General features: G+C 38.2%; 1 protein-coding gene and 1 long non-coding RNA gene across 2 annotated transcripts; one reads left to right on the top strand and one right to left on the bottom strand.

Annotated features, from left to right (window-relative positions):
* The first annotated feature begins 2,109 nt into the window (after positions 1-2,109).
* LOC134807566 (uncharacterized) lies at positions 2,110-30,206 on the top strand. Its single transcript, XR_010148322.1, has 3 exons — positions 2,110-2,201; positions 22,712-22,846; positions 28,202-30,206. It is a non-coding gene; the product is annotated as an uncharacterized LOC134807566 (long non-coding RNA).
* On the bottom strand, positions 6,045-6,998 carry LOC107967527 (olfactory receptor 10AD1). The gene is given in 3 exon segments (XM_054664101.1): positions 6,045-6,326; positions 6,329-6,569; positions 6,571-6,998. Coding segments are annotated over 3 exon segments (951 nt in total).
* Positions 30,207-60,948: the final 30,742 nt, after the last annotated feature.

Here is a 60,948-nt window from a genome sequence, read left to right as displayed (position 1 = left end):
AGGCATCAATGTGAAGTAACAGATTAAATATTAACATCTGGCAACGTGGATGGAGCCAAAAAACAGTGCTTAGGTTAAACAAATATAAGTAATGAGACAAATATCTCAGTAGGTTTGGAGTACATTTAATAATGCATGCTCACGAAATAATAACTATGTTTAGAAAACACATAAATGGAAATATCCACATTAAGCACATTAGAAAATTGCCTATTGTAGTGAGAAAATGGGACTTGAAGGGTATAAATAAATAAATAAATAAAACAAGAGGGCCTCACTGTCATGGTCTGATGATAGTATACCATGAACTGAGGAGTATGACTAACTCAATCCTTTCAGGAACAAACAAAACTTTAAAACATAGCAAAAAAAACCATAAATCATAACACCACCTGAAAGATGAAGGCTGGAATGAGGAAAAACTTGCAAAAAAGAAAACTGGCTGGGCGAGGTGGCTCACGCCTGTAATCCCAGCACTTTGGGAGGCCGGGGGCGGGGAGGTGGCGGATCATCTGAGGTTGGGAGTTCGAGACCACCCTGACCAACATGGAGAAACCCCATCTCTACCAAAAATACAAAATTAGCCGGGAGTGGTGACGCATGCCTGTAATCCCAGCTACTTGGGAGGCTGAGGCAGGAGAATCTCTTGAACCAGGGACGCGGAGGTTGTGGTGAGCCGAGATCTTACCATTGCACTCCAGCCTGGGCAACAAGAGCGAAACTCCGTCTCCGACTCAAACAATAAATAAATACATAAATACATAAATAAATAAAAATAAAAGAAAACTGACCGCAAAATGGGCTCTTATTTTGAGCATGTACAAAACACAGGTAAGTCTGATGGTCTGGGCACATGGGATACTGTTAACAGTTGGAAGAGGGGAGAAACATTTCTGGAGGTGCTAACTGAAGTGCTTGAAATACTTTATGTTATTTAATCCTCATAACCACACTGAAGCATTGTTGCCCTAGTTAAGCCTCTTCAGCTAAGACTCCTCAGTTGCAAGAAACAGAAACCCATTTCAGACAGCTTTAAGCCAAACAACAACAACAAAAACATTTGTTATATGGGCGTAAGGTTATTTCACAGAACCCAGGAGTGAAAATGCAGCTGGGTCTTCAAGGCTGACCCAAACCAAGTGCTCCTTGAGGATCTAAATATATTTTTCATCTCCTAGATAAACCATATTTCTATATGTTAAACTGAATATTTCAGAGGAAGTCACTAATAATAGGTGTCTCGGGGGCTTCCGTGAAGGTTCAGGGCTCTGGACATTCCCACTCCACTCCTATCAGAACAGCTCTGTTTTTATTTGGTTAATACATCAGGATTCTGCCTAAGAGTTCATTGAGGAAATAGCACTACAGCACCTCCTCTGGCCAGATACTGTGCAAAGAATTACAAAATAAATCACAGACGAGTGGAGAAGATAGGAAAGTAAATACACTCTAAAACAATAAAGGAGTACAGTGACAGAAAAACGCACAGATTATTAAGGGAACTCAAAGAAAGTCTAGTAAGCCCAGAAAGGGGTAGGGCTTATGGGAGGTTTCACGGAGTGGATACCTGGAAAGGGGAGGTAAGGCAGCTCAAAGGACACTGTTGTTCAACGGAGGGAAGAGGATTCAACAATTATACAATTCGCTGAGTCGGGGCTTTTCACTGCGAAAGAACTTGGCTTCGGATCCGTGATCAAGGCTGGGAGCTATGGAGGTGGATGTGATTGGCAGAGACCTCTGCTCAGGTCTGCGTCAAACCTTGCTTCGCTCCCATCCCATCCTGCGCCAATAGGGCGCAGTATCCCAACCATTCCACTGGGCTAGGAGGGGATCCTAAGCCTCAAGGTCCGCATCTCCCGCTGGAGGGACTGAGCAGCCGCACTAGTGTCCCAGAATAGATCCTGTTCCCCAGAGGTTGTCAGGTTACCGCAATTCGGCTCGGGCGAGGCGGCCAAAGAGAGGGCGCTCATTGGCTGCCACAGCCCCGGTCCGAGAGGCCGAGGAAGGCTGATTCGTCACAGGCCGTCAGCGCGGGCCACGCCTATTTCCTCTCCAGGTTCTAATTAGGTCAGGGGCCCTACAGCCTCTTGGGTAGTTTGCAAGTGCGTCGCGGAGCCGGCCTCGGAAATATGGCGACAGCTTCAGCTTTCAGTGTGAGGGAGCCGAGGGCCCAGCCAAACCCTGCGGGAGGCAATTCCTGGGTACCCTTCCCATATTTTCGGTCTTTGGGCTGCGCTGTGGTAACCTCAGAGCCTGGTTGCGTGCTCACCAGCGACAAGTGTCTTTGCATGGGGACATGAAAGGGGACTGGGAAGTGCCGTGCAGTTTCAGGGTGGTTTCTGGTTAATTACATTTTCATGGGTTTTCGCAGAGTCTGGGGGCAATTTGTGTCCTCCAGAGACCAGGGACCAGGGCCGAAGCTACGGCAGGGGAGACGCGGCTAGGGCTGTGGCTTCTAGTGCGAGCTCGGTTCGCGTCCGTTCCCGTCTGGCGCCCGGGCCTCCGGGAGCCCAGGGCCTTGAATGAGACAGTGCTCGTCCTTGAAAAAGCAGTTCTAGGTCACTTGGCCTGCTTTGCCAACATTCTGGGCACCAGCTCACCTTCCGCCATCCATGTTGACAACACCAGTTCGACGACGAAGCGGGCGATTCCTCTTGCCTGGAATTTCACTCGTCCCCAGTATCGAACCCCCGCCCCAATTTTCTACGTTACAACTCCAGCGTATTTTTAACGGCGCAGCCAATGTCACCTCCTTGGTATAAAGCCTGCGCTGTCCTGGACCTTCTTAGGAGTGCAGGCTTAGGAACAGGAGCTATGCTGTTTTATTATTTTTCTTTAGTTTAATTTTTTTTTTTTTTAGAGATGGGATCTCGCTGTGTCGCCCAGGCTAGGGTGCAGTGGCGGGATCATAGCTTACTGCAGGCTGGGGTCAAGCAATCCTCCTGCCTCAGCCTCCTGAGTGTATGGGATTATAGGCGCAGGCCTCTATGCCATTGTAAATGCTGTGGATTTTGAGTATTTGACCTCTATGAGCCTCAGTTTTTGCATCTCAACATTGAGATAATACTAGTACCTCATAAGGTTATGTGGCGATTAAATGGAAAGCTCTTACAATATAAGTGCTTAATAAGTAAGTTATCATATGTGCTTCCAAAGTACTTTGTGTAGGCCTTTTATAACGCTTGCCCTTTCTATTACCATTATTTGTTCTTGCCTGCCCTACTAGACTGAGATTCTCAAAAGCTGGAACTGTCTTGTTTATAATCTCAGCGTCTGTCAGTGCTGGGCAAATGTAAAGCTAAGAAATGATTTCTTAGAAAACTTATTAAAAGCAGTCTTTCTTCTCCTTTCCCTTTCTTCCTTTCCTTCACTTTTTCCTCTTTGAGATAGGAATTTTCAAACCTAGAGAAGAAGCTGAGACCCTAGGGGGAAAGATTGGGACCTTTTTGTTGTTGTTGTTCTCAGTGGTGACCAAAAGAGCCTTAACATTCACCCCAGTCTGACAACTTTAGACAGGTTTCTTCTGGATGTTAGGCCCCTGACCTCCCCTTTCTTTGAGTGTTTACTTTAGAAAAACTTGTGATTGCAAAATTCTTCTCTGCTGCTTTGAAATGTGTATAAATCTCCTTAGAAGCTTATGCCAGTTTTACGACCTAGGGAATGTCTTTCTCAAGGACCTGTGAGCCATCCCTTTGAAATGTAATCATCAAGGAAGATAGCACCCCTATCTCTCAGTCTCTATGGGAGGGTGGGAGCCTAACTTCCTGTGGGTGCCTTGTTTGGAATTGTAAAACTACAGCTTGTTTTGAAGATACAAGAAAGTTTCCTTTTCCTTTGCAGTTAGCAAACACAGATGTCATGTGATTTTCTGTACAGCAGCTCTTAAAAACTTCCCAGACCCTTGTTTGAGTAGTGTTGAGTTTAATCTCGTATTGCAATAGTCTTAAGGTCTTTCTTGCCTGTTTAACTTTGATGCAAATTTTGACAATGGAAATTTTAGGTTCTGCATTTATCGTTTCTTCCCAATTACAGTGGTTTCTCCTTTCTCCTTGTTAAGAAGAGCTTCTCACATCCTCTGATTTCTGGAGAAATCAATTTGGACTCAAAAGTTTGGAGTTTTGTGGAGTGAAGCTACTGTTTTTGTTTTGTTTTGTTTTGTTATGCCTGAGATAGAGTCTCACTCTGTCACCCAGGCTGGAGTGCAGTGGTGTAATTATGGCTCACTGCAGCCTCCACCTCCTGGGTTCAAGTGATCCTCCTGCCTCAGCCTCTCAAGTAGCTAGAATTACAAGCATGCACTACCACGCCCAGCTAATTTTTGTATTTTTATTAGAGACGGGGTTTCACCATGTTGACCAAGCTGGTCTTGAGCTCCTGGTCTCAAGTAATCTGCCCACCTTGGCCTCCCACAGTGCTGGAATCACAGGTGTGAGCCACCACGCCCTGCCAGAAGCTACTGTTTTAAGTCATCATTGCAAAGGGTAGTGTGTGATGTGCAAGAGTGGAAAGGGCAGTACATCTATTTGAGAGCATCCCAAATGAGGTCCATTCATATTATGGAAGTGCACTGGGAAATAAAGAACAGGCCTACCCCCTTGTTTTATTATGAAGGGGTATGAGAAAAACGCAATTTTCAAAGAAAGAGAACTGCTGAGGATGTAGTACCTTCTCAAAGAAAGCTATGTTTGGTTAAGGTGAGAAGCTAGAGGAAGCCACAGAGGGCAGGGTTACAAATTGAAAGACTTCTGCAATGGTGGAGGTAGTATGCAGAAGGGTTCCTTAAAATACAGGGATCCGTGTAAGATGAGGAGGTAAGGTGGAGTAGGATTGAGGTGGAATGAAATGAAAGATGGAAGAGAAAAAGGAAGGCAGTAGGGGGAGAGGGGAGTTAATTTGGGGTATGGATAACAGGGAAGGAAATAGGTAACCTGAGAAGCTTGGTAGAGGCACTTGCCACTTGCATGGGAAGGGAAATATCATGCAGACAGTCCTGTTGCTAAAGGAAGCTAGAGGATTTAGGAGAAGGGGTTTGGCACACTGGCCTCTATCACCCATCCGTCCCCGACAACACACAACACAGACAAATTGAGTGCACTGTTGACATTTAGTATCATTCTCCCCCCACGACTGGTGGAAGCTAAGAAGATGAAGTTCAGGGTGCTGATCTTTTTTTTTTTTTCTTTAACTGACTTTTCTTATGTGAATACTTACCCCTAGTTCCCTCTTTCTTCCCTTCCCTTCCCTCCCTCCCTCCTTCCCTCCCTTCCTTCCTTCCTTCTTCTTCATTTTTTTTTTTAATGAGACAGGGTCTTGCTGTGTTGCTCAGGCTGGAGTGCAGCAGTGCTATCATTGCTCATGCAGCCTTAACCTCCCAGGCTCAAGCAATCCTCCCACCTCAGCCTCCTCAGTAGCTGGGACTACAGGCATGTGCCACCACACCCAGTTAATTTTTAAAATTTTTTGTAGAGATGGGTCTCCCTATGTTGCCCAGGCAGGTCTCAAACTCCATCCTCAGCCTCCCAAAGTGCTGAGATTACAGTCATGAGCCACTGCGCCCAGCCCTTTTTTTCTTGCTTCTTTACCTACTTTTTCACAGGAATTGGGTAGATGAGGGTAGACCCAGGAAGTGAGAGTGGAATTTGAGAAAGAAAAACAGTAAAATGAAAAGCTGAAAAATAAAAGAGTTTATTTCTAAATGTATGTACGAAACTCAGGTTGGGGGACTAGCATGTAAAGGTATATACAAATAAAATGGAGTTAAGTGCACTTATTTATTGAATCCTGTTGTGAGAACTTAAGAGGAAAAGAAACTAAGGAAAATCCGAAATTCTCCCGAGGAAGGTCCAAGAAAAAACAATGTGGAAGTGAAGTCAGAGAGATAACATCAGGACATTGGACATCAGGAGGAACTTTCAGGTCTGATTCTAGCGCCAAGGACGCCATGAACGCTCTTTCCTGGAGCCTTTCAGCATAGAAGAGTTACTCATCTGCCAGGGCTGGGGATGGGGTAACTCTCCCATTCCCCAGGTGAAGGAGCTTTCCTTTCAGGGCCTTCCTGCTAGACAGACTGGCTGGGCCAGCCTGGTTCTTCCAAGTGCCCTCACCATGGCCTCCTTAATTTCCTTGTTGCGGAAACTATAAATGATGGGGTTGCACATGGGGGTAATGATGGTGTACAGGAGGGAGAAAGGTTTGTCTTTGTCAGGCCCATGTGTGCTGTGGGGGTTCATGTAAGAGAACATAGCTGAAGTGTAGAGAAAGATGACCACAGTCAGGTGAGAGGCACAAGTAGAGAAAGTCTTCCCCCGACTTGAGGAGGAGGCTTTTTGCTGAGGATGGTGGCCAGGATGTGCACATAGAAAGTGACAGTGAGCACCATGGGGCTGAGAATTACCACGATGGCATCGGCAAAGATTGCCCTCAGACTAAACTGAGGGTCCCCACAAGAGAGGCCAATCACTATGGGGGCCTCACAGAAGAAGTTTTCTATGTGGTTGTCTCTGCAGAAGGGCTCTCGGAATGAAATATACTCAAGAAAGATGCCATTGATCAGCCCAAAGAACCAGGCTGACACAGACCTTCTGGCTTATGATCTGGACATAGTTAAGTGGGTAGCAGATAGCAACATAACGGTCATAGGCCATGAAAGCCAAGAGGATGCACTTGGCCACACCAACACAGAAGACAAAGTACATCTGGGTCATGCAACATACAAAGGAGACAGTGTGGTCCCTGACCACGAGGTGGATCAACATCTGTGGGATGGTAGTGGTGATGAAGCAGACATTCAGGAGAGACAGATGGCCGAGGAAGAAGTACATGGGGCTGTTGAACTTGGGGTCTGTCCAGGAGGTGATAAAGATGATGAGGCCATTCATGGCCATGGTGAGGCTGTAGAGGGCCAAGAAGAGGGCAAAGAGCAATGCTCGTGTGGAAGTGGAGCTCTGCTGAAAGCCCACGAGGATAAATTCTGTCACTATGCTGCCGTTCGTTAGCATCTGGGGCCTGTTTGAGGAGGGAAGATGATGGGAAAAGCACAAGGGTATAGCTGTGGGGTAATAGAAGGTACCCACTTGGTCCCAGAAGCCCAATTATAAAACAGGATGGATGAATGGTGGTCAACCTTTTGGAACTTAGTAAACTAGTAATTTGGCAGTGTTACGGGGTGGTGAAAATGCCAGGGTCATCACAGGCTGCATACATAGAATCATAATATCAACACATGAAGAAAGTGCTGGTTGTAATGTTCTTTAATCTGGTTTGATCAGGCATCAAGTGAAGTATTGCATCTGCTCCAGAGCCCTCAATATTGAAGGATTAGCCACTAACCAGGATGTATTCAGAGGTGAAAAAATAAGATAATTGGGTCTGGGACCCATGCCAACTGAGGAAAAGTTTTAGGAATTGAAGAATGGAGTGTGTGAGGGAAAGGGTAGGTGGCTATCAGGTTATAGAAGATTGTATTTAGGAAGCACTTGAGATATTTGAAGGTGTATTTTTCTAGAAGCAAAAATGCTCAACCTCTGTGTACCTAATTTAAAATGATGAATGGGTTGAAGTTTCAGGGAAAATAAAAACATTCTAATCCTCACAATTGTCCCTCAGCTAACAGTGATTTGCACCTTTTTGGAGACAGTCATGTCAAGCTCTTCCCAGTCACCCACCTCTTCCCAGACTCACTTGCCCAGCAGTTGCTGCTGCTACCGCAGCCACCCATGCTGTGCATGCTGGAGCTGAGGGCTGGGTGGGGGCTCATGCATGCCTTCCTAATAAGAGATGGTTTTCCTCCTGGGGCTGGAATTTACGTTTACACACAATTGGGTGGAAAGGATCCAACCATCCCTGTGTGAAAAGGGAAGCTATGAGCAGGGCATATATCTAACCTTTCTAGAATGGACCTTCAGAGAACTTTCAACTGTCTCTTTGTCTCTGGCAATAAATCTTGTTCTTTTTCCATTTTCAAAGAATGAGCAGTCACAATTCTTATGCTCTTATCTCTCTATTGTAACTTTTAGGAAGTTGTTATGTTCATATTAAGTCTGTCTTATACTTTTCATGTTGTTTTGGAGCTAAGATGTATCAGATCCCTTCCACCTTCAGATGCTTATACTTTTTTTTTTTTTTTTAAGAATTTATAGAGACAGGTACTCACTATGTCACCTATGCTGGTCTTGAACTTCTGGCTTTAAGTGATTCTCCTGCCTTGGCCTCCCAAAGTGCTGGGATTACAGGTGTGAGCCACTGCACCCATCCTCATCTTCAGATGCTTATAGATGATAAGTATATTCCTGCTTAACTTTCAGTTCTGCCAACCATTTCTCTTTATTTTCTCCTCTCCTACTCTCTTTTCTACACACTCTCACACTACCCTCTGTTAGTCTTTTTTCGTTTTTCAGTCTACTTCCAATCCTCATTCTTCTCCTTCTCCTTTTCCCATTTGTGGTGTTGGTTGCCTGCCGTTTATCTTACTCTGGTCAAACTCCCCTGTCTTCTCCATGTCTCTCAATCTCACATATTCTCTATCTGGATTTAGAGCTACCTACCCTTTCACTGCCACTCCTTGCAGCTCTAGATTCCCTCTAGGTATGATTTGATGTTAGGTCAAGGTAGCGTCTGGGCAGTAGGCTATTCCCATCATCTTTACTTTGGGATACTTTTCTTGTGCCTAGGACTTCTCTTGGGGGCCCAGAAAGGGAAGGGAAGGGCAGAGAGCACTGTTTAACATGTTTCTTGGAAGACTGTGCTCAATGGATATGTTGGGGCTTAGGTCACAGTCTGGGGAAAACAAGTCAGTGAGCTACACTCCAGAGAAGCCTGGGATTTGTCTAAGAATAAACTGAGGTTAGACCTGAGGAATTACTTGGTCCTACTGGAGGATAAATGTTTACCTGTGGTTTATTGTGCCAGAAAGAATTCTGTGATACCCAGCATTTAGTGCCTTGCTAGCTACCATTAGAGGTTACTAGGTGAAGGATTTGTCTAAATAAATGGGACAATTTCATGGAAATCACATCCTACCTCATTCTGTTGCTTGGCTGATAATGATGTTTGTCACTGAATCAAGTAACAAGTAACAGAAAACATCTCATAGTGTTTGAGGTCCAGGTAGGATCATCTGACCTGGCAGGCCACTCTGGAAGAGAAGGTGTGTCTGATGACTTTGTTCTTTGACATCTATACTGTTACAGATGAATGTCTACTTAAATGACATTGATAAGTTTCATGTGTATACACTTAATAGTAGAGGTGTGAAAACTTACATGCCCCTCGAAGAAGTGAAAGATGTGCCACCCCCAAATATACCAGACTGGTACATTATTATTATTATTTTGAGATGCAGTCTTGCCCCATCACCCAGGCTGGAGTGCAATGGCACGATCTCAGCTCAAAGCAACCTCCGCCTCCCGGGTTCAAGCAATTCTCCTGCCTCAGCCTGCTGAGTAGCTGGGATTACAGGCGCACACCACCACGCCTGGCTAATATTTTTGAATCTTTAGTAGAGATGGGGTTTCACCCTTTTGGCCAGGCTTGTCTTGAACTCCTGACCTCATGATCCACCTGCCTTGGCCTCCCAAATATTGATTATTTTGAGTTAAAAACATTGAAGGCTGGGCGCGGTGGCTCATGCCTGTAATCCCAGCAGTTTGGGAGGCCAAGGCAGGCAGATCACCTGACTGTAAGGTCATAAACAAGCTTAGGTAACCATTATTTAAGATTTAAGATTATATTAAGGGTGGTACAGTAAAGCAGGAAAAGAAAAAATGGTATAAGAATTAGAAATGAAAAACAAAACTCTATTTACAGATGATATGATTGTCCTCATAAAAACTAAAAGGATGCACAAATAATTTATTAAAATTAATAGAATTTAACAAGGTTGCTGGATACAAAATCAATATGCAAAAATCTAATTGCAATTCTGTTACCAGCAAACAAATTAGAAAATGTAATTTTAAGATACCATTTTAAATACTATGCAAAGTATATTAAAAATGAAAACCATATGATCATCTCAATAGATGCAGAAAAACTTTTGATAAAATCCAATATCTCTTCATTATAAAAACTCTCAGTAAACTAGGCATCAAAGGAACATATCTCAAAATAATAAGAGCCATCTATGACAAACCAACAGCCAACATCGTACTGATTGGGCAAAAGCTGGAAGCATTCCCCATGAGAACTGGAACAAGACAAGGATGCCCCTCTCACCACTGTTATTCAACAGAACTGGAAGTGCTAGCCAGAGCAATCAGACAAGAGAAAGAAATAAAAGGTATCCAAATTAAAAAAGAAGAAGTCAAACTATCATTCTTCACAAATGATATGATTCTATACCTAGAAAACCCTAAAGACTCACTGAAAGGCTCCTAGACTGATAAGCAACTTCAGCAAAGTTTCAGGATACAAAATCAATGCACAAAACTCAGTAACACCTCTCCACACCATAACATTCTAGCTGAAAGCCAAATCAAGAATGCAATCCCATTTACAATAGCTGCAAAAAAAATAAAATACCTAGGAATGCACCTAACCAAGGAGGTGAAATATCTCTACAGGAAGAACTACAAAACACCACTGAAAGAAATCGTGGATGACACAAACAAATGGAAAAACATTCCATCCTCATGGATTGGAAGAATCAATATCATTAAAATGGCCATACTGGCCAAAGCAATCTATAGATTCAATGCTATTCCTATCAAACTACCAATGTCATTTTTTGTAGAACTAGAAAAAAACTATTGTAAAATTCATATGGAGCAACAATAACAAAAAAGCCCAAGTAGCCAAAGCAATCCTAAGTAAAAAGAACAAAGCCAAAGGCATCATACTACCCAACTTCCAACTATACTACAAGGCTACAGTAATCAAAACAGCATGGTACCGGTACAAAAACAGACACATAGACCAATGGAACAAAATAGAGAACCCAGAAATAAAGTTGCACACCTGCAGCCATCCGATCTTTGACAAAGTTGACAAAAATAAGCAATGGGGAAAGGACTACCTATTCAATATATAAAGCTGGGATAACTGGCTAGCCATATGCAGAAGAATAAAACTGGACCCCTACCTTTTACCATACACAAAAAGTAACTCAAGATAGATTACAGATTTAAATATAAGACTTCAAACTATAAGAACCCTAGAAGAAAATCTAGGAAACACCATCCTAAACATTGACCTTGGGAAAGAATTTATGACTAATTCCTCAAAAGCAATTGCAACAAAAACAAAAATTAACCAGTGGGACCTAATTAAACTAAAGAGCTTCTGTATAGCAAAAGAAACTATCAACAGAGTGAACAGACAACCTCCACAATGGGAGAAAATATTCACAAACTATGCATCCAACAAAGGTCTGATATCCAGAATCTAAAAGGAACTTAAGCAATCCAATTAAAAAAAACAAAAAAGTCATTAAAAAGTGGGCAAAATACATGAATAGACATTTCTTTTTTTTTTTTTTTTTTTTTGAGACGGGGTCTCGCTCTGTCTCCCAGGCTGCAATGCACGATCTCAGCTCACTGCAAGCTCCGCCTCCTGGTTCATGCCATTCTCCTGCCTCAGCCTCCCGAGTAGCTGGGACTATAGGTGCCTGCCACCACACTGGGCTAATTTTTTTGTATTTTTAGTAGAGACGGGGTTTCACCGTGTTAGCCAGGATGGTCTTGATCTCCTGACCTCGTGATCCGCCCACCTCGGCTTCCCAAAGTGCTGGGATTACAGGCGTGAGCCACCACGCCCAGCCTAGACACTTCTTAAAAGAACACATACAAGCAGCCAACAAATATTTTAAAATGTTCCACATCACTAATCATCAGAAAATGCAAATCAAAATGATAATGAGATACCATCCCACACCAGTCACTATGGCTATTATTAAAAAGTCATGAAATAACAGATGCTGTTGAGGTTGTGGAGATACCTCAACAATTGTTGGTGGGAATGTAAATTAGTTCAGCCACTGTGGAAAGCAGTTTGGAGATTTTTTAAAGAACTTAAAACGGAACTACCATTCGACCAAGTGATCCCATTACTGGGTATATATCCCAAAGAAAATAAATCATTCTACTGAAAAGACACATGCACTCATGTGTTCACTGCAGCACTATTCACGATAGCAAAGACATGGAATCAACCTATGTGCCCATCAACGGTGGACTGGATAAAGAAAATGTGGTATATATACACCGTGGAATACTATGCAGATATAAAAGAGAACAGAGTTATGTCCTTTGCAGCAACATGACACAGCTGGAGTCCATTATTCTAAGTTAATTAATGCAGGAACAGAAAACCAAATACTGCATGTTCTTACTTATAAGTGGGAGCTAAACATTGGGTATTTATGTACATAAAGATGGCAACAATAGAAACTGGGGACTACTAGATGGGGGAGGGAGGGAGAGGGGCAAGGGTTGAAAAACCACTGGGTACTATGCTCAGTACCTAGGTGATGGGATCAGTCATACCCCAAACCTCAGCACCATGCAATATACCCAGGTAACAAACCTACACCTGTACACCATAAATCTAAAATAAAAGTTGAAACAAAAATAAATAAATAAATAATACTGTGCAAACTATGAAGTACCTAAGAATAATTCCAATGTAAAGGGCAATTCTTCATCCCCAGCAAGCTACCAATGACTTTCTTCACAGAATTGGAAAAAACTACTTTAAAGTTCATATGGAACCAAAAAAGAGCCCGCATTGCCAAGACAATCCTGAGCCAAAAGAACAAAGCTAGAGGCATCACACTACCTGACTTCAAACTATACTACAAGGCTACAGTCACCAAAACAGCATGATACTGGTACCAAAACAGAGATATAGATCAATGGAACAGAACAGAGCCCTCAGAAATAATGCCGCATATCTACAACTATCTGATCTTTGACAAATCTGAGAAAAACAAGCAATGGGGAAAGGATTCCCTATTTAATAAATGGTGCTGGGAAAACTGGCTAGCCATATTTAGAAAGCTGAAACTGGATCCCTTCCTTACACCTTATACAAAAATCAATTCAAGATGGATTAAAGACTTAAATGTTAGACCTAAAACCATAAAAACCCTAGAAGAAAACCTAGGCATTACCATTCAGGACATAGGCATGGGCAAGGACTTCATGTTTAAAACACCAAAAGCAATGGCAACAAAAGCCAAAATTGACAAATGGGATCTAATTAAACTAAAGAGCTTCTGCACAGCAAAAGAAACTACCATCAGAGTGAACAGGCAACCTAGAAAATGGGAGAAAATTTTCACAACCTACTCATCTGACAAAGGGCTAATATCCAGAATCTACAATGATCTCAAACAAATTTACAAGAAAAAACAAACAACCCCATCAAAAAGTGGGCAAAGGACATGAACAGACACTTCTCAAAAGAAGACATTTATGCAGCCAAAAAACACATGAAAAAATGCTCACCATCACTGGCCATCAGAGAAATGCAAATCAAAACCACAATGAGATACCATCTCACACCAGTTAGAATGGCAATCATTAAAAAGTCAGGAAACAACAGGTGCTGGAGAGGATGTGGAGAAATAGGAACACTTTTACACTGTTGGTGGGACTGTAAACTAGTTCAACCATTGTGGAAGTCAGTGTGGCGATTCCTCAGGGATCTAGAACTAGAAATACCATTTGACCCAGCCATCCCATTACTGGGTATATACCCAAAGGATTATAAATCATGCTGCTATAAAGACACATGCACACATATGTTTATTGCGGCATTATTCACAATAGCACAGACTTGGAACCAACCCAAATGTCCAACAATGATAGACTGGATTAAGAAAATGTGGCACATATACACCATGGAATACTATGCAGCCATAAAAAATGATGAGTTCATGTCCTTTGTAGGGACATGGATGAAATTGGAAATCATCATTCTCAGTAAACTATCACAAGAACAAAAAACCAAACACCGCATATTCTCACTCATAGGTGGGAATTGAACAATGAGAACACATGGACACAGGAAGGGGAACATCACACTCTGGGGACTGTTGTGGGGTGGGGGTAGTGGGGAGGGATAGCTTTAGGATATATACCTAATGCTAAATGACAAGTTAATGGGTGCAGCACACCAGCGTGGCACATGTATACATATGTAACTAACCTGCACATTGTGCACATGTACCCTAAAACTTAAAGTTTAATAATAATAAATACATAAATAAATAAATAAAAATTTTTTTAAAAGGCAATTCTTTTTTTTGTTTGTTTTGTTTTTTGAGATGGAGTCTTGCTGTGTTGCCCAGGCTGGAGTGCAGTGGTGCGATCCTGGCTCACTGCAACCTCCGCCTCCCAGGTTCAAGTGATCCTCCTGCCTCAGCCTCTCAAGTAGCTGGAATTACAGGCATGTGCAAACATGCCCAGCTATTTTTTTTTTTTTTTTGTATTTGTAGTATAGACAGGGTTTCACCATGTTGGCCAGGCTGGTCTCAAACTCCTGACCTCAGTCATCCTCCCACCTCAGCCTCCCAAAGTGCTGGAATTATAGGCGTGAACCACCATGCCCAGCCAGAAAAGGCCAATTCTTTGAATGTCGTTAGAGAAAATCTAAATAAATGGAAATACGTGTAGACATACTTCACGGAATATCCATAAAGCTAATGATTCTTCACCCTGATAGCTCCAAGAGTTATTCCACTTTTAGCACAACTCTTTTTTGGTATAATTATTTTTTCACCCAAAACACACTAAATAAATACACTGTTAAGAGTGATATTTCAACATTACAGTGTCAGATTAAAAACATACTAATTTTCTTCATACAGTACTCTCTAGGAAGAGAATATCATTTGGAACAATTTGAATTGCCCATCATATTTGAGTTGGAATTTTGTCAATAAAATGCTCTGGACCACAGATTTTATGGAAGTGAGCAGTGAAATAAGCTTCCTACTTAGCATACCAATTAGTGGTATAGAAATAGATGCTTTTAAAGTGCTTGAAGAGTTTGCTTTTCTCAGGCACTTTTGAGTGGATATATGAAGGATCATCAGACATCTTGTACTGCAAAGGTCAATTTCCTGATGCCTAGCTTTTGTGTCTTATGTACAAACTGAATTATGCTACCAAAATGTCCCGATTAGATTAGATTTGGTCAGATCCAAATTGGGAATGGTGGAGAAGGTATTCTTGTATTGTAGAATGGGAAGAAAAAGCCATCTTACCAACATGTAGAATGAATCAGGGTACAAGCCTCATAAATTTATAAATTCAGTTTTAAAGCAGTCCAAGTATTTATTTATTGTTTTTTCTTCTTTTTTCTGAGACAGGGTCTCACTCTGTTGCCCAGGCTGGAGTGCAGTGGCATGATCATAACTCATTGCAGCTTCAAACTCCCAGGCTCAAGTAATCCTCCTGCCTCGGCCTCCCAAGTAGCTAGGACTGCAGGCACCTGCCATCACATCCAGCTTTTTTTTTTTTTTTTCAGTAGAGACAAGATTGTGCTATCTTGCCCAAGCTGGTCTCAAACTCCTGAGATAAGTAATCCTCCCACCTCAGCCTCCCAGAGTGCTGGGGTTATAGGTATATACCACCGCACGTGGCCCCAAGTATTTCAAGAGAAGAAAGGAAGGACTGCAGAGAATTGAGGGAGGGAGAGAATAACTGAACTTCTCTGGGTTATGCAGAATTTAAATGGTAGATAATTTAGTACTGGGCCGAACTTTGGAAAAACAGTGGGTAGGTCGGGGAAAGAAGGGTACACAGATCTGAAGAAGAAAATTGTGATAATGAAGAGGTAGAGAGGATGGGGGTTAGGAGGGGAGCAACTTATCAAATATATGCTCCATTGGACAGATCTTTTGTCTGTCTGTTTACCACTTTATCAGCAGTACTTAATAAGGTCCCTGGCACTGAGTGGGGCTCAGTCAATACTTGTTGTTGTGTTGAGCATAGTATACTGATATAACAAATATTTAATTGGGGGCACAAGAAATGGCAACTAAGTCAGCACATACTCTAGCTAGAAAATTAATTCAAAATAAAATTAGAAAATGGGTGGACAAAAGTTAAAGTGTTCCCAGATTTGAAGCTGAGGGCACAAGGATCATGATATATGCTAGGCTTCCTTATCTATCCAGTCATCTGGTAATGGTAATAGAAATTTCCCAGGGAAACCTGGAACTGGTCTAGACCTTCCTGGGCCACATGCCATGGACAGGGCCTCATGAGGGAATCTTGGAAAGGACTGGTTCAAAACTATCCCCCGGGTTGGAATGGTCAGGCTTCAAGAATAGAGTTGGTCTTATTACAGTAACCAGTTAGAAGCTCAAGCATGTCTCTCTCTCTCTCTCTCTCTCTCTCTCTCTCCCCCCCCTCCCCACCTACCCCCCCTCCCCCGTGTGTGTGTGTGTGTGTGTGTGTGTGTCTTTCTCTCTCATATCTCTCATTCTTTCCCTTTCTTCTCTAAGCTATTTAGAGTTAGTCCAATTTTTTTCAGGCATTTAAAATAGCAAAATAGCTCAGATTAATCAATGCCATGGAACAGCTGAAGTTATTATCCAGTCCACTGATGTGTCATGGTTCTTCTTGATTACTAACTTCTTTTGAACATACACATAGAGGAGCATTATCATGGATAGCTTTGCATATCATTTTCTCTGTCTTTCCCTTAGATTTCTGGTTGTTTTACTCTTTGTTTAAATCTCCATATTGAAGGTGACTCTGAGAAGGGGGAGGAGCAGCAAGTCTAGTCTGGTTTTTGTTATAGCTTTTCTAGTGGAATAGTAGATTCACTTTAGGCTTAGCTGGAGAAGGGATAGGGATCATGGAAGGCGATCATATCTTATGATATGGAGGGAGGCACAATACGGAATTAAAACCTCCACTATAAAATTAGGATGAGGTTATTTTTGGTATTTTCATTATTTATTATGTCTTCTGTGGAGTCCTAATTAGGGAAAAGGAGTCAGGCTGGCAGGACCAAGGGAAAGCAAAAAAAGAAAGCAGATAAGCTGTAAGTCTACCTTTCTTCGTGGTCCAGGACATATAGCCCTCCTGCACAAATAACTCGCAATCTTCCTGTACCCAACTATTACCAGACACCCTGAAGTTAGTTCACTGCAACCTTGGCATTATCAGCACTGCACAAAGCTCTTTTCAGCATACAGCATAAACTCTATTCTATAATATAAACTCTCCAGCCAAGCCTGTTTCTTTGCAGTCAGCTTCTCTCATGCTGATACTGCCAGTTGCCTCTCTGGCAAAATATTTTCCTACTTTCTCTAGTAAATCTGCCTTTCTGTACCTATAATTAATTCTCTTGGTAAATTCTTTTACCCCTGCACCATCAGCTCAGATAGTTGTCTCTCCCCCATAACATCTCCCTTTAATGCAGACCAATAAGAAGGACCTCCCAGGGCAGTTTGTGCCTTACACTTATTTTGTAGATCACAGGGATGTCTCATCACAGGGGTCTGGCATGCCAAGTCTGGATACATTCATAATACTTGGCCTTGGTTAGGCATCTTCAGGGGCTGCAGGTACTTCAGAGATCCTCACTTTCAGAGGGATATGGAGAAACTGAAGTGGATATGGTAGCAAAGAGGTGAATGGAGCAAAGTGAAGGCAGAAAAAACTGGGAGGGAAGCAATGAGAGAATTTAGAACACTTCTACAATTTAACTTAAATCTGTTGCAAGGCAAGGCACCATTAAAGGCAAACTACTCACTGTCCATCTTGCTGAAGAAAAGGGAAATGGGAATGAACTTAAAATAGAAAAGAAGGGAAATGGACAGGCCTGTAGAAGCACTTCTGAAGTGGGTTTGTGCGACATTGGAATGAGTTGCTACATTGCAACAGACTTGTCAAGCAGAGGCCTCCAGGAACTCTCACTAAGGCTTAGTTGCCCTTCATTAAAAGTCATTTACATCTGTCCTGCAAATGCCTCCCCAAACATGGGTCCACATGCTTTTGTCTCCACAACTTCATTAGGAAATACATGGCAAAACTTTATTGCTTGTTGTTTCCCGATTTTATTCCTAGCAGATATGTCTTAGTGAAAATCACAGAGTTCTGAATTCTCAAATTTTAAAATCTTTAAAAATACCATAATTCCAGGGCTTTCTGGGTTATATGTAAAATCAGATGGAGAAACAGCTTTTTTTTTTTTTTTTTCTGGCCATTTAAGTATAGAGTAAGGGCCTGACCTTATGTTTCTAATGATGGGGCTGGTGCTAGGTCAGAGAGGTCTGGCGGACAAGGGCTCTGAGTTTTTTTTTTTTTTTCATTTTATTTTATTTTACTTTATTTTATTTTTTGAGACAGAGTCTTGTTCCGTCACCCAGGCTGGAGTGCAGTGGCGCGATCTCAGCTCACTGCAACCTCTGCCTCCTAGGTTCAAGCAATTCTCTGTTTCAGCCTCCCCAGAAGCTTGGATTACAGGCACCCACCACCATCCCCAGCTAATTTTTTGTATTTTTAGTAGAGATGGGGTTTCACCATCTTGGCCAGGCTGGGCTTGAACTCCTGACCTCGTGATCCGCCCGCCTTGGCCTCCCAAAGTGCTGGGATTACAGGCATGAGCCACCACGCCTGGCCAAAGCGCTCTGATCTTACAGGGACTTTTGCTGTGGGCTGTTCTTTTTTGATTTCTCTGTTTTTGCTCCTGGTGAAGGGTCTCAGTGTAGTTTCATCTCTTTCTAGCATTCCTGATGCAAAACACCTACCCAACCAGATGCAATTCCTTGGTTCTCTCCTTGCACAAATAGGCAGCTGAGTCTTACAAATGACACTGCAACTTGTGCATTCACCCCTTACCTATCTGGTTCTGGGTAACCCTGGTCTCACTAATAAGGAACTCTGGAAGATCCTGGTTGAGCTTGTATTTTAGCAGGCCTACTTCCAGGGCTCATTCCTCATTGATTCCTAAAGCTGGTCATCTTATCTGTATTTTTGAATGAATAAACGTCCTTTCTTTGCTTTTATTAGTCTGATTTCTAAATTTTATTAGTTTTCCCATTTAATGAAAACATACGCATTCTCTTATTTTTAGTTAACAAAGAGAAATTGATTTACCACTTTAGGGCAAACTATGTGCTCTCTGGGCTAGAATCAGGAGGGTGGATGGTTTTCCTTCTTCCTATAGACTGCCTGTTGATTTAATCTTACTTGACCAGGGAATTTTCAGAGTGGGAGGAGGGAAGACAAGTCTTGTAAATCCTAAGTGCTGGCTCTAGTTCTCTGCCTTGAGTAGCAAAGAAAATCTCCATTCGATTTTCAAATAAGCCCTAATTTAAATCTTTTATTATATATATTCAATTTCAAAATGATTACGTATTGGCCATTATGGAATTTGGTACCTCCAATCAGTCCACTCATTGTCAAATTCAGGGACAGGAATCGCTGTTGTTTATCTTCCTTAATAAAGATTAAAGGGAAACTGCTTCTCCTCACTGAGTCTCTCTTTTATACCACAATAATCACATATCCACAAACAATTCAATTACCAAATGAACATTTTTTATGGCTACTCTCTGCCTCTTAAGGCATTCCTCAAAGTTTAGGTATAATTTCAAGTTTGTACCTAAATGGAAGACTTTCTAGACTTAATTCTTGATCTCACTTAGATTGGCCTTTTTTTTGGTTGTTGTTACAAAAATGTCTTTTTCCATGAACAAGATTCTTTGAATCTGTCAGTCATTAGCAGATATTTTCTCTTGTACCTATTTTTAAAAATTATTTGTGCGTATTTTCCTATTTTATTATCTTATTACTGTTGGGATCCACCAGTACTTTACTGAAGCTCTATTAGAGGCTACTGGTGGTGGATGGCTGCTCAACTCTCTCTCAATCACTCTCCATTGGAGACACTTGAGGAAACAAACAATTCAGCAAGATAAAAGAATAATTTTCAGACCAAATAAATTTGTGGGAACTTTGTGACTTCAAAACAGAAATTTTTAACCCTTCATGGGTTCCAGCAGCCTTAGGGAAGCTGATAAATTGTGGACTCACCAAGAAAAATGCTCTATTGCTCACAACTTTTCCTACAACATTTCAGAGATGCGTGGACACTCTGAAACATATCTGTTGATTCCCTGGGGATCCGTGAACACCACATTAAATTTTTCTACTATAAAGTTTATTCACCCAGAAAAAATGATGTTTTTCTGCATCGTGAAATGATGCATTTAATTTAATCGAAAAAGTAAGAGATTTATGTATGCATTAGATAAACCAGGTTTTAAGTGGTGTAAGTTTTGAAATTATGAGAGGCCCATTTTATTTAAAGCAGACTACAAGAAGATAGTTAAGCCTCACATAGGCTGAAGCTTTCTAACAGAAGACCCTACATGATTTAAACAAGATTGATGAGTTCATTTACAATGTAAGTGCACTAACCCCATTCCTAAAACAGATTCCATATAATAAACCATAAAATATGTATTATATTTTATTTCCTGTGTTTACAGCATGCTAAGAGAACAACAGAAACATTGTTGCTGTTGAATGTATTCAATACTATCCTGCCCCTCTTAGGTAAATATGACAAGAATCACAGCATTACATTATAATAAGACATTTTCCCACCAGTCTAGTCTACAATGGCATACTTTGTACATTGTGCTGCTGTGGTCATGGAATGCAGATTTCTGTCCCTTAATTCACCCGCACTGTACTTTGAGAATGCAAAATATGTGTATCACCAGCATTCTTTCCTTCCAGGACCTGCCAGACATTATTATGACTGAGTATATTTTAATTATAACCAAAACTCTATTGTTTTCTTTGTTTGCAATTTTATTTCCACACATATAATAATATCACTTAAAATAATTGTATGGGACCTCGAGGGGGATACAGTAAACAATATTACTCTCCCATATGGTTCTGAATCAACTGAGAAATAAGACAATGAGTCTGCAGATAGAGGTCAAAATATCACCTTTATTAATAACAAAGTAGACATGATCTTACAGATAATGCTTTTAATGTTTCACTATTAAAGATGATGTTTGCTATGCGGTTTTGGTTTATAATCACTTTAATAGCTTAAGGAAGTTCTTTTCTATTCCTGGTCTGCTGAGATTTTTTTCAAAAAATTACAAACAGACATGAATTTTCAATAAAATAGATGGCATTCCTGCATCTCTTAAGATGATTATGTGATTTTTCATTTTCTGTTCCTGTGGTAATTTACATTAATTCATTTTTTAATGTTAAATCAACTTCAAGGCTGGCACAGTGGCTCATGCCTGTAATCCCAGCACTTTGGGAGGCTGAGGTGGAAGGATCACTTGAGGACAGGAATTCGAGACCAGCCTGTGCAATATAGCGAGACCCCATCTCTAAAAAAAATTTTTTTTAAATTAGCCAGGCATGGTGATTCATGCCTGTAGTCCTAGCTACTCAGGAGACTGAGGCAGAAGGACCACTTGAGCCCAGGAGGTTGAGGCTGATTGCACCATTGCACTCCAGCCTGGGTGACAAAGAGAGACCCTGTCTCTAAAAAAATTAAATTTAATTTAAAAATAAAAATAAAAAATCAACTTTGAATTACTGGGATAAACTTTACTTTGGTCATGATATAAGGTATAATCTTTTAAATATATTGTAATATACAATTTGCTAAAATTTTGCTTAGGAGTTTTGCAGCTATGTCCAAGAGTGAAATTATCTTTTTTGCAGGGGGCAAATTTTAGTTTCAAAGTTATATTTACATCACTAAAAAGGTTGAGGTACTTCCTTTTGTTCTAGTATAGTCAAAGTTAGCATTTTTTTCCTTAATTGTTTGATAGTATCTGCCTTAAAATCTATGTCTGGCTTTTTATTTATAGAAATATTTTTAAACTATTCATTTAATCTCATGCTTATATGTGTGTTTATGTTTTTCTATTTCTTCTTCAACTTGGAAAATTATATTTTTCTAATAACTTTTCATTTATCTACATTATCAGATTTAATGGCATAAAATTTTCCATAGTATTTTCTTAAAAGTATTTAAAACAGCCGGGCGCGGTGGCTCACGCCTGTAATCCCAGCACTTTGGGAGGCCGAGGGGGGCAGATCACGAGGTCAGGGAATCGAGACCATCCTGGCTAACACAGTAAAATCCCGTCTCTACTAAAAATACAAAAAATTAGCCGGTTGTGGTGGCAGGCGCCTGTAGTCACAGCTGCTCGGGAGGCTGAGGCAGGAGAATGGCGTGAACCCGGGAAGTGGAGTTTGCAGTGAGCCGAGATCGCGCCACAGCACTCTAGCCTGGGCGACAGAGTGAAACTCCGTCTCAAAAAAAAAAAAAAAAAATTAAAACATATATTAGTTTTCTATTGCAGTGTAACGTTACCACAAATTTAGTGGCTTATAGTAAAATTTATCATATGATTTTTTTGCTTTATCTTATCTTACAATATCTTAAAATTTATCTTACAATTTTTCTTTACTATTACAAGTGAAAATTATCTCACCATTTCCGTGGGTTGGGAGTCTGGGTATGAACTAGCTGAGTCTTCTGCTCAGTCTCACTAGGTGGAAATCAAGGAGTCATCTGGGGCTGCCATTCTCATCTGAGGCATTGGTCTTCTTCCAAGCTCACTGGTTGCTGGCAGAATCATTTTTTTGCAGTCGTATGACTTACTAGCTGTCATCTGGGGATTGGTCTCAGCTCCTAGAGTTCCTGGCCACACGGCCCCCACAGGCAGTTCACAGCATGGATGTTTGTTTTCTTCCAGGCCAGCAGGAGCATATCACTGTGACTTACAACCCTTCTCTAGTCTGCTACAATGGAGTCTTAAACAAGAAAATTTTATATTTTGACTTGCATCATTGAGAAAAACACTGCCAACCTGATCGTGGTTCCTTTGAAGGTAATCTGCCTTTTTTTTTTTTTCAGGCTCCTCTTAAGTTTTTCTCTTTGCCTTTCATTTTCAGAAGTTCTAGTGATGTGTCAAGCTATGGCTTTCTTTTTATAAATAAAATATTTTGAAGATATTTAAGGCCTCTTTAATTCCAAGCTATTTTCTCTTCAAATATTGCTTTTGCTCTATCCATTCTTTCTTTCATCTTCTTTATGACATACCTTCATCTTTACCAATTCTTTCTTTCTTTTTTTTTTTTTGTTTTTTGTTTTTTTTGAGACAGGGTCTTGCTTTGTTGCCCAGGGTGGAGTGCAGTGGCATGATCATGGCTTACTGTAGCCTTGACCTCCTGAGCTCAAGCTATCCTCCCACATCAGCCTCCTGAGTAGCTGGGACTACAGGCTTGCACCACCACGCCCCGATAATTTTTTGTATTTTTTGTAGAGACAGGGTTTTGCCATGTTGCCTAGGCTGGTCTTGAACTCCTGGACTCAAACGATCCTCCCATCTCAGCCTCCCAAAGTGTCTGGATTACAGGCATGAGTCACTCACTTTACCAGTTCTTTCCTCAGCTACATCAGCTATTGCTTTGCTTTGCTTCTTTCTGTCTTTCTTTCTCTTTCTTTCTTTCTTTTTCTTTCTTTTTCTGTCTCTCTCTCCCTCCCTCCCTTCCTCCCTCTTTCTTTCTTTCTTTCTTTTTTTTTTTTGAGACAGAGTCTCGCTCTGTCACCCAGGCAGGAGTGCAATGGCATGATCTTGGCTCATTGCAACCTCTGCCTCCCGGGTTCAAGCGATTCTCCTGCCTCAGCCTCCCGAGTAGCTGGGTCCGCCACCACTCCTAGCTAATTTTTGTATTTTTAGTAGAGGCAGGTTTCACCATGTTGGCCAGTCTGGTCTCAAACTCCTGACCTGAGGTGATCCACCAGCCTCGGCCACCCAAAGTGCTGGGATTACAGGCGTGAACCACCATGCCTGGCCATATCAGCTATTTCTAATGTGGCTAAATACATAGTGAATGCTCCTGGATCTTGGCTCTAAAATTCTTCACTGCATTTTTAGTTCTTTAATGCCTTTATTGTAGATATTTTAAAATGTGTCAAGCTTTTGGTTGTTTTTGTTGAGATGGTTGATCCAAATTACCTTGTCTATAAATATCAGAAGCAGAAGCCCCCCTTATAATTCAGTCTGCAACATCTGTGCCCCTTTCATTTTTAATATTGTTTATTTAAGTCTGTTTTTTTATAACATAAATCATGCCAGAGAACTGTCAAAGTATTAATTTCTTCGACCTTTATTAGTTTAATCAATCTTTGAATTTTGTTCAATCCATCTATTATGTGCATTTTTTCTTCCTTTCACTTTCCTTGCATAATGTATTTTATTCTGTGATTAAGTTGTTTGCTAATTTTTAAAATTTTAACTTCTTTTAAGAGAAAGTTCTGCCCTAATTACTGCCCTAGTTATATTCCACAAAATTATATGTAGTTTCATTGTTATTTTGGGTTTCACAAATTTTTCTAATTTTTATTATCGTTCTTTTGCTGAAAGCCAAACATGGATGTTTACAGGTTTTCCATTTAGAAGAGAGAATTTACTTTGTCTGTGTAACCTCAATGAATAAGACTGGAACCAAAGAGAAGAAACATCAGAGAAAAATATTGACTGATTTTTCTAATTAAAATGCACCAATTATAGCTGACTCCAGATTAGGGAATATACTACAAGCCCAGTTGGGAGAAAGGAAAGAGGATAGAAATCCATTTTTATTTGAATGGATCACTGGGGCCAATTGCACTCCACCTACTTTACAGCCAAAAAAGCTCATTCATTTGATAGGGGAGTGCCTGTTATGTTGTCAGTATTGTGCTATGTGGCCGGGATACAAAATGACACATGGAAACTCTCTCCCTTCCCTCATTGGTATTCTCCTACATCCCAAGTCATTCTTATATCAGGAAGATAAGTAAGAATATAGAGAATCCATGACATATAGACATTACTACAGAAAAGGATATGTTTATCAGTAGAAATATTTTAAAATCTATCATCTCCAAATAGGGAATATACCTTCTTGTGAAGGGTCGTGGAACATTTACAAAATACTACTGTTGACATATTAGACTATAAAGAAAACTGAATTCCAAAGAGCCAAAACAGTTCAGACCATATTCACTACACTAAAACTAGACATTAAAATTCTGTTTATTTCTTAAATTTTCTTAAACATTTCTTAAACTTCTGTTTATTTTCTCCCCTTGAGATATGAGGAAAGGAGAGCAGGTATCAGCTTGTGCATGGGATTTTCCTTAAGAATATTCTTTCATGTTTTTCTTTTCACTGCAAGAAAACAAAATAAATTCATATGGAATATTTTAAATTTAGAATGTGTTATTTTGATTAAGTAAATTGTAGATAACATTCTTCTGGTCAACCAGCTGTGTCATGCAGTCTGTGCACTGCATAGAGGCTCCTGAAGGGAAGAATAGATGCTGAAATCTGGCCTGCACTCAACTGACCAAGCTGTGTATCCTGGCGAGGGGCTGTGTGAGTTCAGAAGAAGTGGTGCCTTTGTGTATGTTCATTGCAGCACTATTCACCATAGCAAAGACATGTAATCAACCTAAATGCCCATCAGTGATAAACTGGATAAAGAAAATGTGGTACATGTACACCATGGAATACTATGCAGCCATAAAAAGGAGCAAGATCACGTCCTTTGTAGGGACATGGATGGAGTTGGAAGCCGTTATCCTCAGCAAACTAATGCAGGAACAGAAAACCAAACACTGCCTCTTCTCACTTATAATTGGGAGCTGAATGATGAGAACACATGGACACACAGAGGGGAACAACACACACTGGGGCCCATTGGGGACTGGGGGGAGGGAGAGCATCAGGAAGAATAGCTAATGGTTGCTTGGCTTAAATACCTAGGTGATGGGATGATCTGTGCAGAAAACTACCATGGCACATCTTTACCTATGTAACAAGCCTGCACATCCTGCACATGTACCCCTCAACTTAAAATAAAAGTTGAAGGAAAAAAAAGCTGTGCCTTTTTTCTAATTCTTCCCTGAGAGGGAGTGACTTTTTATAATTAGCCTAAAGTTTCCATATGTGTTAGAGAAGCCTTGCTGGCTAGGAAGTTCTGGACATGAGACTATTTAAATTTCATCATTTAGAAGTTTTTGTCTCGTAAGATTGATGAGGTCTTTAAATAATAATAAAAAAGCCTATGTTACTCTAAGTGGGTTCTAGCAACAAAAAGGCAATAAGGCATTTCCTTGAATGCAACGATACTCAAAGTGTGGCCTACAGACCACCAGGAGCAGCATCACCTGGGAGTTTGATAGAGATGCAAACTGTTGAGGTTCACCCCAAATCTAGGGAATCATGAACTCCAGGGATGGGGCTCAGAAATCAGTGTTTTAACAAACCCTCCATGGTATTCTGATGCACATAAAATGTTGAAAAACAGTGGTTTAACGCAGAGATGGACAAACCATGGCCCTCAGGCCGAATATAGCCCACTGCCAATTTTTATGAAGTTTACCTGGAATGCAGCCACACCCACTGATTCATGTATTGTCTATGGTTGTTTCCCACTACAACAGCAGGGCTAAGTAGTTGCCACAGAGACCATATGGCTTATAAGTAGGGTGGCCAGATTTATCAAATAAAAATATAAGTCACCCAGTTGAATTTGAGTTTGAGATAAACAATAAACAATTTTTTATTATGAGTATGTCCCATATGCAATATCAGTAACCCAGCACACGAAATCTATAATACTTACTATCTGGCCTTTCATAGAACAAATTTGCTGACCCTTGCCTACCATAATGACCTTACAGTGAACTTGCTTCTGACAGAGCATGGAAGGAAGCAATGAAAAAAGCCTCACTCCTGGTTGCACACTTGGGATTCTGTACCTGACGGACACCATCCATCCTTTTAGATGATGCATTGAGTCCTAACTATTCCCTTCCCAAGAAAGTTCAAGCCAGGAGATCAATCTGCTTGGGATGGAAGGGTATCTGGTGCCAGTTCTTCTGTTTATAAAACTCAATAGATCAGTTACTTTTCCTATTGTTTAAGTGTCTAGTGTTAAACATATTCAATTAAGTTTTACCAAGGAGATATTTTCGAAGGATTGTTCAACCAATTCAGAAGTGACAATAATAAAACCGACATTACCTACTTGAAAATTGAAAAACTAAGAAGCCATCCAAAAACAACTCTTATATTAAGCAGGAACTCAAAACAATTGTAAGTGATCTTAAAAAATTCAGATAAAAGTATTATATATTAACGAATACTGTACACAGATATTTATTGGAGGAAAATTTAATAGCCTGAAATACTTCTATTATTTAACGAAAAGAATAAGGATAAATGAACTTAAATGAAACAAAACAAAATGAAATTGCCAAAGAGATTAGAAGCAGATAAACAAAATTAACAAAGGGAAGACCAGAAGCAGAAAATCTGTAAAGATCAAAGCAGAAATTGTTGAGTAAGAAAACAGAAAAAGGGTTGTATGTTTTCAGTAATTTATCTATCTCCTCTAGGTTTTCTAGTTTATGCATGTAAAGGTGTTCATAGTAGTCTTGAACAATGTTTTTTATTTTTGTGGTGTTGGTTGTAATATTTCCCATTTTGTTTCTAATTGAGCTTATTTGGATCTTCTCTCTTTTCTTGGTTAATTTTGCTAATGGTCCATCAATTTTATTTATATTGTCAAAGAAACAGCTATTTGTTTCATTTATCTTCTGTATTTTTTTTGTTTCAATTTCACTTTGTTCTGCTCTGATCTTTGTTATTTCTTTTCTTCTGCTGGGTTTGGGTTTGATTTGTTCTTGTTTCTATAGTTCCTTGAGGTATGACCTTACATTGTCTATTTGTACTTTTTCAGACTTTTTGATGTAGGCATTTAAGGCTATGAACTTTCCTCTTAGCACAGCCTTTGCTGTATCCCAGAGGTTTTGATAGGTTGTGTCACTATTACCGTTGAGTTCAAAGAATTTTCAAATTTCCATTTGGATTTCATTGTTGACTCAATGATCATTCAGGAGCAGGTTATTTAATTTCCATGTATTTGCATGATTTCAAAGGTTCCTTTGGAGTTGATTTCCGATTTTTTCCACTGTGTTCTGAGAGAGTACTTGATATAATTTCAGTTTTCTTAAATTTATTGGGACTTGTTTTGTGACTATCATATGGTCTGTCTTGGAGAAAGTTCCATGTGCTCATGAATAGGATGTATATTCTGTGACTATTGGGTAGAATGTTCTGTAAATATCTGTTAAGTTCATTTGTTCTAGTGCATAGATTAAATCCACTGTTTCTTTGTTGACTTTCTAGCTTAAATCAAGAAGAATTAGAAACCCTGAACAGAACAATAACAAGCAGCAAGATTGAAATGGTAATACAAAAGTTACCAAGGAAAAAAAAGTCCAGGACCAGATGTATTCACGGCTAAATTCTATCAGACATTCAAAGAATTGGTAACAATCCAATTGACACTATTCCACAAGATAGAGAAAGAGGGAATCCTTCCTAAATCATTCTATGAAGCCACTATCACCCTAATACCAAAACCAGGAAAGGACATGACAAAAAAAAACTACAGACCAATATCCCTGATGAACACAGATGCAAAAATTCTTAACAAAATAGTAGCTAACTGAATCCAACAGCATATCAAAAAGATAATCCAGCATGATCGAGTGGGTTGCATGCCAGGGATGCAGGGATGGTTTAACATACACAAGTCAATAAATGTGATATGCCACATAAACAGAATTAAAAACAAAAATCACATGATCATCTCAATAGACGCAGAAGAAGCATTTGACAAAATCCAGCGTCCCTTTATGATTAAAACCTTCAGCAAAATTGGCATACCAGAGACATACCTCAATGTAATAAAAGCCATCTATGACAAACTCACAGCCAACATAATACTGAATGGGGAAAAGTGGAAAGCATTCCCTCTGAGAACTGGAACAAGACAAGGATGCCCACTGTCACCACTTCTATTCAACATAGTACTGGAAGTCCTAGCCAGAGCAATCAGACAAGAGAAGGAAATAAAGGGCATCCAAATTGGTAAAGAGTCAAACTGTCGCTGTTTGCTGATGATATGATCATATGCCTAGAAAACCCTAAAAACTCATCCAGAAAGCTCCTAGAACTTATAAATAAATTCAGCAAAGTTTTAAGATACAAAATTAATGTATACAAATCAGTAGCTCTGCTATACACCGGCAGCAACCAAACTGAGAATCAAATTAAGAACTCAACCCCTTTTACAATAGCCACAAAACAAACAAACTTAGGAATATACCTAACCAAGGAGGTGAAAGACCTCTACAAGGAAAACTACAAAACACTGCTGAAAGAAATCATAGACACCACAAACAAATGGAAACACATCTCATGCTCACAGATGGGTAAAATCAATTATTGTGAAAATGACCATTCTGCCAAAGGCAACCTACAAATTCAATGCAATTCCCATCAAAATATCATCATCATTCTTCACAGAACTAGAAAAAAAATCCTAAAATTCATATGGAACCAAATAAGAGCCCAAATAGCCAAAGCAAGCCTAAGCAAAAAGAACAAATCTGGAGGCATCACATTACTGATTTCAAACTATACTATAAGGCTATAGTCACCAAAACAGTACGGTACTGGTATGAAAATAGGCACATCAACCAATAGAACAGAATAGAGAATCCAGAAATAAACCCAAATACATACAGCTAACTGATCGTTGACAAAGCAAACAAAAACATAAAATGGGGAAAGGACACTCTTTTCAACAAATGGTGCTGGGATAATTGGCTAGCCACATGTATGAGAATGAAATTGGATCCCCATCTCTCACCTTATACAAAAATCAACTCAAGATGAATGAAGGACTTAAATCTAAGACCTGAAACTATAAAAGTTCTAGCAGATAACATTGGACAAACACTCCTAGAGATTGGTTTAGGCAAATACTTCATGACCAAGAACCCAAAAGCAAATGCAACAAAAACAAAGATGAATAGCTCAGACTTACTAAAGAGCTTTTGCACAGCAAAAGGAAGAATCAGCAGAGTAAACATACAACCCACAAAGTGAGAGAAAATCTTCATAATAATACATCTGACAAAGGGCTAATATCCAGAATCTATAAAGAACTCAAGCAAATTAGCAGGAAAAAATCAAACAGTCCCATAAAAAAGTTGGCTTAAAAGAAGATATACAAATGGCCAAAAAATATATGAAAAACTGCTCAACATCACCAATGATCAGAAAAATGCAAATCAAAACCACAGTGTGATACCACCTTACTCCTGCAAGAATAGCCATAATCAAAAAATCAAAAAAGAATAGATGTTGGCATGGATGCTGTGAAAAGGGAACACTTCTACACTGCTGGTGGGAATGTAAACTAGTACAACCTATGGAAAACAGCATGGAGATTCCTTAAAGAACTAATAGTAGAACTGCCATTTGATCCAGCAATCCCACTATTGGGTATATACCCAGAAGAAAAGAAGTCATTATACAAAAAAGATACTTGCACACACATGTTTATAGCAGCACAATTCGTAATTGCAAGAATATGGAACCAGCCCAAAGGTCCCTCATTCAATGAGTGGATGAGGAAGTTGTGAGATATATATACATATATATACGTATATATATGTATATATATATACGTATATGTGTATATATACGTATATGTGTATATATGTATATATGTATATATGTGTATATATACGTATATATATCTCTCATATGTATATCTCACTTTATATGTATATATATAAAATGGAATACTACTCAGTCATAAAAAGGATTGAATTAATGGCATTCATAGCAACCTGGATGGAACTGGAAACTATTATTCTAAGTAAAGTAACTCAGGAATGGAAAACCACGCATTGTATGCCGTGAGTCATAAAAGGGAGCTAAGCTATGAGGATGCAAAGGCATAAGAATGATACAATAGACTTAGGGTACTCAGAGGAAAGAGTGGGCGGGGGTGAGGTATAAAAGACTACAAATAAGTGCAGTGTATCCTGCTCAGGTGATGAGTGCATCAAAATCTCACAAATCACTACTAAAGAACTTACTCATGTAACCAAGTACCGCCTGTTCCCCCAAAACCTGTGGAAATAAAAAAATTTAAAAAAACAAACCAGAAATAGAATAGAATCAATAAATGAATTCAAGAATTGGTCCTAGGAAAAAGCCAATAAACTCCGGGCGCGGTGGCTCACACCTGTAATCCCAGCACTTTGGGAGGCCAAGGTGGGTGGATCACCTGAGGTTGGGAGTTTGAGACCAGCCTGACCAACATGGAGAAACCCCATCTCTCCTAAAAACACAAAATTAGCCGGGTGTGGTGGCACATACCTGTAATCCCAGCTACTCAGGAGGCTGAGGCAGGAGAATAGCTTGAACCCTGGAGGCAGAGGTTGCGATGAGCCGAGATCGCGCCATTGCACTCCAGCCTGGGCAACAAGAGAGAAACTCCGTCTCAAAAAAAAAAAAAAAAGCCAATAAAATAGACAAACTACTGTCTATCTAATAATTAAAAATGAAGTGGTAGAAAGAGAGCAAAAATACACAAATTTTAAAAGGTGAAATAATCACAGCCACAAAGAAAATAAAAATAATTATGCAACAGTACTTTGCAAGACTCTATGGCAATCACTTTGAAAGCCAGAAAGAAGTAGGTAATTTTCTGGGTTAATATGAATCAATAAAATTTGTTGAATGAAAGATAGAAACAAAATTAAATATACTGAGTGAAATGAATGTAATGCAGTAGTTCTGAACCTTGGCTTTACATTGTGGTCACTTGGAGAGCTTTTAAATATCCCCATCCCTAGGATGCATACCAGACCAATTAAAATAACATATTGGAGCTGGGCATGGTGGCACATACCTGCAGACTCAGCTACTCAAGAGGCTGAAGGGAGAGGATCACTTGAGCCTGAGAGTTCAAGGCTGCAGTGAGTTATGATTGCACCACTGCACTCCAGCCTGGGCAACAGAATAAGACCCCTTCTGTAAAAAAAAAAAAAAAAAAAAAAACCAGGAAAGAAACACTCCGGTATTAATATTTGAAGAAAATCTAATTGACAATAGTTATATATTTATAGAAAACAATGTGATGTTTTGATATGTTAGCAAAATGATTAAATCAAGCTAATTAATGTATCTACCACATCACATAGGCAACAGTTTTATTTATTTATTTATTTATTTATTTATTTATTTATTTTTACTTTTTAAACTTTCATTTTAAGATCAGGGGTACCTGTGCGGGTTTGTGACACTGGTAAACTTGTGTCATGCGGGTTTCTTGTACAGATTATTTCATCACCCAGGTATTAAGCCTAGTACCCATAAGTTATTTTTCCTGATCCTCTCCTTCCTCCCACCCTCCACTCTCCATCCTCTAATAGGCCCCAGCATGTGTTGTTCCCCTCTATATATCCATGAGTTCTCATATTTAGCTCCCACTTATAAGTGAACACATGTGATATTTGTTTTTATGTTCCTGTGTTAGTTTTCTAAGGATAGTGGCCCCTAGCTCCATTCATGTCCCTGCAAAGGACATGAACTCATTCTTTTTTATGGCTGCATAGTATTCCATGGTATATATATACCATATTTTCTTTATCCAGTCTATCAATGATGGGCATTTATGTTGATTCCATGTCTTTGCTATTGCAAACAGTGTTGCAGTGAACATACATGTGCATGTGTCTTTATGATAGAATTATTTATATTCCTTTGGGTATATACCCAGTATCTGTCTTTAGGTCTTTGAGGAATCACCCCACTGTCTTTCACAATAGCATCAGTATTTTTTAAAAGCTCCCCAGGTGATTTCAATGTGCAACCAAGTTTGAGAGCCATTCAGATAGAGGAAGTTAACAAAAGGCTATGCCTCAAAATAGCTTCAGGCCCTGATAGCTCCATAGGTAAATTTTAAATCTTGTAGCAATCGGATATTTTCAAGGCTAATGAAACTGTTTGCAAGGACAGAAAAAATAAGGATCGCTGATTACTTTCACAAAGTCATCAAACCATTGAGACTAAAACTTGAAAAATTATACAAAAGAAAATAATAAGTAAGGTGATTTATTAATAATGGTGAAATAGACTAAATTATTAGCAAATGGAATTCAGCAGTGCATTCAAAGAATAGTACATCATGACCAAGTGAAATTCATTTGAGGGATTAAAGGTTCTTCTAATAGGGGGAATCCCACTAATACAACTCACTATATTAATATTTCAAAGATGAAAAACTTCTAATCAATTATATAGATGTTTAAAAGGCATTTGATAAAATTTGATGTTGATACCCAGTTCTTAAAATTTTTTTAGTAAAATAGGACCAGAAAGATGCTTCCATGTCATAATTAAAACTAAATTAACATAACTAATCTAAATCAAAGTAATTACACACTGTGTGTTAGGTATTGTTTGTTCTATATGTGTTATTAGTAGTAATCCTTTTAAGCTTCACAGTAATCCTATGAGGTAGGAGTTCTTCTTTTATCTTCATTTTACAGATACAAAGAAAGGGTCAGTAACTTGTCCAAGATATACAGTAAGTGGTAAAGCTCAAATTTAAACCTCAGGAGTCTGATTCCAGAAGCTGCATTGTCAACTAACTCTCCACACTGCTTTGAGCTTTTGGGTGCCCTGCAAGTACTAGCCAAAAGCATTTAGACAAATGAATTAAATGAGTGGTGTGCTGGTTAAGTGTTTAACAAATGGCTCTGGGTGGGGGGTACCTTATTTGTAGCATTTGCCAATTTTCATGGCATAAACACTTCCACAATGACTTATTTCAAGTTACCCATGAGACACCACTAATCATGGAGCTGGGAAGAGATATGTTAGGTCGCTATTAAATGGCTTTCCTACCATACGGATGCAATAGACATAAATAATCTTGAGAGTATAGATAATAGTAAAATATAGTGACAAAATTCGGAAGTGATGAATTTTAAGTATTTATTACCTTCGTTTTAAAATATTAATAATGGCTATGTTTAACAATCAATTTTCAAAACTCTTGAAATTTAACAATTGGCTCTTGAGAGCTGGTAACAGCTGGCTCCACTACATCACTTGAAATGAAAACGAACAGGCAAAATTATTATTTGAAGATGACATTTCTGGGAATAGGGTGCATTTCTGCCCCTCTCTTCATGTCTCTGCCTCAGCCTGTAGGGAGGCCAGAATTTCTACCTAAACTTTTCCCATTAGGAGGAAATAACAGGTAACAATTCTGACCCTACTGTTCATCTTTGCCCTAGAAATAGTCTTCATATCCCTCAGATTGGGCACTGGTTACATATATCATGGCACGTACACAAAATGGGACAATTTTTTGGAAACCTTATCTTACCTCCTTCTGTTGCTCTGACTGGGAATGATCTGTTTGTTGCAGAATCACTGCAGCAGGTGCGAGAGAGGACTCATGGAGCTTGCAGATGAGCTAGCCCAGGCAGGACATCTGATGTTGGGACCCTCTTCAGAAGTGAAGCATATATAATCCCACATGAAATCTCTCAAGCCATTCCAGAAGAATGTCTTCTCAGATAAAGGTTATTTACCTATTTATAATAATTTATAGTTTACAAAGCATATTCATATATATGATCCCATCTAACTCATAAAATTATATGAAATGTATACTATCTCCATTTTACAGATGGGGAAACTGAGCCTCAGAGTGATAAAGTGACTTCCCCAAAGTCATGTAGCTAGTAAATGAAAGTGATGAGACTCACACTAGGTTCTTCTAAGTTTTTAGAGTACTTCGCCCACTGCGCCAAGGTGTCTAGGGCAGAGACACCACAACCTCCTAAGGTAGGTTATGCCATTAATGTTCCACTTGGGTGGGAATACACACACACACACACACACACACACACACTATAATTCACACTTCCTTATAGTTATATTCCTCATTCTTTGAACTTAATCCATGGTAAAGAATTATTTATTATGGTGGGGTAGAAGGAGACCCTCTGAGATTTGAAGACACTGATTAACCATGTTAGTGTTTTTCCTCAGGCAAAATATTCATGGACTCTTTTACCATAACTTGCTGTCCTTATTTCCTCATTAAATTTCAAGTTTCCACAGAATAAGAAAAGAAACAACTAAAGAAGAAATTGTTGGAGCAAAGTGTAAGAACAACTAAGTAAACATGTACATTTTGCATTTTTAAAAAATTCAGTGGCCATAATACCACTGGCCAACAGGCTGATCAAATAATCCCTGAAACAAAGAGTTATATGTTATGGAGGGGATTGAATCAGAATACAGAAAAGAGAGATTTGAGAGGTTAAGACAAAACATCCTGGGAAATACACCTATTAAAATATGGTAACTAGCTGTTCTCCATTTCTTTCAAGATAGAATGGGAAATGGAGGTAAACACAGCAAGAGTATTAGTCGGTTAGACAACAGGAATATTTTGCTGATTTTTGTTGTTGTTGTTTTGTTTTTGTTTTTGTTTTTGAGACAGTGTCTTGCTGCGACACCCAGGCTGGAGTGCAATGGCATAATCTCGGCTCACTGCAACCTCCGCTTCCCGGGTTCAAACAATTCTCCTGCCTTAGCCTCCCTAGTAGCTGGGACTACAGGTGTGCACCACCACACCTGGCTAATTTTTTTTTTTTTTTTTTTTTGTATTTTTAATAGAGATGGGATTTTATCATATTGGCCAGGCTGGTCTCAAACTCCTGACCTCAAGTGATCTGCCTGCCTAGCCTCCGAAAGTGCTGGGATTACAGGCGTAAGCCATTGCACCTGGCCTTTGCTGATTTTAATGAGGGATTTGAAAGCATCAAAATGACTGAACAAAGGAGCAGTGAAAAATCTTTCCTGGGGTCTTTGGAAAAAAAACAGATTCCAGTGTGTCAGGTCTTTCAAGGCAAGATGGTCCAAGAGCAACGAATGGACAGTTGCCTTCATGTCCTTCTGTGTTTTCTTTCTTGTTTAACAGCATCAAGGTACATCCACTCATTTAAGTGGGAGCCTGAATGTCATCGTCCACTCACTCATCTCCATAGCCTTTCATGTTCTTATTTAAAACCTCCTTCACCCTTCCCATGTATCCTACAATCCAGTTACTATTTACCATACACAAACCCATCCATTTGTCTTTACTTTCTATAACCTCATATTAGAAGTGATGATGTATTTGTTCATTCAGTTTTTATTTGGTGCTACCATGTGTTCTCCTCTCCCTGCCTCCATGTTTTTAACACTTGCTTTTTCTATGGAATGTTCTTTGACTCTATGGGCACCTGGTGAATTCTTTCTCGTCTTTTGTGATGCGGATCATATGCTACCTTCTCAAGAAAGCCTTCCCCCCCAAACCTAGCATTTTCCCCTTTCTTTTAGAGAAAGCAGCTTTAGTTTTTTAGAGGCAATCTCTTTTATCTGCATATTTGCTCTTTGGGCCACAAGTGTCGTGGACAGTTTATACAAGGTCCAAAAAATAATAAGAAGAATTAAATTGGCTTTGTAACAGATGATTCTGGGCAAGAGACCAATACTGAGAGATTTAACAATTTTATCATGAATTAGCTAAGAAATAAATACTAACTATAACAGAACTAATTTAAAAAACTAGAAATAATATAAAATAATGAAACCACCTTTGCAAAAATTATAACAGTGAGAAAATTATGACAGTGAAAGAGATCTAACCTAACCGACTCCATCTTGCTTCCAACCTCCAACCTGTCCTCGTTCATTCCTGGGCATAGGCCAAATTAACTTTGGGAGGAACATAGTTTATAGTTTCAACTTTGAAACAAAGATGATAACAGCTCTTTCCTGAAACAAACCCTCTTCTTGCTTTATAGGACTAACAAATTAGCCACAAGTTTAGAAATTATGGTTTAGGAGTTAGGCAGGGAGAGGTCACAGATTCCAAACCTCCCCATTTACAATAGGGATGACATCACTATTGTAAAATCTAAGATTGGTGCTCAGAATATTTTTCAGACCCTGAACTTGATGGGTCAGCTGCCACCACGCAGATGGATAAAGTGGCTTATCTGGTATTGTGGCCCCCACTCAGGAACTGACTCAGCGCAAAGAAGACAGCTTCAACTCCCTATGATTTCATCTCCAATGGGACCAATCATCACTCCCCAGTCCCTGGCCTCCTATGCACGAAATTATCCTTAAAAAACCCCAGTCTCTTAATTGTCAGTCTCTCCAATCTCTGAATTTCCAGAAAGAGTTTAATTCATGCAGAGGCAGCTGAACTGATTTGAGTATGAATTAAACTCTTTCTCTATTGCAATTCCTCTGTCTTGATGAATCGGCTTTATCTGGGCAGTGGGCACAATGAATCCTTGGGCGGTTACAATAAAACTGAAAATAGATAAAAACTGTGTGTGGCAAGATTTAGATCTATAAATTTTGACCTTGGAAAATAGAACTCCATAAAAATAATGCCCCCAAAAGAAAACTCATAGTAGTAGAAGCTGTTATAGTAAAATTTGAATTGAACAAAAGACTGTTAAAACAGGACTGTGTTGATTAGTTACACATAAATGAATTCATCTGGATCAAAATAATTTTAGTATTTTTACTCATGACATTGTATTCATGTTTATTTATGACAACATAAATAGTAATTTTATTCACATGACAAAATTAGAAATACTTTAAGTGTGCTATGTAGAAAACTAATCAAGGAATTAATTTGGGTAATGAAATTAATTGTTAAAAGTAATTTCTTATCAACAACTTTTGTTGCTGGTATAATTGTTACATGCCAGGTTCTGGTCTGTTCTACCTTCAAGCAGTAAATCAATCACTATGATTCAGGTTTTGCAAAAGAGAAAAGATTTATTCGAAAGGCCACCCAGCGAGGAGGAGGTGGGAGAACAGCTCTCAAATCTGCCTCCCCAAAGATAAAGCTTAAGGGTATTTATGTGTTAGGGAAGTGAAGTGGTCTAAGGTGTGGGGAAAGGTGGTTGCTAGTGGGGAAAAATGAAGTAACAGGTTCATTCTGCAACAGCCTAGCTGGAGTTCGTGGCATTCCACAGCACATATGTACAGAAAATGGCAGCATTAGCATGGACTGAGGATGGAGTCTTTGGCCCTCCAACATAAAAAGGCCGCCTCTCCAGCACTTGCACAGACCCAGTTAAAAGGTCAGTGGTCTCAACCAGTTTGAACTGGACAGAAGCAGGTCCAGGTTTCTGAAAAACAACTGAAGCAACCGTTACCATGGTGACCTGTGAAGGTTATCTATAAAGTAGCTGGTGAAGGTTACGTTTCAGCATTCAGTGGCATGCCCTTCAGTGATTGCAGACTTCAACTTTAGGGAGAGATAAAAAATAACAAAAAGCAAGCAACCAAAAGCAAGCAGGACAGGCAGACCTGACCAAACTAACCCCTCAGTTTTATAATTCTAATTTTAATGTTTGTATTCATTAACACAGAATCACAGCACTCCCAGGACAAAAGTGAGGGTAAAAAAACTACAAAATAGTAATAGCAGGACAAAAACATCTACTGTTGCTCCAGCACAGAGTAAGCTTTTGATTAATGATTTTTGAGAAAGTAAATGAATATTTAAACAATGTGATGTTTGTTAATCACTTTCTAACTATAATCGCACTAACTAAAATCTGCCTGAAATTCACTTATCAAATTTGCAATATTTAATGCAAGATTAGATTGATTGTTTTAATCCTCTGAAAGTTTTGCATTACTTTGGATACTTTCCCCTTTCTGTTAGTTTTCTTTTGAGCATTTCAAGGAGTTTTAAATTCCAATTTATCTATGGATCCTTCTGCCTTAATTTCAAGCAAACAAGCAAATTATATACCATAATTCAGGAAATGAGAGTGTTCAGTGTAAGTCAATCATACAGAGAAAAAAGGCAACTTTTTCTTCAAGATTAGAGAAACCACTATCATAACATTTAATATTTCTCCATCATTTCATTGATCCTTCTGCAAGGGAAGAGAACTTTGAAACATAAATCCATCTCTTTCCTTTCTTGGTTTTATGGAAGCAACTAGATGCTTGCTTCACACCACAATGCTAATTACAAGTAGTATAAAAATTTGAATATATAAAAAACTCACTAAAAAACCTGGAAGGAAATATAATTAAATACTGATTTAAAATTTTGAATGGAGAACTTCTGAGGCAAAAGTGATAAGTTATAAACCCTCTGTCCCACCCCAATGTTTTATTAAGCCTGCAGTGTTTCCTTTGAAGGATGTTGTATGTAATAATCTGGATTCTGGAAAAATTCAGATCTTGCCACAGTGGGCCTATTCTTATCAACAACGAATTGGAATTTAGTGGTGTTCCTCCTGTTTGGACAAGCTGCAAGTTCTTCCCAGTTTCAAGACTCCCTGTTGCCTTGTATTGGGCCCACATCAGCCCCACATCAGCCCCACATCAGCCCATTGTATTATCTCTCTGACCACTGGTGGATTTTGAGCTTGTGGACTTTGTCTACATCATAGAAGAAGTCATGAAGAGAAAGATGACATATCTGACTAACATCAAGTGGAAAACTTTGGTATATAAAAATAAGCCACTTCACTTATTTTTAACAAGTAACTGATTAGAAAAATGAGCCATATATTAAATTTATGATATCAAGAGTTCATCAAAAATACCAATATCTTAAGGGACAAAAGGATAAGAACTCAATTGATAGAAGAGGAAACACCATCCAAAAGCATTCAAACTCATTAGTAACCAAACAATAGTTTTAAAACAATTACATATGATTTCTGATCCATTAAATTAAAAAAATTAAAGTATAACATCAATGCTAATACTCCATTGTTGGCTGGAAAGTAGTTTGGCAATATGTACCAAAAGCTTTCAAAATGTTTATTCCCTTTAATGTGGAGTCCCTATACTCACACAGATCCCAGAGTCCAAGGGCCTGGATTCAAATCCAGACTCCTCCATTTATCAACTATGTAAACAGGGGTAATGTAAACCAGCACATCTCGATTTCCTCATCTCTAAAATGAGAATAATCATAATAGTACTTACATTATTGGATTATTATGATTAAATGAATAATAGGACTTTTGGGAACAGTGCCTAGCAAACAGTGGTACAATATAAGTTTGGTAAATGAATAGATTTATCTATTTTAAAAATTTACTTGAGGAAGCTACCAATTGAGAAAAGGATTTATGCAGAAAATTGCATATTATAGTACTATTTATAATATTTATAATAGCAAAGAATTAAGAGCTATAATAGAGAATGATTAGCTATTTCATAGAAAATGAAATTAATGAAATGTGATGCAGTCATTAAAATTATGTTTATGAACTTTGTGTAATAATGTTGAAATCATAATTTTAAGTGAAATAAGAAGCAAAATATATACCAGCATATTGGGCATATTACAATAATTAAATTACAATAATTAAATTTTTATTTAAATTACAATAGATTTAGATTACAATAATTAAAGAGAAATTTTCTTTGCTTTGGAAGGAAGATTAGATAAAGGATTGGAAGGAAGTCAGCCAAAATGTTAAGAGTAGCTGCTTACAGATAGTGGAGCTATAAACGATTTATTTTTTAATGTTCTTCTCTATTTTCTATTTGTTTTTAAACTCAGCATTCTTTAGTTTTGTATATTTTTTAATTCACATTTTTAAGGTAGAAAGTGATACTTTGTGTAAGGATTTGGAAGGCTTAAACTCATGGTATAATTAACCAAAATACATCAAATTTAATAATTCTTAGATATACAAACTTCAGAAGTCATATTCTGAGATAATTTCTTTAAATATTAAAATTAAGAGAAAAAAAGACAGGCTCTTAAGCAGATGCAAAAATACCTATGTTACAAGCCTGCACATTCTGCACATGTATCCCAGAACTTAAAGTAAAATAAAAATAATAATAATAACTAAGATCATGCCAGTGGTTTTTAAACATACTTTATGTATTTAATTGAAAATCACATCTCCTTTACCTTCTTTCAGCATATATTGTACTTAAAACTCTGAACATTAGCCCTCAGAATAAGGAAATGAATAATAAAAAAAGCAAAAATAGAAAACTCTAAAATAACTGAAATAATCTAATCACATATAAGATGTAATGAATTTAATAAATGTGAACTTATATTTATATACAATTTATATACATATTGAAAATTAATCACTTAGGCTCACAAGAGAATTCGTTTTAGGATACTTTGTCTGCTCCCTTTAGGCCTTGATGGAATTAATGTCTAAATAGCTTTTGAGATTGTTATGGAAACTAAAAGGATACTGGTATCAAATATCTGGCTATGTCTTACCTACATTTCTTCTGGTCTTATTTGTGTTGTCCCAGCCTCACCAGAAATTGAGATTTGTGTTTAACCTTTTGTTTACCATGTGATGGACAAATTTGGCAAGTTTGTCAATTTATAATAGTATTTTCTATTGTATCATCTAGACCTTTTTTGAGGTAAATATGATTTCTTTCCCTTTTCTCCATCAATTCTAGATTTTGCCCTCTTGTAGTTTCTTCCACTGCAAATTCTCCGTATCTCTGCAATTGAGGAGCCCTGAACTACACTTCACATTTAATGATGATCTGACTGACACTTTGAGGGATTTTGCTTGGCATGCCACATTTTTACTGCTATAGAAAAGGCAAAAGTACATGCTCTGTTCACAAGGAAACTTCTCTAGCATCCACATGAGTGGGAGATAGCAGATAAGCTTATGGATCTCATATCCACTTATTCTTTCCACCCAAATACTTGATAGTTGTTTACCATCTTCCCTCCAGAGTCCCAATCTAAATTACAAATAAATTAAATATCAAACAAATCTTGGAATAGATTCCTTCTCCTGACAATAGCCACCCCTAGAAGGTACTTTAAATAATTTGTAAAAACAAACAAAAAAATACCCATTCTGTCACCAAAAAAAAAAAACACCCTAAAAGGTAGACAGAAAACATAGTTGAAAAGTGACCAGTTACTCCACACATAGATTAGGACCTGCATATTAAGAGTGTGGTTATTTGTACAAGATGAGTTTGTAGGAAATTGTACAGGACTTTGTCATTGATGATGGCAAGACTGAGCATTAGACTGGATTTTTTCAATAGTCTTAGCAGGACTATGGTTAATGTGAACTACAGTGCTGTTTATGTTGTCTTGAAAAATTGTACTGATATGGTAAAAATAAACAAAGATAAGGGGATGAGATACTGTAATCATATAGGAAATCTTGAATTAAAGAGTTATCTAATCAATGACATAAATAGTATTAGGAAGTGAAATTGATACAAACATACCTTGTTTTTTGTCCTTTGCTTTATTGCACGTCACAGATAGTTTTTTACAAATTGAAGGTTTGTGGCAACCCTGCATTAAGCAAGTCTATTGGCACCATTTTTCCAACAGCATGTGCTCACTTTGTGTCTCTGTGTCACATTTTGGTAGGTCTCACAATATTTCAAACTTTTATTACTATTATTATTATTATTATTGTTATCTGTTATGGTGATCTGCCTTTAGTATTTTTGATGTTACTGTTGTAATTGTTTTGGGGCATCACGGACCACAACCATCTAAGAAGACAAACAATAAATGTATTTGTTCTAACTTCTTCACTAACTGGCTGCTCACCCTCTCTACCTCTCCTTGGCTTCCTTAGTCCCTGTGATATGGCAATACTGAAGTTAGGCCAATTAGTAACTCTACAATGGCCTGTAAGTGTTCCAATGAAAGGAAGAGTCACACATCTCTTACTTTAAGTCAGTAGTTAGAAATGACTAAGCTTAGTGAGGAAGGCATGTTGAAAGCTGGGAAAGTCTGAAAGCTAGGCTTCCTGCACCAAACAGTTAGCCAAGTGGTGAATGCAAAGAAAATGTTCTTGAAGGAAATTAAAAGTGCTACTCCAGTGGACACACAAATGATAAGAAAGTGAAACAGCCTTATTGCTAATAGGGAGAACGTTTTAATGGTCTGGATAGAAGAACAAACATAAAAGTGTAGGGGAAAGCAGCAAGTGCTGTTGGAGAAGCTGCGCGTTATCCAGAAGATCTAGCTAAGATCAATGATGAAGGTGGCTATGCTAAACAAAAGATTTTCAATATAGACAAAACATCCTTATATTGGAAGAAGAAGCCATCCAAGACTTTCATAGCTATAGAGGAGAAGTCAATGCATTGTTTTAAATCTTCAAAGGACAGGCTGACTCTCTTGTTAGGAACTAATGCAGCTGTTAACTTTTAGTTGAAGCCAATGCTCATTTACCATTCTGAAAATCCTAGGGCCCTTAAGAATTACACTAAATCTGCTCTATCTGTGCTCTCTATAAATGGAACAACAAAACCTAAGTGACAGCACAGCTGTTATAGCCTGGTTTATGGAATACTTTAAGTCCACTGTTGAGACCTACTGCTCAGAAAAATAGATTCCTTTCAAAATATTACTACCCATTGATGACACACCTGGTCATCCAAGAGCTCTGAGGAGATGTACAAGGAGATGAATGTTGTTTTCATGCTGCTAACATAATATTCATGCTGCTGCCCCTGGATCAAGGAGTCATTTAGACTTTCAAGTCTTATTATTTAAGAAATATATTTCAGGAGCTTCCAGATAACTGAACACACAGAGGTTCTTTGAGGGTACTGCTCCAAGAAAGGGTATGGAAGCTTCAAGCCCCTTCCTATATACCTTACCATATTCATCTCTTCATTTGTTGCTCACTGATACTGTTTGTAATATCCTTGATAGTAAGCTGGTAAAGTAAATGCACACCTAACAGCATAGCAAGCCCTAGAAGGATGGCTTCTGAAGATTACAAAGAAGCCTGAAACTTGAAATCACTCCAAGGACTCTCAGCTTCTCTTTCTCTTGGGGTGTTTACCTGATGCTGCCACAACCAGTAGAAAGAGTGGAGGAAGAAGAGAGTCACCACATACCATACTTAGAGTTGCTACAGAAAGGACACAGCGAATTTCATGTTTGAGACTCAGTTTCTTTGCCCAGTGGATGCATAGGCAAAGCATCGCACATCTGCTCCATGGAAATGATCCTGGCTAACACGGTGAAACCCCGTCTCTACTAAAAATACAAAAAATTAGCCGGGCATAGTGGCGGGTGCCTGTAGTCCCAGCTACTCGGGAGGCTGAGGCAGGAGAATGGTGTGAACCCGGGAGGCGGAGCTTGCAGTGAGCCGAGATTGGGCCACTGCACTCCAGCCTGGGCGACAGAGCCAGACTCCGTCTCAAAAAAAAAAAAAAAAAATGATAATGAGCCCTGTCTTTTCAGATGCAATTCCAGGAATGCCAGGAAGCAAACCAATTCCACCCCAAGATACAAACAAAGAACAGCACCTTCTCAAATGATGCTGCATGATAAGTGGCCACAGAGAGCACCGCTGTAATCAGTCAGAAAGGCAGGTGAGCTATTAGCTTACCCAGGAATGTCCTACCTAATGTAGAATCAGTGGTGATGGTTAACAGACCCTGGCTATGGTGACAGGCCTGGGACCTGATTGAGGAAATCCAAATGAAAAACAGCCAAGAGGAACAACAAGCTAGAAAAAGATGTTCCAGGCCGGGTGCAGTGGCTCACGCCTGTAATCCCAACACTTTGGGAGGCCAAGGCAGGCAGATTGCTTGAGCTCAGGAGTTCAAGACCAGCCTGGACAACATGGGGAAACCCTGTCTCTACAAAAAATACAAAAATTAGCCGGACATGGTGGCATCCTAGCTGCTCGGGAAGTTGAGATGGAAGGATGGCCCAGGAGGTGGCGGTTACAGTATGCCGAGATTGCACCCCACTGCACTCCTGCTTGGGCAACAGAGTCAGACCCTATCTACAAAAAAAAAAAAAAAAAAGAACGAAAGAAAGAAAAAGAAAAGAAACATGTTCTAGCTAAGAGGAGGTGCACGCATTTCACCTGAATATGTAGTTGGGATGGGATGAGAGCATTCATTTCTAAATATGTAAATTTTACCTCTTCCTCCATATAGATATTGTTAAGTTCAATTGTAGCCATCCACATTAGTTTTGTCAAATTTTCAGCAATTTCTTAAAAATAAGATTTCAAAATGATAACAGATATTAAGGGAATTCAGGGCATTTGACTTATCTACCCAGTTTTCCTAAAACATTCCAGTTAAATCATCTGTTCTTCAACTTCAGTCTCATAGCAATTAAAAAGTATCTTAAAAACTGCCCACTCCTCAAAAGAAATACATTTCATAAGGCTGTAGTTGACATAGATAGTGATTCCTTGGATGGATATGGGCAAAAGTAAATTGAAAGCCTTCTGGAAAGGATTTGCCATTCTAGATGCCATTAAGAACATTTGCAAATCATAGGAGGAGGTCAAAATGACAACATTAATGGGAGTTTGGAAGAAATTGAGTCCAACCCTCATGGATAAATTTGAGTGGTTCAAGACTTCAGTGGAGGAAGTAACTGCAGATGTGGTACAAATAGCAAGAGAATCAGAATTAGAACTGGAGCCCGAAGATGTGACTGAATTGCTGCAATCTTATGATCAAACTTGGATGGATGAGGAGTTGCTTCTTATGGATGAGCAAAGAGTTTTTTTTTTTTTTTGAGATAGAATCCACACCTGGTGAAGATGGCGTGAACATTGTTGAAATGACAACAAAGGATTTCAAATATTACATAAACTTAGTTGATAAAGTAGAGCAGGATTTGAGAGAACTGACTTCAATTTTGAAGGAAGTTCTACTGTGGGTAAAATGCTATCAAACAGCATCATATGCTACAGAGAAATCTTTTGTGAATCGAAGAGTCAATTGATGCAGAAAACTTTGTTGTCTTCTTTTTTTTTGAGAGACAGGGGTCTCTCTGTGTTGCCCAGGCCAGAGTGCAGTGGCTTTCATGTATGCTATCATAGTGCACTACAGCCTCCACCTCCTGGGCTTGTGTGATCCTCCTGCCTCAGCCTCCTGAGCAGATGGGACTCTACAGGCATGCGTCACCATGCCCAACTACATTGCTTTCTTATTTTAAGAAATTGCCATGGCCACACTAACCTTTGGGAACCACCACCCTGATTAGTCAGCAGCCATCAACATTGAGTCAAGACTTTCCATCAGCAAAAAGATTACTATTTGCTGAAGGCTCAGATGATCATTAGCATTTTTTAGCAATAAAATATTTTAAAATTAAGGTATGTGCATTAATTTGTAATAATAATGCCATTGCACACTTAGAAGACTACAATATAATGTAAATATAACTTTTATATGTACTTGGAAACAAAAAATGTGTGTGACTCTCTCTTTATTGAGATATTGGCTTTATTGCAATAAGGTATGCCTATACTTTTTTGAGACTCAACATCTACATTTGAAACCCATATATATATATATATATATATGGCAGATGTGTAGAAAAAGCTCAGGGTTTGGAATTAGATAAACCAGTACTATGTCTCGGCTTTACCAGTTACTACTAGCACTTTGGGATAACCTCTTTCATCTGCCAATTTGTGTAAAGATGAACTGATAATGGAAATAATACACTTAATGTGACTAGCAAGCAGTAATTGCTTGGTTCGTATTCATTACCTTCTCCTTTACCCCCTTTCTCTTTTCTTTTCTTCTTTGCACCACATATGTTGGAAAAGATCTTTTAAGATTTTGACCGATATTCTACTTCATGAAAAATTACGGGGTAGAAACTATGGTTTTAAAGACATCACTTTTCCAGATCAGGAAATTCCTTTATGTAGCATATTAAGTTCTTGTCCCTTCTCCAACTCCTCATCCTACTTCCTTTTAATTCTATTTATTCTTTAGATCTTACAGAAAACAGGAACAACTAGACCATGTTATTTATCTTATTTTGTCATATATCCGCAAACCTCTTTGAGACACCTCAACCAGCTTTTGTCAAAGGAGCAGGAAAGAAAAATGCATAAACAGGAAAACTATTCATACAGGCAAATGGATTGAGAGAAAGGTACAGACAGGAAAGGAGGAAAAGACAAATTTAAAATTTTTTAAATGAAAAAGAGAATTATCAGGCAACTATAGTATCCTTATGGAGGGGCCTGGCTTTTCTTACTTCCTCTTCTGGAGTCAAATAAAAAATACAAATTGAAAAAAAAAGGAGAAAGAAGGAAAACAAATAAACCATGAGGCAGATAAAAAGAAAAAACAAAACAGATGAGCAGAAAACAGAAGAAGTGTAAAAGAGAAATAAGGTGAGAAAGTTAGAAATAAGAGGAGATCAAGGCTCGGTTGTGAAAAACATAAAAATTGTGACAATCTTTCCCATTTCTGTGACTCTCCAAGGTTTATATCCTCCCATATGTGCCTCATGACAACCTGTGAGGGAGTTGGTGCTCTAAAAAGGTGCTAATAATGTGTCTTCATGATAGAGAAATGGCACCTCAGGCAACTTCTCAAGTAGCTAAAGGGGGACAGAGGCAAGACTCTAATTATGGCTTTTTAGTATCAGAACCTCTGTGGATCAAGGCTACTTAAGAATAAATTATTAAAACTAAAAGAAATTACCTGGCTCCTAGAACAGTGCCCTTTTTACTATTCCTGTTGAAAGAAGATGAAATGGTGGCGGGGGTGGGGTGTGTCTAGAGAGATGAGAGACATGGGAAAAGCAGACAGAGAGCTATAACAAGAGACAGAAAAACAAAAACAAAAACAAAAACAAAAAAACCAGAAAGGCAAAAGCCAAATAGGAAACAGATTGAGAGGCCCACATGAGCATAATGGCACATGTCCTTGGATCATGAGGAATCAGCTTCCCAATCCAGGAGTTTGGAATCCTCTCACCTCAGCCAGGTGGCTCTGAGAACACTTGGTCTTTTCAGGCTCTTTCTACCCTGTACATAGGTCAAAACCAGGCTGGCCCTCTCAGTCACACCCAAGCCATCTGCCCTCAGCCAGAGCCAGGAAGGGAGGTGGTGAGACAGAGATCCTGATGGAAACACAGAGGGGAAATAGAGAGGCAGAAGCAACTAACCAGAGAGAGTTGGGACAACAGAGAGGGAGAAACAGAGCAAGTGGGGAGGTCAACAGTGTCAAGATCTGTGACATCTCCCCCATGGTCACTGTGTTCAGAGTCCTGGTGTGATCTGAACAGGTGGCTGCTGAGGGAGCCAGGGAGTGTTCATCACATGGGTTGCTCACAGATGCAGGATGAGCTTTCACTGCAGCAGCGAGCACATTCACTGACCTTGTTCACGAGCTTTTGCACAGGCTGGTGAAGACATTGGTTGTGCTGATGTCAGGCTCAGGGTGAAGGTGCAGTGAGTTCTGCTGCAAACCAGCTGCTCATTTATAGTGGTGTGAGTGCCTGCACACACACAACACACACACACACACACAGCAAGACATCCAATGTGCTCTTACCATCAGGGAGGTAGAAGATGCCTTTCATTGATCACAGACAGGAAAGTGACTCAAACAGATGAGCAACCCTTTCTGGATGTCCACCTTAGTATGACCAGATCTCAGGGGTGCAAGCAGATTAGACCAACCCTAGGATCCTCAGGGAGACTTGTCCGTTGGCAAAGGGCCTTGGAATTTCTGAGATAGTTTCAGATTTCCCAGGCAGAATCTTTTCCCAACCCAAGACTGCTGTTTGAAAGAACCATGAGTCAGGTTATTTCCATGTTTCCTGCCCCCATATGCTAGACAAAAGACTCCCATCTGCAGAGTTAGAACCTACATAGAACCGATCACCCTGATCCCCAACTCAAGGCATTTAGGGAGATTTAGTTTAACATGGGACTCCAGAAATTGCGAAGGATAGTAAGTTTACTAATTCATTACCATGTAGTGCTTCTATCTCTCTGGATATGAAAAAGTAGCAGAGGAACTTGAGAGGCTGTGTTTTCTGAATAATCCATATCAACTCTTTCATCTTCCCATTAGGCTGCTCCAGACAAACTTTTCTAGTTGTTTGGAACTACCAAAAGTCTTTGAAAAAAATATTGATTCAATCCTCTTTGTACCAGTTTCCTTACATATCTCTTTTAATCTTCATACCAAGATTCAAAAAGATCAAGTGACTTGCCTAGTATCATACAGCTGAATAAGAGGAGACATAGCAAGGCCTTGCACCCAGGTTGGCCATGGGTCATAATCTTTCAACTACATCTGGCTAATTGTCCCTTTCTTTCTTGTTCAGAGGTTGCCAGGAAAGATGCATCCACAACTTCTTTTAGCATCTTCTATGTAGCATTATTTTTCTGTGTGCTACTAGGATTATCTCCATCAGGGTCTAACAGTGACCCTTGTTGAAAAGGCAGATTCTCTGGTCCAACTTCAGAACTCATGAATCAGAATCTCAGAGAATGTACCAGGCAGACTATATCCGCAAATTCCCAAAACAGAAACCAAGCAGGTCACATCTGCTGATCCCAATGCAATACATTAAAACACAAAAATAAAAGGATCATTAAAAATAAAAAACAGATGGATATGTTTATGGCATTAATTGTGGTAATGGTTTTGTGGGTGTATACTTATGTCCAAAATTCATCAACTTGTATATATTAAATATGCACAGCTTTTTGTATGTCAGTCATAACTCAGTAAAGTGGTTTAAAATAAACAATAACAAAAATGAAGTTAATTTTTGCCCAAAAAAGGTAATAAAAATAAAGTTTTCAAATTATTCTGGAATGAATGACCAGTGACAGCACTGCATATCAAAACCTGTGGGATGCAGACCCAGTACTTATATGAAAGCTTAATAAAATCTAAACTAAATACAAATTTTTCTAAGAAAATGTAAATGATCTACATGAACTCAAGGATAATTTGAAAGTTTATATAGCCTGTTAATCACAGCAGAAATTGAAAAAGCAGTAAAATATTCCTAAAACAGATACCAGGCACAGATGGTTTTAGGAGAAAGTTCTAGAAAAGCTTTAAGAAATAGGAATTCACATATTAATACACTGTTCCAAGCACCATAATAAGATGAAAAGTTATCTTACATGAGGCTACTATAATACAGTACAAGAACTGCACAAGAAATCTATTTTAAAAAGCATATGAACGTAGATGCAAAAATACATCATGATTTAGTATATTTAATTCCATGAATGTAAAGATAAACATTAGTAAATATTTCAATGTAATTAATGGCACACACACATATATACACATATGCCCTTAGTATGTATATATACACATATATGTATACATATATATGCAGAATAACTAGCATAGCTGATAAATGCCAATACATCGTAAAATTCAAAGGCATGTGTGAAAAAGTTTTCAGCAGATCAGAAATAGAAAAAAAGTCCTTAACTTGATAAAGAATATCTACTAGAAAAAAAAATAATAATAAAACCATACTCTGGAAACAGAACAAATTTCATTAAAATTAGAAATATGACAAGCAAGTCAAGCATGTCCATTATAACTGTTAATATTCAATATTGTATTTGAGATCCTAAGCAACACAGTAAGACAAGAAGAAAGAAATATGAGATACATGAATTAGAAAGAGTGGAAACTATTTGCCCTGCTAAAACCTAGAAAATCAATTAAAAATGCCAAAAACAGGAGAATTCAGTAGGATAGTCAGATAAAAGATTTATATAACAATATCAAGAACTTAATATGCAATAGAAATAAGCCAATTAGAATATAATAAAAAGGATCCCATTACAAAGGAGGAACATTAATTATAAAATAAGAATAAACTTAATGTAAAATATGTAAGACTCATAGGAAATTACCTATATATTTCACAGAAGGTCATAAAGGACATGCATAAATAGAGCACTATACCATGTCCTTTTCAAGTTAGAATAATAAATGCAATAAACACAATTAAAATATCACCAGATTTTTTCTAGAACTTGGTAATCCAATTTCAAAAAGGATTGGGAAAAGTATACATGCAAGGATAACCGAGGCATTTTTTTTAAAAAGATCAGTTAGAGACCATTTGCCCACCCAGGTACTAAAACACATCATAAAGCTGTAATAATAAAAACAGTGTAGCACTGGCAAAAAGGTAGAGCAATGAAACAGAATAGAGTGTACAGAAACAGATCTATATATATATATAGGAATTTGGAATATGAGAATGCAGCATTTCAAATCAATGGAGAAATAAATGATCAATTCAACAAATGATATCAAGGCAATAGACTATTCAATTAGGAACAATTTCTACCATTTGCATTGTAGGTAGCATTTCTACCATTTGCAAGGCAAACTCCAAGTGGATTAAAGAACCAAACATAAAATAGACTTTTAAAGTAGTAGAGAAAATATATTTAACCTTGATGTCAGAAAAGCCTTCTTAATTAAGGTACAAAATTCAAAAACCATAAGGTTTAAGACAATATATTAAGTCAAATGAAATGTCTTTTGTACCACAAAAGACATCATAATCAAAATACTAAACAAGATGTAGACCTGGGAAAACATTTGCAATATATGTAACTCATGTAAGATTGATACAATGAATATCAGTCAGTAAGAAGAAAAGAAACAATTAATAAAAATGAGCAACAGAAATTAAATAGAAAATTCAATAAAAATGAAATATGTATAGAAAGCAAACATATCAAAAATCCCCAACCCACAAGTAATCAGAGAAATGCAAACTAAAACAAAAAACTGTTTTCATCCATCAGATGTGAAAATATTATCAAGATTGATAATAAGGCCAGGTGCAGTGGCTCACACCTGTAATCCCAGCACTTTGTGAGGCCGAGGCAGGATGATAGCTTGAGGTCAGGAGTTTGAGACCAGCCTGGCCAACATGATGAAACCCCATCTCTACTAAAAATACAAAACATTAGCCAGGCGTGGTGGCAGACACCTGTAGTCCCAGCTACTTGGGAGGCTGAGGCAGGAGAAACGCTTGAACTGGGGAGGCAGAGGTTGTAGTGAGCCGAGATTGTGCCACTGTACTCCAGTCTGGGCGACAGAGGGAGACTCTGTCTCAAAAAAAGAAAAAAGAAAAAAAGATTGATAATAGCAACTGTAGGCAAAAGTCTACATTGCTGGTAGGAGAGTAAATTAAAACAACCTTTTTGGAGGGCAATTTGTCAGTATGTACTAAAATTAAAGAAAGAACATGCCCTTCAACCCAGAATTTTACTTTGAGTATATGCCCTAAAGAAATACCTACACAAATGTGTAAGAAAGTATTCACAAACATTTTTACTCAGCACCATTTCTGAAGGCAAAACATTGGAAACCACTGAAATAGCTATTAATTGTTGAATGAATTACCCATTTATACCAAAGAATGTTCTATTAATTGTGTGAAAAAGAATAATGACAGAGCAGATTCTCTTAAAACAGACTGCTAAGTGAAGCATGTTGCAGAACAATACATATCATATCATATCACATGTATAAAAGAGAGCCCATGAACAATATATAGCCATCTCTGTCTATCTTGTATGTGTATTTAAATACATGCAAAAGATCTGGAAGAACACACATCAGTGTTTTGTTAACAGTGGCTGGGTCTGGGAAAAGACTGAGATTGAGCAGACGTTCAAGAGAAATGCTTCACTTGAGTTGAATTCTTCACAATAATGAATCCCTTGTATCGTCTTTTGAAAACTGGAAAAGGTCAATGAGAGAACAACCTCACTGCTCAACACACTCTGTAGCCCACCCCAAGTCTTTTCTTTTCAGTGCCTTTTTCCATGCATCCTGTCTCCCTGATCACTTGTCATTTAGTTGTTCTTTAATTGTCCTCTCCATGCATTTTCCTCATCCCTAGGAAATTTTGGAATGATGACGGACCCCAAGATTATGGCTAGAGCACGGCTAGGGATAAAAGTAACTGAAATAAAATTAAAAAGTCCAATACTCATTTTGTAAAATAAGAATTAAAAAGGAAAAATCTGTTGTCATATTTTGATAAAATATTAAATATTTCTTCCAACCATTCACTCTGTAGTCCCTCCTTCCATCTTCTTTACTAAAATGGAGATTTCTTTCACAGGAGTGTTACCTGTGATGCCAGGTACAGGTGAAAGAAGTTGGAATTGAAAAGAGCAGCAAAAAATGTACTGCTTTTTAGTGCATAAGATCATGAAAATATTGCACTGTGAGGGGAAAAGGTTGGTTTTCAGAGTTGGACTCTGTTGTCACCAAGAGAAGCACCAAGAAAGGGTGTGGATAACTTACAGTCTGCTCATTATAGTCATCTTAGCAAAGTATATTTTTCAAATAATTTTGCATAATCTTTCAACAGGCTTATTCTTGTCATATTTTGTCATTTCTCTCACCCACATCATCTTAATATTGTAAGCCTTATATTCCTCCAAATAACCTATATGTTATCTTTGAACTGAAATGAACTATTAGGGAGCTGCATATTAACAGCTCTATTCCTGCTCCATCTCTTTTTTTTCTACAATAAGCATTTATTTATTCTTTAAATTTTTTTTAAATTGTATCCATCTCCTCTAGGATTTCTAGTTTATCCTCTTTACCGATAGGTTTTTGGGGAACCAGGTGGTATTTGATTACATGAGTAAGTTCCTTAGTGGTGATTTGTGAGATTTTGATGCACCCATCACCTGAGCAGTATACACTGAACTCAATGTGTAGTCTTTTATCCCTCACCACCTTCCCACCCTTTCCCCCTGAGTCCCCAAAGTACATTGCATCATTCTTATGCCTTTGCATCCTCATAGCTTAGCTCCCACTTATGAGTGAGAATATATGATGTTTGGTTTCCGTTACTGAGTACTTCACTTGGAATAATAGTCTCCAGTTCCATCCAGGTCGTTGCAAATGCCATTAATCCATTCCTTTTTATGGCTGAGTAGTATTCCCATATATATATATATATATATATATATATATATATATATATACACACACACACACACACACACACACACACACCGCATATCACATATATATACCACATATATATCTGGAGGAAAAATAACAAAACTGGAGAAATCACATTACCTGACTTCAAATTACACTACAGTTTCTATAGTGACCAAAACAGCACAAAAACAAACACATAGACTAATGGAACAGAATAGAGAACCCAGAAAAAAAATCTACAGTGAACTCATTTTCAACAAAGATGCCTAGAGCATACACTGGGGAAAAACAGTCTCTTCAATAAATGGTGCTGGGAAAACTGGCTATTCATATGCAGAAGAATGAAACTAGACTCCTATCTCTCACTATACAGAAAAATGAAATAAAAATGGATTAAAGACTTAAGTCTAAGACCTCAAACTGTGAAACTACTAAGGAAAACATTGGGGAAACTTTCCAGGACATTGGCCTGGGCAAAAATTTCTTGAGTAATACCCTGTAAGCACAGGAAACCAAAGCAAAAATCAAGTTAAAAACCTTCTGCACAGCAAAGGAAACAATTTAAAAAGTGTAGAGATAACCCACAGAATGGGAGAAGACATTCACAAAGTACTCATCTGACGAGGGATTAATAACCTGAATATATAAGGAATTCAAACAATTCTATAGAAAAAAATCTACTAATTGGATTTTAAAATGGGCAAAAGGTCTGAATTTCTCAATAGACACTGCTCAATAGAAGACACACAAATGGCAAACAGGCATATGAAAAGATGCTCAACATCATTGATTATCAGACGAACAGACATTAAAACTACAATGAGGTATCATCTCACTCCAATTGAAATTGCATTTATCCAAAAGATAGGTAATAACAAATGCTGGAGAGGATATGGAGAAAAGATGTACGCTGTTGGTCGGAATGTAAATTAGTACAACCACTACGGAAAAGAGTTTGGAGTTTCCTCAAAAAAACTAAAAATGGAGCTACCATATGATCCAGCAATCCCACTGCTGGGTATATACCCCAAATAAAGGAAATCAGTATATCGAAGAGGTATCTGCACTCCCATGTTTGTGGCAGCTCTATTTACAATAGCCAAGATGTGGAAGCAACCTAAGTGTCCATCAACAGAGGAATGAATAAAGAACAAGCGGTACTTATACACAATGGAGTACTATTCAGCCAATGAAAAGAATGAGATCCTGTCATTTGCAATAACATGGATGGAAGTGAAGGTTATTGTGTTAAGTGAAATAAGCCAGGCACAGAAAGACAAACATCACATATTCTTCCTTATCTGTGGGATCTAAAAACTAAAACAATTGAACTCGTGGAGATAGAGAGTAGAAAGATGGTTACCAGAGGCTAGGAAGGGTAGTTGGGGGTACATGGGGGAAGTCAGGGTGGCTAATGCTTACCAAAAAAAAAAGAAAGAAAGAAAGAATAAATGAGACTTAGTATTTGATCGCATAACAGAGTGACTATAGTCAAAATAATTTAGTTGTACATTTAAAAATAGCCAAAAGAGTATAATTGGATTGTTTGTAACACAAAGGATAAATGCTTGAGGGGATGGATACCCCATTTTCCATGATGTGATTATTACAAATTGCAAGCCTGTATCAAAATATCTCCTTCATCCGATAAATATATATACCTACTATATACCCACAAAAATTAAAAATTAAAAAAAGATAAAGCAAATTAACTGTAATTTGGAATATTTCCAAAAATGCAAGGTGAAATATTACTGACTACTGATATGGAAATATATGAAGGATCTCTTACTCTGTTAACTTAAAAATTTTAAATTAAAGAACCAAGGGGAAATTCAGTAAAAAAATTAACAGACTGTGAAACACAAGACAGAAAGATGAAAGATGAAATCAATAGAAATTATCTTGACATCAAGATGCTAACTGTAACAAAAATTCTGATCATACAATAGCATGAATTGATTAACAGAAGGAGACAAATTTCAAATAGAAGAAATGGTTAGGCTTTTACATTATTTGATAACACAGTAACAAGTCATATGAGCAAACTGGAAATAATTAAAATATATTGCTAATTTGACAAGAAATGTTGACATCCATGGAGATAAGATTAAACTCATGACAGCATTTCAATTAGAATATTAATGACAATGTCATTAAAAGTATTAGCAATATTTTAACACATTAAAAAAGTATTTTAATGTTCTTAGTATATTAAAAGAGTATTTAAAAAATTGACATCAATGGAGATAATTTTAAACTCATTATACCACTGCAATAAGAACATTAATGACAATGTTAGGAAAAGAGTGTTGAAGATTAGTCACTGCACAAGAAAACTTGCAAAGCCTTTACATTTCATAGTGCAACACATCATAAAAATTGAGAGTTTTTTTCAAATTTGACATCCATTTTAAAATTTTACATGACATTACTGGATGTAATAACTGGAGCCATGAAGCTGAGAAATCTTTTTTAAACTTTTGATAATAAAAAATGGATTTCAACTAACTACGGTAAAGACCAAATTATCTATTTTTTCTTTTTTGTGGAAAATAATATAACAAAATTTATACTTATACATATTAGTAACATTTTTCTTTTACATTAAGTAATATTTAATTTTTATGTTAATATATTTCCTAATTGGGCCAAATAGAATTAGGATATTCTCTGGTTGTAAAGCTTTTTGTTTTTCCTGGAGTAAATCCCTTTTTCTTTTCTTGTTTAGAGAGGGGGTCTTGCTGTTTCACCAAGCCTGGAGGGCAGTGGTGTGATCTTAGCTCACTGCAGCCTCGAACTCCTGAACCCAAGCGATCCTCCCACCTAAGCCTCCTGAGTAGCTGGGAATACAGGTGCCTGCCACTGCACCTGGTTAATTTTTTTTTCTAGAGACGTATTTCATCTTGTTGTCCAGGGTGGTATACTTTTTACTTTTTCTTATTTGGTTAGGTTTCTACACATCTATTTTTAATTTATTCCCAATCTCTCCAAGAAAACTTTTTCATCTTGATGTTTTAATTTTATTTTAAATAATGCTCTTAATGGAAATGTTCAAATATTCAAAAAATAGAATAGAATAAATTTTTATGTTCCCATCATTCTGCTTCAACAGTGACCAACACATCTTCAATCTTGTTTCATCTATACCCTCACCTCACTCCCTAATCTCCACTAAATTATTTTGAAACAAATTCCAAACATCATACAATTTCATTCATAAATACTTCAGTATGTATTTCTAAGATAAGAAATCTTAAAATTAGCATCACAATCACACTGTTATCCTACCTAAAAATACTTTAAAATTTCTTAATAACTTCAAGTCCAGTCAATGTCCATATTTCCTAATTATCTTCTATATTGTGATTGGTTGATGTATCTGTAAGTCTCTTAATCTACACTGCTCTTCTGCCATATTTTTTTCCTATTATTCTAACTTTTGTTGAATAAATCAGATTATTTGTCCTGAATGATGTTACATACTTGGGATTTTGCTGATTGCCTTTCTGTGGTGGTCTTTAACATTATTCTGTCCCGTGTATTTTCTGTAAATTGGCAATTAGATCTAGAGGCTTATCAGGTTCATGTTTGATTTTTTTCTTCTAAGACTTCTTTATAATTGGTGTTGGATACTTCCACCAGGAAGCATATAATGTCTGATTTTCTCTCTTTTTGTGCTGTCAGCTATTAATAATTCTTGTTAGGTCCAGGAATTCATTATGGGCTGTAAAATGTTGATATTCTAATTCTATTATTTCATCTTTGACTTTAGAGAGAAACTTCCTCTCATCAATTATTCGATTACCTACCAGTCCTTACATCAGTACCTCTCCAATCACTTTGATTGTCTCTGAAGCTTATTCTGTCATAGATTCCTCAGCAAAAAATTCTCTTGGGTTCTTGCATACATAACAGCTTGAGTGTGATCTTTATAGTTAAAGATCAGTTTAGTTAGATAAAAAATTCATGGCTCACCTTTTCTATCTTGACTGCCTAAAATACGTTAATCTGTTGTTTTCTGGTGTACAGCATTATTACTGACAATGTGATGACAATCTGGTTTTTTTCCCTTGTCAGTGACTTTGTCTATTTGTATGGATGCCCAGAGGGTTTTTAAAAAATTTTGTTTAAAATCTTATTATTTTACAGACTATGTCTTGATAGTGACCATTCCAAATCCATTTTCTCAGGTACACAGTATTTTCTTCTTACATGGACATTCAAGTAATTTTTTTATTTTGGGAAAGTTTTTTATTGTTGTTATAGTTTTTAGGATTTCTTATGTTCCATTGCTTAAATTTTCTACTTTGGGGATTCCTGTTATGCCAGAAAGTGTTGAACCTCCACTGAAGACTGTAATCCCTTTCTTAGAATGATGTTTTCAGGGCCGGGTTGTGGTGAGTCTCTCCTGTAATCCCAGCACTTTTGGAGGGTGAGGTGGGAGGATAGCTTGAGGCCAAGAGTTTGAGACCAGCATGGGTAACATACCCATCTCTACAGGAAAAAAAAAAATAAATGTCGGTCATGGTGGTGGGAAGATTGCTTGAGCCCAGGAGTTTGAGACTGCATGGAATATGTTTATGCCATATGATCATGCCACTGCCCTCCAGCTGGGGTGAGAGCCTGTCTCTAAGAAAATAGCAATAATAAAAAATAGTGTTTTAAAATTCGTAAAACACAGGCCGGGCTGGTGGCTCACGCCTGTAATCCCAGCACTTTGGGAGGCCGAGGTGGGTGGATCACCTGAGGTCAGGAGTTCGAGACCAGCCTGGCCAACCTGGTGGAACCCCATCTCTACTAAAAATACAAAAATTAGCTGGGCATGGTGGCACATGCTTGTAATCCCAGCTACTCGGGAGGCTGAGGCAGGAGAATCACTTGAACCCAGGAGGCAGAGGTTGCAGTGAGCCTAGATCGTGCCATTGCACTCCAGCCTGGGCGACAGAGTGAGACTCCATCTTGAATAATAATAATAAGACACAATACATAGGTTTACAAAGGAAAGCAATTATATGCTGCAATGTAGTTTTGTTAAAACTACATTTGGAAAACACAGGTTGAAAAGATATTTGCACACCCATGTTCAACAGCAGCCTTATTCACAATAACCAAAAGGTGGAAGTAACCCAAGTGGCCATCAATAGATAAATGGACAAACAAAATGTGGTATAAGCATACAATGGAATATTATTCAGCCTTAAAAAGAAAGGAAATTCTGCTACAACATGGATGAAACTTGAAGATATCGTGCTTAGTGAAAGAAGCCAGTCACAAAAGGGCGAATATTGTATGATTCCACTTATAGGTGGTATAAAAGCCAAATAGTCGATAGTAGTCAAATTCATAGAGATGGAAAGCAGAGTGATGGTTGCCAGGGGCTGGCAGGAGGAGGAATGGAGAGTTATTGTTTAATGGGTACAGAGTTTCAGTTGGGAAAGATAAGAAAGTTCTGGAGCTGGATAGATGTTTGCACACAGGTCGTACTTAGTGCCACAGAAACTTAAAATGATTAAAATGGTAAATTTTATGCTATGTATATTTTACCACAATTTAAAAAAACAGAAAACGCAGTTGTATATGTAACATGTATGCTTCTTTATATGTACTAAATAAAAAGTTTTATATGTATTAATAACAAGATTACACATAGGTATCTACGGTAACATGTGATCTAGTGGCAAGTCTCATAATTACCAGAATTCTGAAGTAGTGATGAGTCTAAACAATATTTTAAAATATCTGCAGCATTGGCAATGTGATGTAAAAATATCTGGTGACAAAGTCAGAGGTTCTGCTAATATTACTGTGGCTTCTTAGCTGAGGTCGCAATTAAATAAAAGGATAAATTTCAGTTAGATTAAGTGAAAATGAAGATGTAATGTTCATCCAAGTTCGCAGACCTCCTTTTTTCTAAGTAGGTATCCCTTCAGAATTTGTGGCCTCTCAGATAAGAATCCTTACATTTGTGTTAGATCTTCTTTTTTTATATTTGAAATTCATTATTTTTCCTTTATCTTTTTAAAAACCTTTTTAAGATTTCTCTTTTTAAATTGAGATAAAATATACGTGCATAAAGGTGGCCAAATCAGTGAGTTTTTTACAAAATGTATGTAGTTGTATAACCAAGTATCCCAATGAAGATGTAGAACATTTCCATCATCCTAGAAATTTTCTTTGTGTCGTATTCTAGTTCATTTCTCTAAAGCTCAGAGGCAACCACTTTTCTTGAATTTCATGTAAATATAATTACATAGGTAAGTACTCTCTGTTGTCTGGCTTCCTTCACTGAACATACTGTTATTGAGATTCATTCATACTGTTATGTGTATACTCTTTTATTTATTTATTTATTTTTTGAGATGGAGTGTCGCTCAGTTGCCCAGGCTGGAGTTCAGTGATGCAATCTCGACTCACTGCAGCCTCTGTCTCCCGGGTTCAAGTGATTCGCCTGCCTCAGCCTCCCAAGTAGCTGGGATTACAGGCATGTGCCGCCATGCCCGGCTAATTTTGTTATGTGTATACTTTTTAATTTTATTGTTGAATAGTATTCCGTGAAATGAATATATCACAACTGTTCATTTATTCTGCTGATGATAGACATTTGGGTAGTTTCCAGCTTTTCACTATAATGAATAAAAGTTCTGTAAACACTTGTGGATGTATGTTTTTATTTCTCTTGGGTAAATACGAAAAAGTAGAATTGCTGGATCATATAGTGGGTGTATGTTTAACTTTACAGAAAACTGCCAGTTTTCCAAAGTGAGTGTACCATTTCATACTCCCACTAGTAACATATCAGAGTGGGTGAGAAGTGGTGTTTCATTAATGATTTTAATTTGCATTTTGCCTGCAACTAATGTTGAGAATCCTTTTATATGTTTTCTTAGCCACCTGTATTTTTTTTTTTTTTTTTTTTTTTTTTTTGAGAAGAGTCTCGCTCTGTCGCCCAGCCTAGAGTGCAGTGGTGCGATCTCGACTCACTGCAAGCTCCACCTCCCGGGTTCAAGCCATTCTCCTGCCTCAGCCTCCCGAGTAGCTGGGACTACAGGCGCCCGCCACCACGCCCGGCTAATTTTTTTGTATTTTTAGTAGAGACAGGGTTTCACCGTGTTAACCAGGATGGTCTCGATCTCCTGACCTCGTGATCTGCCCGCCTCGGCCTCCCAAAGTGCTGGGATTACAGGCCTGAGCCACTGCGCTTGGCCCTACCTCTTTTGTGAAGTGTCTGTTCAAGTCCT

This window comes from Pan troglodytes, chromosome 10 (assembly GCF_028858775.2).
Source record: "Pan troglodytes isolate AG18354 chromosome 10, NHGRI_mPanTro3-v2.0_pri, whole genome shotgun sequence".
NCBI classification, from domain to species: domain Eukaryota; kingdom Metazoa; phylum Chordata; class Mammalia; order Primates; family Hominidae; genus Pan; species Pan troglodytes.
The sequence above is the reverse complement of the archived record's forward strand: the minus strand, read 5'-3'. Positions and strand labels throughout refer to the sequence as shown.